General features: G+C 40.3%; 1 protein-coding gene and 1 pseudogene across 2 annotated transcripts; one reads left to right on the forward strand and one right to left on the reverse strand.

Annotated features, from left to right (window-relative positions):
• Window positions 1-21,628: 21,628 nt before the first annotated feature.
• On the reverse strand, window positions 21,629-22,467 carry LOC147417943 (large ribosomal subunit protein uL15x-like; annotated as a pseudogene).
• Window positions 22,468-22,836: 369 nt separating this feature from the next.
• Window positions 22,837-25,129, forward strand: LOC147417944 (trihelix transcription factor ENAP1-like). Of its 2 annotated transcripts, none has more exons than XR_015187289.1 (3): window positions 22,837-23,112; window positions 24,729-24,788; window positions 25,041-25,129. XR_015187289.1 is itself a non-coding variant. In XM_086506960.1 (3 exons), exons 1-3 carry the CDS (start codon window positions 23,734-23,736, stop codon window positions 24,919-24,921), a joined length of 999 nt encoding a protein of 332 aa, XP_086363086.1. In that variant the 5' UTR covers window positions 23,390-23,733; the 3' UTR covers window positions 24,922-25,066. The 2 variants fall into 2 exon arrangements, 1 of the variants encoding a protein (XP_086363086.1); XM_086506960.1 differs by lacking the exon at window positions 22,837-23,112 and adding an exon at window positions 23,390-24,638 and having other exon boundaries at window positions 24,743-24,788; window positions 24,874-25,066.
• Window positions 25,130-72,089: the final 46,960 nt, after the last annotated feature.

Here is a 72,089-nt window from a genome sequence, read left to right on the forward strand (position 1 = left end):
GACATTTGGCCAAATTTGACCATGATGGTCAATCACCTCTTCATCACAAAAATGCTCAATTTTTACTCCATAAGTAGCTGCCTCAACTGAAGAGCTGACACGGTTAGTTGCCATATCTTCAACTAAGGTTTGCACTCCCCCCTTCCCAAAGTTAGTTCTCAAGGGTAGACCTGTCTCTCTTAAGTGGATTTGACCATCCTTAAAAAAGACAACATCTTTTGACAAAGCATCACTAAAATCATCACAATCCCTTCTTCCATGGTCTATACTATCACACCAAATACATCTATTAACAAACCCTTCTTTGGGCTGTTGTCTTTGCCTAGGAAGTGGCCCTAATGGTTGGCCTTTTTCTTCAAGATTTGCAAGCTTCACCTTCAAGTCACGCATTCCCTTCACAAGTTCATCTAGCATAGACTCATCAAACTTAGGAGCTATATAAGTAGGCTTTACCATTTTTTCAGAACTTGAGGTTGAAGGACTTGTAGTGTTTACTACCATCTTGTCCCTTCTTCTTTGTCGTTTGGCAAGCAACGAGACATCACCTTCAACTTCATTCCAGTCGGTCTTTAGTCCTTGCTCGACATATTTATCTTCAAGAAGAAGCTCCAAATTTTCTTAAAACTCTTTGCCTGCGGATTGTAAGAAAAGATCTGTCTTCTCTGCATCTAGTGTGGCTCTTTCTGTCCTAGTGAGTTGTGCATAGCGCCGCTCAAATTCCCTAAGTAGCTCTGTTATTGATAGTCCTTGCTTTGGCTTGACTACCCATTCTAAGAATGTCCTTTTGGTCACTCTCTCCAATTCCTCCATGAAATATTCCTCCTTTAAAGCTACTTTGAGTTCTTCCCAATTTCTCCCATGCCCATCTTTAATTGCCCTAACATGCTCCCTAATTTCTGGAGCAACAACTAGCTCAAAGATTCGAATCATCTCACCTTCTGACACGCGATGCAGCTCCATCTCTTTCACATACTCGCGTAAGTACTTGGTTACATCTTTTCCATTGAGCTGATCCATTCTGTTGACGACCACTTGTATGGCCTTCGTTGCTGAAATATCCCTTCTTTCAATAGCATGTTGTTGTTGCATGAACATTGCAAATTCTTGAAACATTTGCATTGTTGCTTAGTCAAAATGCATTCCCTGTTGCTCAACATGATCACCCATAGTTACCCACAAACTCTCACCCTGGCAGATTCGCGTCGGGTTCACCAAAAACATGTCAAGAAGTAGGCGTTCTTGCTAGGAAGGCACCGGGCCTCTTGCTGTGAGAGTTTGTGAGGAAGCTCAAGGGTTATGAGAAAGAGCTAAGATGTAGATAACATAGCTTCTAGAGCTAAAGAAGAAATGTAGCCAAAGAAACCACTCACTTTTCCTTACAAACAAAAATGAAAACATCGAGATTACGATCATATCGTATCATGGGTAGGATAAAAGGGTTAATGGATGATTTAATGAAATTTAATCTTTGTTGTCCAAATAAGCTGCAGATTTCTCTTTGGAACTATAGCTTTGTGCTTATTATAATGTATATGTTTTGTCTAGCGATTGGGATTAGTTGTGAGTACAAATCCTCTTGATTCATAATAAAATAATCACATTCACATCAAAACAGAAGTCATAGTCAATAATAGGTAGTATCATGGGATCTCGTGAGAGAATTATTTCATTGAGCCTTTCAGAACCAAATAGAAATACTATTCGTTGATGAAAGTGAATCTTTCGACTAATCCAAATGTTGACCCTAATAGATTGCGCTGAATGGAATTGAAAGAAATTACCTCTATGTGGATTATGGTTATTCATCAATGATATACTTAGTATGTTCAAAGATAAAGGTGTGAAAGAAGAAGAAGAGAGTTTCTCTCCCAAGCCCTATTGTTGCCCTTAGGCAATAAGGATACTGCGGGGAGAGAAGTACCTGTAGCAAGGAGACTCTAGAGTTTGTGGAAGAGAATGAGAACCTTAAGAGAGAGAGATGCTTGTGGAAGATGAAGATATGGTTACTACCTTGTGCTCATAATTGTTTCTCGCAAGAAGGTTGTGCCCGTTACATTGACAAGATTGTTGCTTGAATACCTTCCAATGAAACAATTAGGACACAACAAGAGAGATGAAAGGAGGAGTAAAGATAGAATTAGAGATAGATCTAAGTGTGGTGGTGGTATTAAAGATACATAATGAGAGATAGAGAAGTAGTTAAAGAAAAGTATTGGACTAGATATGCAAATGAAAGAAAAACTAGCAACATATATCTTACATGAGAGCAATCGCCACCACCTTAATGGAGAGAGAAGATGAGGCAAGACTTTAGCCTTTCTTCAAGAGAAAGTGTGGCACTAAGATGAGTGTGACACAATGGAATTGAGCTATTCACACTCACTCATAACTTGCCTCAATGAAGAGAAGGTTGCCCTTTTTATAGGTGAGGGAGCCATGTTTTACATAATCACTTGATTAGGCTAAAGATTTAGCCCAAATCAAATGTTCTTTGGATATTTCTTAAAATGGGCAATATTCGGACTCAAAATATCATGAAATTCAGCATTTTTGGTCGTTGAGGCTCCATGTGGGTACATGATGTATATGGGCCCCACCTAGGCATCCTGTGTGGCTCCAACAGGGGGTCCCAACTTGTGTGTCTTGTGTGTCTTGTGTGTCATGTGGGTGCATGATGTATATGGGCCCCACCTAGGCATCTTCGGTGTGGCTCCAACAGGGGGTCCCAACTTGTGTGTCTTGTCCTTCAAGGCATCTTTGAGGTGTCACATTCAAATGCTTATGTCTTTTATCCTCCAAATATCTTATTTTATGAAAAAAGACCAAGATTACCTCTTTTCACTTGATTCACCTGTTTACCATCTCTTCTTGCAGTGTAGTTGTGAGAGGGTTTTTCACTGGTTTCCCTGTAACTTTTGACCTGTAACTCGGATTGATATGCTTCAAAAGGAAAAATTGGCCTACTAAAAGAGCTTGACTTGGTTTTGGACTTTTCTCCACACCCTTAGGTCTGGATTTTCAAATTGGGATGGTCCAAGAAGCTTTGGATCTTCTTTTTCATAAAGTCTTCTAGTAGGCCCTTCCCTCTTGTATGTATCCAAGAAGGTATGCGTTATTGAAGGGTTATATTATTAAATAAATGTGAAGGGTTATATTATTAAATAAATGTGAAAAGAAAAAAATAATTTATATATGGTAGGGTATAGCTGAGATATTAGAAGAAATATACAATTGCTTTTCCCCCAGACAAAAAGAGGCACAATCATTGATACTTTGCTTGCTGTACTTTCTAATAGTAATGTACATTTATATTACTTCAAAGGTAAATACTAAGGTATGGTAGAAAGCTTTTATTTATGCATATGAGTATTATATGAAGTATACTTATGCGTCAAAAAGTCACAAGATAAATCGTTTAATACCCGTTCCCACTATATACATGCCACAACACGACAACGTTTAAAAGGTATTTATAAAACCTGGGGTGTCCACTAAGAAATATGTAAGATAGCACATGCAAACAAAATAAAGAATTTATAATTAAGTATATTTACTGAAAAATGTACTTACTTAAAGGGTTTTTAAAATGAGAAAGTGAAAATTTTCATACATAAGGGCTAGTCTTTTTAGAAAAATGCATACATAAGGGATACATATAATACTTGAAAATATACAGGTACGAGATTATTTCAATACCTCTTGTTTACATGTGCTATATGAAATTTTTACATAGTGGACTCTTTGGGTTATAAAACCCCCTATTCTACATGTTTTGAGGGATATAGAGACCCCTAATGTACCACTTCTCTCAATAAAAAGACCCCTAATGTACCAGAATTTTCACTTTTTCACTTTAGAACACCCTTTTGTATGTATATTATTTGTAAATTCATAAGAACTTCAACCCTTCAATGAAACTCACATCCTATTCTACATATTTTTTAGTAAACCCCCAAGATCCTAAAGATGCAAAATCCATAGTTTTCCTTCCTTTCTTTTTAGTCTAACTCTAAGAAAAATTGACTCACATATAAGAGCCTAAAAAATATTAAATGTTTCAAACAATGGTACTAAATTTCATATTGTTAACACTATGAATCAAAAACACCTTCGAAATAAACATTTTCCCTCTAAAGAACATATGAAGTTCGAAGCACCACATAACAACGTTGCTTAATCATAATCAATCACCATACACCTAATTTGCAAAGAAACCAATTATATATTGAATAACGTATAATAATTGGACCTATCTCTAGAATGTCACTCTATCTACTAACAGACTAGAAGATGAGAGATTTATAGGAACTATCCACCTATGGTGAATGATCAATTCTCAACTAGAAATTGTTTACACACCTGAGGGAAAAGAAAGATTATTGACTTGGAAACAAGCTAATGGGTAGATGACAAAGATACGTAGATAACAACAATTGTTTACACACCTGAGGGAAAAGAAAGATTATTGACTTGGAAACAAGCTAATGGGTAGATGACAAAGATACGTAGATAACAACAATTACCTTAGTGGGGACATCATATTGTTCAACCAAGTAGTATGGAATGCATGGTCTATATATTTAAAGCACTAAAGTGCCAACAACTCAAAAAACTAAAATGTAAGAGGTTTCTATTGAAATGAAAAAAAATCATCGTTCAGTAAAGAGCTAAGGATTTTGCATAAACTTGTGAGTAAATAAGTAACTTTGAAAGAGAGAACGCTTAAAAAAAACAAGGAAAAGAGTTCTAAGTTGAACTCAGTGGAGGAGAGTATTTTATTACCTTATGGTTTTCGCTTGTTAGGGGTCCAAGAATGTTTAGAGGACGTAAAATTTTCTTCAAACGGAGGCAATGTCACGTCATTCATAACATTAGGACCATGGAGTACATGTGGCACACACATGTAGGGTGCTTAGTGTGCACTGCTCATGCAAACCTTGAAGGAAGGATAATGTCACATCATCCGTAGCATTAGGACCATGGAACACATGTGGCATGTGCATGTAAGGTTCTTAGTGCATACTGGTTGTGTAGAGCTTGAGGGTGGAGTCCACATGGGATGTCAGCGTGCCTAGATGGCAAGAAGGATGTGTAGCTTGGCACACTATGTATTTGGTCTTGTTCGACCAAGTATGCATGATCAATGTCTAAATATTTATTTAGAGGACTCCTATGGTTGTGTGGTCATTCATTAGTAGTGCTCCTATGTAGAGAGATCCTCCTAGAGAGCTCCTAAGAGAGGCATACAATGCCCAATTTTAGTCTCTCAAACTCTACATGAGAAAAAAATGCTCCTCCATTTTCATATACATATCTTAATTTAGCTATATATTATGACCATTAAAGGGATCTTATACTAATACATTGTAACTACCCATTATATTTAGCATTTGTTTGGATTGAAGAGTGCAAGAAATCCTTCCAACAATTAAATAAAAAATTAATTTTTTCTCCAATTCTAAAAGCTCTTTAATGGAACAAGATCTTCCATGCCCATGTAAATACATTGGCATATGCAATTAGATGCATTTTAGCACAATCTAAAGAGAGAGCAATATGGATTTTCCCATATATTACTCCACTAGACAACTCAATCAAAGAAAAATTACACGGTCATGAAAAGAGAAGGATTGGGAATCGTCTATGAGCTCAAAAAGTTTAGACATTACCTTCTTGCAAACAAATCTATTTTTTTTGTGGAACACCAAGCACTAATGTACTTAGGGAACAAACCATGCAATACTAGATGAATTGTTCAATGATGGTTGACTATATTGCTAGAGTTTGATTTCACTATAGTATTAAAAAAGGGGACTATACATCAGAGGGTGGACCATTTTTTTTATTAATTCATAGAGAAACACCTCTTGGAGTTGACAAAGATATGTCAGATTTGTATCTTTTCAATGTAGAGATGGTACTGAGGTCGAGCGAACATGTGATATGATTACGCACCATAGGTTCTTTGTAGATTGAAAGGCAACCATCAATAATTGAGCAAACTTTCTCACTTGTGCTAATAGCATGATGACTACATAAGCATGAAAATGATGGAATACTTAGGCTATGTATAGAGCCATTGAAAAAAGATGTGTACTTGAGGCAAGATCATGTACAAACAACGGGGATTCACAATGCAAAAATGAAGACATTTCAGAGAGATTGATGAAACTTGGGGTGTATTGGCCCCATATGTAGCAAAGTGTCCATGGCTACATTAGCTCATGTAGCACTTGTGAAATTCAAGTATCGATCAAACATGCAATACTATTCAATTAGCAACAACACCTAAGTGGTGTAAATACATTGTGGATTACCTAGAAAAGGTATTCTTTCCACGCAAGAGTCAATGCCATAAAGAATTCAACGTATCTAAAGTTGTCAGATGTGATAGTGACACCAAACCAAATTGAGCTCAAAGTAGCCAAAAAGGGGTCAATAATCAACTTAGGACAAGCCAATGTATCAATCAATGTTGATGGTAACCAATGTCCACATAAATTTTAGGTAATGGCGGACACTGATCTTAATGAAGCAATTATGTTGAGAGATTCATGGATGTGCATGTACAAAGCAGTAATTTTTTTGGTAGGACAATACACTATGAAGTAAAACCTAAGGGCACCACATATGTTACTCCGGGTTTACTCCATTGACACAAAAATATCACATTTGGAATGTACAGATAGAACCATAGGAGCCACAATGTACAATCAAGCCTAAACCATGAAAAAACCCCCACAAGAAGCAGATCAGACAAGTTTGGCTTACAAAAACCATCATGGAAACCAATACAAAGCAGTTATGGTTACCCAAAGAAACCCCTTCAAATTAGACTCCTTACTCAATCCATCCAAGCTTAAAAGGAGCAAGACCCACTTAGAGCAGTTATACTTGGTGAAAGAATCTACAAAGTTGACTAATTCTTCATCAAATCGACATAGGTATAAATGGATTCCCAAGTTAAAATTGGAGAAGCCAAAAACCACCAATGAACCAACCTGGCAATGCAAACCCCCGGGGATTCACTCTATATACAAAACAGGACGCCACTTGCAAGCGGACAACTTTAATAAAACCCCTATATGCGACTCATATTAGGGAATATGACCCCCTTTTCTAAACTTATATGACAATCAATGAAGAAAACTATCATACCCCTATATTACATATAAAATTTAGGTTTGACATGATCTAACTAAGTAAAACTTGTCAAAGAGTGTGTAGCATAACGACTGGCAACGTACTAATGAACCACTTTTGTTGATAACTAGATGTATCCTCAATGTGTCTTAGTTTGACTTTCAAACTATGTGCCCGATCAACCTGTACTCTGGCTACTCATCCAATTTTGACCCATCCAAAGCTGGTGTAAATTAACCCTTGGCCTTCTCCAAATTAGCCCTTATCTCAATGAACTGCTTGATGCAAAATTCTATGTGTGACCTAATAAAAAACTTCCCCTAAATTCATATGAGTTCTAGTGCGTATTGGTGACCAATCGTTATAAGTAATCAACCGGGGTCAAGTCCCTCCCCCCTCCCCCCCCGCTGCCCCTCCCTAAATATGATATCCCCTCCCTTATTTTTAAGCTTGGGATATAAATCATTGGGGGCCTACCCCTAACTTATGCGCTTATGTAACTTGTAAAAAACCCCCTGCCTTGCACTTACGTGGTACGGTAAGTTTTCCATGGTGAATCCCCCACGTGCAAACCCAAACAACAAAAACAACAACAACCTTCATAGTATCCACAACCGGCATAGAGGTGGATACCCCAAAGCTACACCAAAACAAAGTAACAAACCACCAACAGTTCTCTTTAAACACACCATCACAAAACGGGTGTACCATCTTCAACACTTTTGTTTAGCAAATGCAGTCTAGATGGAACCTCACCCACAAAATCCATGAATAACTAGTTCAATATCTGCATCTTGCACAACATAGTCTTACCCTTTGCATCTCTTCCATAAGCATAATAGGGCCACATTCCATGGACTTGCATAGACATGCTATTCACGGCCATACGTATTACACAAACCTTTGTCCGAGATGACTCAAAATGGGAAGGAATGAGCAACAATAGCTGGAGCAACTTCTTGCAAGATCTAGAGCTGCAAGATGATGAAAGATCATGTGTATAGTGTATAAAGTGTGTTTTGTCGCCTATTTTTTTGCTTTTTATTGCTTTTTGGTATAATTTAGCACTTATCAGGCATAATAATGAGCCATAATGACAAAATTTTGATGGATAATATGTCTAGAGTGAGAGTGTGTACACATGAGTCCAAGTAATAATAATTTTTATTAAAAATAAATAAAAACCTAATAAGGATAAAAAATTAATAAACAGAGCCAAAAAAGTTGGATTCAAGTGTAGAAAGAAAACACCAAATCTACAAAGCAAGAGCTTTGAATATGTCATGCTTGGAAGGATTTGGCACATGTCAAAATTCACACCAACTTATGACAAACTAGAATCACAAAATTGAGAGTAATTAATGATCAGGCATCCAAATGATGAGCCCTCTAAGCCGCAGGTATATAATGGGAATTATGAGAAAATAAAGTAAGTAAAGACTTAGCATTCAGGGTAAGTCGGGCACTTATAGGCAAAGTAGACCTCATTTGTAGTCATTCACAATGTGTGTGTGTGTGTGTGTGTGTGTGAGAGAGAGAGAGAGAGAGAGAGAGAGAGAGAGAGAGAGAGAGAGAGAGAGAGAGAGAGAGAGATTGTAATCTAGAGCTTTTTGTCAAACTTTTGCATGCTACAACCACACAAGAGTCCCACACCACATCATATTCCACACGTATGCTCCTCATCATTAGTGCAAGGAAAGTTATGTATTGTCAAATGTACCAAAAAGAATTACAAAAATGTGTATTAATCAAATCAAACTTGAGAAATCTACAAACTGTTAGAGGTCATTTGGGATACCAATTGAAGTCCAATTTCAATTATTTTTTCACCACAAGTATCCCTTCAATGGGAAAAATATAGTAACAACGGATCAAGGAAGTCTAGTATCAATTGAAGAAAGTGTAAATCAAGTCAAGATAAATCCCTTAGCATTGATCATAGAGGAGGGCAGTATTATTGACACCTCTTTCAAAAAATCATATCATTGGATGAATAAAGAGCAGCTAGGAGGCTTCCAACACCAAGGGACTATGGGGGGAGCACCTCACAAAAACCCTTGAGGACATCGAAATACACAAAAATCTTCCTAAAGTAAACAAACACCCATGGATCCTTAGTATATGTAGATGATTGATGCATTTATATCGAAGAACGATTGGCTATATTGGAATTTACAAGGACAAGGATAGGAGAGTAATCTCTTACTACCATTGCATGGAACCCCATGAGAATGAATTAAGCAAAGACAAAGTCCTGTACTTGTTTTCATACGACTTTGCAATTGTAACTCATATCCTTTAATTATGGACAAGAATACGAGCCAATTCACCCAGAGAATGTAGGGAGAGTGATAACGCCAGAACTGTTGGCACAAGCTTTTAAAGAGAATCAAAAGCCCATACAAACCCCTAGTGAATCCTCAAGTCTCTTTTTAGATGATTACGACACCACGTTGCAATCAAATAGACAGCCGTTGCTCAACCCTCAAAACTCACAAACCACACCATTATCATTTCAAGCATGGCTCTAACAATATGCAACACCAGAACAAAACACAAATTGTTAGCAACAAGCTAACTCGGATACCATTTTTCAGAGCTCCCATGTAAAAACACTTATTATTTTTGATCAATCGAGAATATTGTAACTCCTATTTTTTGGGTAAACATTGTAATTGATGAGCCGAGGCTACAAGCTTCCAGATTGTATCAACCTGTCATTACCTACCTTTTGTTAGAGCTCCCAAATTATCAGTTTTGACCACCAAAAACCTTGGCTAAGGTATACAAGCCAATTTTTGTAAGTTATTAGGAGGTTTTGGATAATGAAATACACAGGGTGAGCTAAACGATGCTCACTTCTCTCCTTGTCGCAATTCCTACTCCCTCTCTATTGTCACATTGCAGTTACGTTTGTTGCATTGCAACCGTAGGTAAGAGCTCTACGCATTGATGTAAACACATCACAGTATTTTGTAGCTTTTGGCATCGTTGACCTGCGGCCTAATTTCATCATAAGTAGGAATTTACACTTCAAATAAAAAACTAAGCATAGGCAGGGTATTGGGGCATCATTGCTAAGCATAGGCGGGGTATTGGGGCATCATTGCTAAGCATTTAGTTGCATTCTGGGTCGAAAATGACTAGGTCAAAAATCCACTGCTGTTAATAATCGCGATTTTGGCACCTGACCTAAAGTGGTATTTGAGACCATAAGCATGTGTGCTTAGGTCTTATATACATGTCCTAGAAGTTTCATTACGTTTGGATGTCATTTGATGCTGTAACGGATGTAATTGGTTTGTCGATGAGCGATTGGCTTTTGGTGATTTCAGTCACTTGAGTGTACCTTGAGTTAGATGCGAGTTGTTTGTTGTTTTTTGAGAGATTGACAACCTCTTGTAGCCTCTATGCACTAGTCGAGTTAGCTTCATCCCATGGATTGACAATTTAATCGTGGTTCTCGCTAAATCTGCAATAAGATACGAGTGAGGTTAGACACCCATCCCACATTTGGTGCCGCTGCTAGGGATCGAAGAGACCTAAACTAGGGAAAAACACGAGTGTTTTGTGAAGTTATCCTTTAACTTCCTCTAGGATCTCCCAGAGTAAAAACTTTCTTTTAGAAACCGCATAGCTTAAGATTGTCGTCTTATGCAATGTAGAGGTAGCTTGGAAGTAATCGTACTTGTCAAGTGCCTTTAGGATTGTAGGATTGTAGAATTAGATTAGGATTTTGAGAATGATTGATAGATGAGAAAATTCTTAAGATCAATGCTCAAGAAAGCATAAAAAACAAGAAAAACGAGTGTTTGGGGATACTTTCCACAACCCCATTGCATAAGAACCTAGGAGTAGGGTAAGTAGGATTTAAGGTGGATTTTAGAACATTGATCTCTCCGAAAGAATCATTGTGAGTTGTTATTTGAAGTGCAGAATTTCAGTTCTACAGCTAGAAATAGCACGGAAAGACTCCAAACCACTCAATCCGATAGGAGAGTATGCTTAAAAGTTGTATGAACCAATGGGTAAGCTCAAGGACACTTTGAGGTAAAAATTTCAAGAGTTTGAAAAAACTCAGATTATTTACTTGTCCTTGATATTTTAGGCCAAATTAAGTTTTGACTTGATTCATAGGCAAACCAAGCCAAAAAGTGTAAAAATTTGACAAAAGTAAATAATCACGATTATTTACTACTGCTACACAGAGCCACCCATTTTGACTTTTGAACTTGTACAGTGTTAGACCAGCATAATACAAGGCCACGGGGAAATTTTGGGTTCAATTGGATCCAAATTGGTACATGTTCACTCAATTTTTGAGTTGCAGATTAGTCCTTTGATTTTTTCCAAAGTCGAGTTTGAAATTACAACTGTTGACTAAATTAGCTCGATTTTTAGTGATACACATAGACCAATCACAATAGCTAGCAAAAACTATATGATCTTGGTGAAAGAGTAGCTAACTTGATCAAATTTATACATGAATCAGGTTGTAGACAAGGAATTAGTAGCTTGACAGCAATCTAGTCCAGTGGAAGAAATTGACAACAAGTCAATCCAAAGGTAAGTAATGTATCTAGGGCTTCATAAGTCTTTATGAACCTTAGATCTGGTCGTGTACTAGGAAATGAGGACATACTTGGAGAAATCTCCAGTAGAGTGTCCACTGAAGAAAGCGTGAATCAAGGCAATTCTTTGCACACTATCCTTGAAGAAGTCTCATATACTTTTTCTGATTCAACATCCAAAATGTCTTCTTATTCGACTCACTTGAAAACTGGAACGACAATGCGCTATAAGCATATCTTCTCTTTTTATAAGACTAATCGCCATGGAGCTCATGTTTACCTGGATCCTAACAAAAAGTATGCTATTCGCATTGATGACCATGGTATTGAGTTTGAAGAGGAGATCAGGGCAAACAAACAATACAAATGTACGTAGATAGAAACGGAACTCAGTATTTACAAGTCGAAAACCTCGATGTGATAGACAAATGGGGGTTAGAAGTAAATACCATAATTCCAGATATGGCCACAAAACAAGGACCACTAACTTTAGAATTTGAGGGATACAATCAAGTTGATTTGAAGCCTTTGAAACGGCTTAGTACTGATAATCCTAGGATCGGAGTCTATTGTTGGGAGGATAGAAATGTAAATGATCTTCTGTGGAATTCACATGCCAAATCAGGACAACTAACGCCCATGAAGATCATCTATATCGTCCAGATCAAGGATAAGGGATCAACAAATCTACCAACATACCTATTTAGGGATTGTTATAACAACAACTTTGTTATGATGACTCCTGAGGAGGTGGAACAAAACAAATATCAAGGGTATTCAATAAGGGATTGGATATTGGGCCAAGGACCAAAAACTATTTCAAGAGATGAACACTGCGAGAGATCTTCTGAGAGTAATGTTAAGAAACCAGAAACCACCTCATCACTTAGAAAATCGGGTCAGTCTAGGGCTACATGAGTCACTATTTCCAACAGACTGGTTTGAAGGACTTGGAACAGTACCAACTACAAAGAGACCGGGAGTTGAACCAAATAGACGTGTCAAGCCAGCTAATTTTCAAAAATGGGTTAGAAAATATAGTGGATTAGGGGATCCATACGACCACTTAGCAAGCTTGAGGAGTCCCAATCCTCGAGCGAGTACTTTCAAGCGAACAAGAAACCGAGCGAGCATAAGCAATGTAAAAGATAAGATAAAGATCTCAATAGTTACTCTATAGCGTATAGTGTAGCAAAGTAACCATGTTGGATCTCAAATAGTCTCAAACAAAAGAGACATACTCTTCCTTTAATGTGTTCACACACACACACACACACTGATAAAGATAAACAATCATTTCCTTGCTTCCAAACCATCTCCTTGAGCATACTCCAAAACTCTATTTTGTGGAAGCTTATTCTCCATGGTAAATTCACATGTTGCAATTGTTGTAATTTTGGGCACAAATTGTCATAATAATCAATATCTAATTCTCCTAAATGATTTTCTCATATTAAACTGATCATTAAATGTGGGGAGGTACCAGGGGAGAAAAAGCTAGAATATTGGTTAAGCTAGCAGACCGGCCACAGTAGGGATCCAAAGGAGGGAAAATAGGGATCAAAAGGGGGGGCCATCTGCAAAAGAGCCATGTGCAACAATGGGCTAAAAAGACCCTAAGGTTCAGCCCATTAAGACTTCCAAAATGCTAAGGTTCCAAAATTCAAAGGTTGTGTCCAAAGGTCAACCCTAGGGAAAATTGGATGCTTAGTGTGTGTGCACAAGTCTTCTTCAAAGCCTACAAAGGAGGGGGCGAGCCCATTTAGTAGGGGATGAGAGAGAAAGCCACACACACACACACAGAGGCTCCCTTTACACAAAGGGAATTAGGGACACATGTCAGCTCCCTAGGCCAGATGCCCACAAGATGTGCCCAATTCGTATTGGAAGACCCTTGAAGTGGACCAATGAGAATTAAGCTGGAGTAAATCTAGTTTAATTAATTTAAAAACATTTAATAAAAGAAACCAATGAGAATTAAGTCTCCTAGAAAACTATTGGGCAGTCTCCCAAGGGGTCCAATGAGCATTCAGGAGCCCAATGGCTTGCCTGATTCCTATTGGCTAGGAGGCAAAGGGGTCCAATGAGAGTTTAGTTTAATTATTTAATTACCTAAAGCTCTCACAAAAGGGGAAAGGGGGACACATGTCAGAAGGCTATCACTTATGTTGCTTAACACCCATTGGCTTGACTTGGGGAGGTCCAATGAGGCAAAAGCCAGACCAATTTAGCAGGAAGGGCTCGCCCAAGAGAGGGAGGGGGATGATTTTTGCTGGGCATTGACACACACACACTCACACTTGACCATGTGTGAAGAAAGAATACTCTATCTCCTCCCAAGCTTTAATGTAGAGCTCATCACCTACTCCAAGCTTGTGAGATAGAAGCCTACATCAACACTCTCTTGGCATGTGGATGCAAATCCAACCAAGAGCCAAGCTTCAATTCATGCTCATCTTCTCTACCAAGCTAAATTACTAATCTAAGCTATGCTAATATGAGTGATTATGTGAGGAGATGTACATCTTTCTCGTAAGATACTCCTTCTTCCTCTCAATCTACTCTCATACCCTGCTAGCTCTCACCATCTTCGAAGGTGTGTGAGGTCTTGGGTCTGAGAACGGGGATAATTCAAGTTGTGTTTGATTAAGTGTTTTGCTTAGTGCATGAAGCTTCCATCTTCATTGCACTAGCTAGTCTTGAAGGAACACAAAGAATTGTATTGTACAATGTCTCTCTTGATGGGAGAAACCATAATACAAAGCCTTTTGGAGGGGGGACCGGCTCCATGCAAATCCGGTCCTCAACTGTTGTCAATGGCTTAATTTCTCTCTCTTTTGAAAGTATTGTTGATGCTATCTAACTAGGTGTTATGCTTTTTGTTGCTCTCTCCACCCAAGCACTCTTGTAATTCTCATTAGGAATCTATTCTAATGAAATGCCCACTATGTTCATGCTAATCTCCGCTACACATAAGTTATTAGGGCATTAAATGTTACATTGGTATCAGAGCTCAAGGTTTCTCTTTTCTTGCTCAAGAAGGGAGGTCCTCAAGCTAGCTATAAATGGTTGATATTATTAATTTCCTGTGAGTAAGTAGAATAGGGATTTTTCAACCTTGCAGTGCGCCTGCCTTTGTGCAGTTAACGGGCATCACCGTCGAGAGCTATGGTCTTAATAGTGGAGTCCTACGGGGCTTGCCTACGGCTTAACCACTATTGAGCTATTAGAAGCTTGACAGGAGCCGGTGTTGTTTTGGTGACGAAAGACCCTCTCTTCTATTCCTTGCAATTAATGGTATTCGAGCCGCGAGTACAGTAGCTTGAGTGCTTTTTCTAAAGGGGTAAAGAGGAGTAGAAACTAGGGCTTGAAGTTCCAAAGTACACCTAAAAATTTTACACCTAAAAGTTGTTAGAATGGCTAACAATAGTAAAGAGAGTGAAATTAATGTTGATAACTTTGATTTTGCTCATGAGCAAGCTACTAATGATGCTTCAATGCTTGTTAACTATCTTGTTTCTAGGCTTCAACAAGCCATGGGCAATCCATCTCTCCAAAGTGATGTGCAACGGCAGCTCCATGCTCACGGGATTCTTCAAGCTAATCACCATGACGAGAGAACACCTAGGAAGCCTCCTTGTGAGACTACCAAAAGAGGTCTCTCTCCGATTCGGGAAGAAGAAGAGAATCCTTATGAAGGGCTCAAGAATTTACTTATTGATGATGTATCTCCTTCCCAAAGGAGAACTCAAGAGCCTCCACCGAAGGAACGAGAAAGAAGCGAGTCTCCCGCCACCTCGACGGAGATGGCTCCACGAAGACGGCGGGCTAAACGCTCTCCATCACCACCAAAGCGGAGAAGACCGTCATATTCCTTTCCCCACTACAATTCAAAGAGGGATGATAAAAAGCAAGAGAAGAAAAAGGCGAGAAAGAGGGAACCCTCTTCTCCATCTTCTTCATCCTCTTCCTCTTATGAAAGCTATGGTGAAGATGACAAAGATCAAGACAAGAAAAAGGCGAGAAAGAGGTCACCCTCTTCTCCACCTTCTTCAAATTCTTCACCTTCTGAATAAAGTGATGGTGCAACCTTTGAACCATCAAAAAGAAGAGACCATAGGAAATCCTATGCCGCATGGAAGAGGTCGTCCAAGTTGAAGAAATTCAAAGAGGGAGGGAAGAGCATCTCTTTGCTTACCTATGATGGTACCTTTGGTGCTACGGACAAAGTCTTGGCCTTTATCCAACAATTCGATGCGGAGTTTGGAGATGAGGGCTTCACGGAGTCCTCTAAGCTACGCCATGTAGCTATGCACTTTCAAAAGTCCGCCAGACAATGGTGGTCTAGCCTACAAGCCAACGGTGAAGCTCCACGAACATGGAAGGCTTTAAGAGCTTCCATTATGAAGCAATTTTTGGCCACCGATGCCAAAGACAAAGTACTCACCGTATGGAGAAGCTTAAAGCTCTCTCCCAATGAATCCATCCACAAATATGTAGACAAGTTTTGGGACCTACAACTCAAAGCCACTGTCTTCAAAAGGTTGGATTTTGGAGAGCAAAAGCAACAATTTTGTGCGGGCTTAACCGAAGAAATGGCGGAGCGGAGTATGTCAACTCCCAAAGGCCATGCACCATATCGGCGGTAATACACCATACTATGGTGGCCTCTCGAATCAATTTCCAAACGGGGGTTAAAAGAAATAATAAACCCCCAGAAAACAAGGGTTCCAATGAGCCTAAGGGGAAGGACAATGTCCAAAAGTCTCCTAAGGGCAATTTCAAAAAAGCTAAAGAGAAGGGAGTTTATAAAGGTAAGAATAAACTCTCTCCTGAAGAGCTTGAGCATTATCGTAAAGATAACCGGTGTTTCAAGTGCGGCAAACAAGGGCATGCATACCGCGCTTGTCCCCAAAAGAAAAACCGCCAAGATCCTCCTAGAGCTTCCTTGGTTGAAATCCAAGAGGAGGAGACTCACCAAACTCAACACAAAGGATCTCCTCTATGCCATGCTTGGGGAAAGGTAAGAGAACATGATGCTTTTATTCTCTTTGACCCTGGTTCTACTCACAATTTTATATCTATGGAGTTAGCCACCAAGCTAGGCATACAATCCTACGAGATGGGAGATGTCCTACCCGCAGACAGTGCCTTCAAGGGGCAAGAAGCTTCAGTCACTCCCTTAATTGGGAAATTGAGGCTTCATGTCCAAGGCTATGTGGACAAAGAGGACTTCTTTATCTCTCCTCTCAAGCATGAGGATGTAATCCTAGGGGCACCATGGTTTGACCGCCTGGCTGCCGATGTTAAATTTCCTGAAAGGAGGATCTCCTTTAAGTTCAGGGAAAAAGACATGTATATAGATGCTAAGGAAATGGGTAACACCATCCCCATTGTACATACACCAGCTTTCAACAAGTCAATAAAGAGCTCTATTTCCGTGTACATGATTTTTGTTAAAGACTCTCAAAATGAACCTAATGCTTTAGCAAAAGAAAATAAAAGCAACCAAAAGGAATTAGAGTTATCCAATTTTCTCAAGGGGTTTCAAGATGTTTTTATTGATGACATCCCTTGTGAGCTACCTCTTAAACGAGGTAATGATGACTATGCAATTGAACTTCTTCCAGGAAGTTCACCGCCTAATAAACCTCCTTATAGAGTTTCTCAAGCTCAACAAGAGGAGATTATGCGGCAAGTGCATGAGTTAGTTGAGAAGGGTATGGTTAGGCCAAGCTCATCTCCATTTTGCTCACCTGTGTTATTAGTGCAAAAGAAAGACGGCACATATCGTATGTGTGTCGACTATAGAGCACTAAATAGGATCACTATCAAGAATAGGTTTCCCGTTCCACGGGTAGAAGACCTATTTGATAAGCTACAAGGATCGACCTACTTCAGTAGGGTTGACCTAAAAAGTGGCTATCATCAAATAAGGATAGTTGATCCAGACATTGTAAAGACCGCATTTCGTACTACATTTGGTCTTTACAAATACATTGTCATGCCTTTTGGCTTGACCAATGCACCAGCCACATTCAACCGCTTGATGGAGAAGCAGTTCAGGCCTCATCGAACCTTCACTGGAGTGTTCTTTGATGATATTATCATCTACTCTAATTCATTGGAGGAACACAAGCAACATCTCCAGGTAATATTTCAAGTTTTAAGAGAGAATAAACTTTATGTTAATCGAAAGAAAAGTGAATTTTTCTTGCAAGAGATTCAGTATTTAGGTCACATTATCTCTCAAGATGGCATCCAAATGGATCCATCCAAGTTAGAGGTAATAAAAGGATGGCCTAAACCAAGGAATCTTCATGAACTAAGAAGCTTTATAGGTATGTGTGCATACTATAGACGCTTCATAGAAAAGTTCTCACAAATTGCGGGACCATTACATGACCTAACAAAGAAAAGCGTTAGGTATACATGGTCTGCTAAGGAGAACAATGCTTTCGAAAAGCTTAAAGAAAAGCTTATCTCTCAATCTGTGCTTACACTACCGGATCTCTCAAAACCATTTGAGGTCCAATGTGATGCTTGTGGTGATTGCCTTGGAGCTGTTTTGCTCCAAGAAGGGCACGCCATAGGCTATGAGAGCCGAAGGCTCGACCCTGTTGAGCAAGCTCTAGGCATATACGAAAAGGAACTCCTTGCATTTCTACATGCCTTAGACTCATAATGTCATAATAATCAATATCTAATTCTCCTAAATGATTTTCTCATATTAAATTGATCATTTAATGTGGGGAGGTACCAGGGGAGAAAAAGCTAGAATATTGGTTAAGCTAGCAGACCGGCCACAGTAGGGATCCAAAGGAGGGAAAATAGGGATCAAAAGGGGGGGCCATTTGCAAAAGAGCCATGTGCAACAATGGGCTAAAAAGACCCTAAGGTTCAGCCCATTAAGACTTCCAAAATGCTAAGGTTCCAAAATTCAAAGGTTGTGTCCAAAGGTCAACCCTAGGGAAAATTGGATGCTTAGTGTGTGTACACAAGTCTTCTTCAAAGCCTACAAAGGAGGGGGCGAGCCCATTTAGTAGGGGATGATCAGAGAGAAAGCCACACACACACACACACACACAGGCTCCCTTTACACAAAGGGAATTAGGGACACATGTCAGCTCCCTAGGCCAGATGCCCACAAGGTGTGCCCAATTCCTATCGGAAGAGCCTTGAAGTGGACCAATGAGAATTCAGCTAGAGTAAATCTAGTTTAATTAATTTAAAACATTTAATAAAAGAAACCAATGAGAATTAAGTCTCCTAGAAAACTATTGGGCAGTCTCCCAAGGGGTCCAATGAGCATTCAGGAGCCCAATGGCTTGCCTGATTCCTACTGGCTAGGAGGCAAAGAGGTCCAATGAGAGTTTAGTTTAATTATTTAATTACCTAAAGCTCTCACAAAAGGGGAAAGGGAGACACATGTCAGAAGGCTATCACTTATGCTGCTTAACACCCATTGGCTTGACTTGGGGAGGTCCAATGAGGCAAAAGCCAGACCAATTTAGCAGGAAGGGCTCGCCCAAGAGAGGGAGGGGGCTGATTTTTGCTGGGCATTGACACACACACACTCACACTTGACCATGTGTGAAGAAAGAATACTCTATCTCCTCCCAAGCTTTAATGGATAGCTCATCACCTACTCCAAGCTTGTGAGATAGAAGCCTACATCAACACTCTCTTCGCATGTGGATGCAAATCCAACCAAGAGCCAAGCTTCAATGCATGCTCATCTTCTCTACCAAGCTAAATTACTAAGCTAAGCTATGCTAATATGAGTGATTATGTGAGGAGATGTACATCTTTCTCGTAAGATACTCCTTCTTCCTCTCAATCTACTCTCATACCCTGCTAGCTCTCACCATCTTCGAAGGTGTGTGAGGTCTTGGGTCTGAGAACAGGGATAATTCAAGCTGTGTTTGATTAAGTGTTTTTCTTAGTGCATGAAGCTTCCATCTTCATTGCACTAGCTAGTCTTGAAGGAACACAAAGAATTGTATTGTACAATGTCTCTCTTGATGGGAGAAACCATAATACAAAGCCTTTTGGAGAGGGGACCGGCTCCATGCAAATCCGGTCCTCAACTGTTGTCAATGGCTTAATTTCTCTCTCTTTTGAAAGTATTGTTGATGCTATCTAACTAGGTGTTATGCTTTTTGTTGCTCTCTACACCCAAGCACTCTTGTAATTCTCATTAGGAATCTATTCTAATGAAATTCCCACTATGTTCATGCTAATCTCCGCTATACATAATTTATTAGGCCATTAAATGTTACACAAATAAACCAAGAGATGGTAACTCAAATGCTACATGTCCGTCATAATGCGTAGGTAGCTCTTGAACTTGAAAGATATTCTTTGCTTGCTTGAGTGGCATGTGACGTAGACTGCTTTGTGAAGGCATTGCATGCAGTATCCCAACTACTCTGCAGGGACCATGGGACTACTACTACTGTGTCCTTCATTCCAATGCCTTTTGAGAGAGAGAGAGAGAGAGAGAGAGAGAGAGAGAGAGAGAGAGAGAGAGTATGAGGTTCGTCTTCCACAGTTGTAAGATCACAATTGAGGAATATTTTCTAAAAAACTAGCCTTTCTGGTCGTGCGTCAAAAATGACTTTGGTGCACCGATGCCCTTGTTCAGCATTTCCTACCTACACCTTCTTCTAGTATTCCACAAAAGTGGGCTTGACTCCACCACTGGCAGCGAGCTCTGCATGGAAGGGGTGTGCATGCTCTCAACCAATCTAGCCAATTACGCTATCTCTTGCTCCTCTCACACTCAGTGCCACCTATATAAGTCACTCACAATGCTCGAAAAAAACCTAGGTGTAGTGTAACAAAAACCTAGGTTTAGTGTAACCCCACCTACAAATTTTGAGATTTACCTCTAAATTTTATAGTTGGTGAGAAAACCTCCAAAATTTGAAAAACATTAGTATAAATTGGTATAAAAACCTTCAAATTTAGTCAGTTTACCTCAAATGGTTCTAACATGTAGGTTTTTGGAAACAAAGTTTTTTTTGAGCAGTGGCCACTCACTCTTAGCGGGGCCGAGTTTTGTGAATTTTGAGTGTCGTGTCTTGTTCACTTACAAGGCTTCTCTCTGTCACACATTGAGAGTCTCAGAAGCAAGTCGGACTCTGTGTGTGTGTGTGTGTGTGTCTTTTTTTTTGAAAAAACTTTAGAAAGACATTTCCAAAACATCAGATACAAGCCCATTCAAAAGACTCAAAAGTCACTCAATGTCTATCCAAATGATGAATTCAACCATAGTGGAAATGCTCGTAGCATGCGTCTTCTAAGAACTCTATGATAGAAGTCAAAATTCATGAGCCTTCTTCCTCTCCTGGCTTATGCCCTAATTAGACACCTGTCTACTTCCTAATAGTAGGAACATTGGTACGCTGATTCTGGTTCTGCATATGCTCCTTGCATCTAAACCTCTGTGATGGCTCTCGAACTCTTCTTGTTGTGCAAGATCTCACACGGACAACATGAGTGAATGGCACATGAAACACAATACTGCATTTTGGCATAAATCTTGGGAAGTGTGTACCCATCATAAAGGTGAGCATCTTGCACATCTCGCACAATAGCTTGTTCAACAATGCTCCTTACAAGAAACCGCTTGAAAACCTTGTCCTTGGGCACAGATAGCCGGCCACCATTGGAGCACCTGATGGGGTTGGTGTGGACTCTTCCGTGCTTGTTACATCCACCTTAACGGCACTTCCCATCATGACTACTTATGCTGCAACTACTTCTGCTTCCTTTTTGTCGTGGTCATCTCTCTCTCTCTCTCTCTCTCTCTCTCTCTCTCTTATATAAAGGGAAAGTAGGCTATATTCAATCGTCGCTAGGCTTACTGTCTCTAAATTGTTCCCATGAGGTCGCTCTATACACCTTTACTACAGACCGTCTCTTGCCCTGGAGATGCCCCCATTAGCACTCTGCAATAGTATTTTAACCTTCATGACAGAAACGGCCTTGAGTATAGAGGCAGTCACGGTGTTGATACTGACGGTGCTTCTCATGTTCATCGCTATGTCCCTAGCGAAGTGGTCTTCTTCATCGTCGCAATCCATCGCACAGGCATCAACGGGGGAGGTGAGCTGCAGTATGAGCCTCTATATCGAAGGATTCCCTTTTCTCCATCAATGTAACAAACTGAGAATTCTACTGGAGACATATTGAGGAGGTAGATTTTTTGGTGCAGCAAGAGCCCTTTGGAAGGCGACATCTTTGCAAATCCTTATACCAAAATTTTTTACAACTAAATTGAGAAGCAAAAAAAGTAGTCATCCGCCTACACGTTAATAGAAGGGAAGATCTGACCACCAACCTCTTTGATCTTCTTCTCCGCAAGCTTAGAGAAGAAATTGGCTTTAACGACCAGAGGAGTGGGGGGAGCATTTTCTTTACCTAGCACCTTGAAGTACCCGGACGGTGTGACATCCAGAAAGGGTCCCTTTCCTTTCGGAGAAAATTTCGTAGAGTTGGGCAGAAGCGAGAAGAGATTATCCACATTCACAATGGGATAGTAGAACTTGTTCATTGTCTTGTGGAAGTAGCACATACCCACCTTCCCAAAGTACCTAGGGTGATATTTATCAAACAGAATGCGATGGTGGTGCATACCTCCTGTATTACCACGACCTCCGGGATGCTTTTTGTGCTTGCCAATTATTTCGTGGGCTGCACTGACGTGACCTCTCTTCTTCCTGTTCTTCTTCAACCTGGTCGTCATGGTGGCCTTCCTACTCTGGAACCGCCACTTGACTGAGTTCTTTGCTACTGCTCTGGGTCAGTGTACTGAGGACGAGCCTGTTGAGCACCTGGATATTGCGTCTGAGGTAGCTCGGTGCCATGATATTGAGGCTGAGCATGCTGGCCAGCACTCAGATACTATGATTGAACACCTGAAAACTGTGGTTGCAATAGCAGGACCCCAAGATAATGTGGTTGTGCTTGCAGGGGAAGTGTAAATTGTGGCTGCCCCTGCTCCACACCTGGATATTGCGACTAAAGTGCCATATAGTATGGGGCGCGCACTCTACATGGGATTGATTCTTCCATAGATAACGAGTGGGTATTGACCAACTTGCTCTCCAGCAGAGGAAGTCTCTCTCTCTCTCTCTCTCTCTCTCTCTCTCTCTCTCTCTCTTGTGGTGCGCAGATGGTGCGGCCACTCAGGACATTCGTCCGTTTTTAATAAGGCTGGCCCACTTATTTTTGTAGCTTAGCGTAACATTTGGCAAACGCAGCCAACGCAATGAAAGCCCCCCCCTTCAACGCGTTCGCACCGGCCAGGCTCATGAGCGAGTACTTTCTGGTTTTTTGAGCGCGAGACGATTTTGCTTCCATTTCTGCAAGCTTCCCAATAGCCTGCAAGGTAATCTCCTCTTCTCCTTTCTCTCTCTCTCACTCTCTCTCTCTCTCTCACACACACACACATGTTGAACGTACAGGAATTTGAAAGCCTTTTTATCTTCACACAAAAGATTGTATTCACATATATATGTTGAACACGCCATGCCTTTCTTTTATTCACACAAAGAATTGGATTCATATCTACACATGCTCTACAGAAATGAACTTGCATTGACTTTCTTTTATTCACACAAAAAATTCCATTGTCTTTCAATAGGTTTTGCATTCATAAGCTCTTGTTCGTCAAAATTTTGCTTCAAATGGTCTCGTTCGCCATGTAATGGTTTCGAGTGGCGAATTGGGTCATGGCTTCACTTGTGTATACGGATGGAATCGACATAACTAGTCCAAAAATTCTTTTCATGTTCGTTAGTAGTATTGAAACATGCTCTTTCGTAGTATGTCTTCTCCGCCTCTAGCCACCGCTGGTATGCGACGAGCTAGGCAAGGGGAGGGTGGTAAGCCAGCTAGGCCCTCTTGGGCAATGCATCTGCAATCGGCACCAATTGGAGATGAATGCGAGGAATAAGTTCCTCTTTCCCAGGACGCTACACCTTTTGCGCAGGATTCCTATGTCGGTTTAATGGAGGAGGCTATGCTTACGCCTCCTTCAACTGGGAAAAAACGATCCAAGATAGAGATATCCTCGCAAGCACAGACTCTAACTGAGCATCCAGAGGTCACAAATGCAATGAGTCAACCACCTGGGCAGAAACCACAGGAAGCACACACAAGCACAAAAGGGATGAAACCACCAATGCAAACATCACAGGATGCAGACACATCCACAAAAGGGTCGAAGCGCCAGAGAGAAACGGCAGTTATATGGGATGACAAGAGCACACATACTCTCCTACAACTCTATGAGGAGCAGTGGTCACACATCAAGAAGGGCAATTTTCGCCCTAAAGATTGGGAAGATTTGGTCTTTGCTGTAAATCGGGAGATCACAGGTAGCTTCAACCCGGAGCATACAAGAAACAGAATTGACACACTAAAGAAGGTGCACAAAAAGGAGCTTTCCAAACAAAGCTCTACTGGTAGTGTACCTAGTACCTGGATCTTCTTTGACATGTGTGATGCGTTGTGGGGGAAGACTCCGAAGTGCTCAGGCATAGCTGGTGCACTTGATAGTGAGAGCCACAGGTCTGTGTCCTCCACAGCAGATACACCTATCGACCTAGATGGTGGCTCAGGTCAAAATCCACAACCAGATTTTGTGGATTTGGACGGTGTATTTGGCAAGAAAGTGAAGCAACCAAAAAAATCAAGTTTGGGCACAGTGGCCAAGACGATGGGTGATGGGATGAAGCAAATGTGTGAAGCCTACAAGCGTGCAGAAGATAAGAAGACAAGCACCTTGCAAGAGCTTGAGAGTGCCAGGATGCTACATGAGGAGAGACTCGCAAGGATCAGAGAGGAGGAAGAGACGAAGCGTCACCAAATCTTCTTGGAGATCGCAAAACTTATCTCTAAGAAGCCAGATCAGTAAGTTTATGTACACATCCTTTTACTTTGAGCTTAAACACATATAATTGCAGAGTAATTGATATAAACGACATGTTTACTTTTGTGCAGGTGAGGTCTTGCAGTCACGTTCCATTGTGTCTTTACGTGTGCGTCCCTGCTCGTACTCAGGTATGTCTTAACCTACTTCATAGTTTTGATATTTGTTTGCTTGCAGTTTGTTATCCAAATCAGTATGTTTATTTTTCAATCATAGGATGGAAGAGTGGGTTCATCTCTTTGGGATGATGACATTACTGAGTGACAGTACACTAGGCAGGGCGAGTGCATCGCTTGATCAAGGCTTGGAGGATAACAACTTCTTCATACTTATGTTTGCTTTTGCATGGTTGTGTTGTGGGATGGCGGGGGCACTCGAGTCAGTGGCATGGCGTTTTGCACCAAGAGTATGGTGGTTTTTTCCTCGCCAACACACATTCTTCCGCAGTGTACACAGTGTGCTTTGGTCTTCGGCTCGCCTAGCAAATCAAGATCCCTATTGTTTTGCATATCGCATGTCTCGCAGATCCTTTCTTGTGCTACTAAACATGATTCGTCCTCTACTTCCCACAAGCGAAGTCAGGTTTGTCAGAGAGCCTATTTCTCCAGAGGCTGCGCTTTCTTGTGTACTTTGGCGGCTTGCACATGGACACTCCTCACGAAGCATGGCCAATCTATTTGGCATGGGTGAGAGCACCATTCGCAAATATGTGGTGATCATTTGTCGCATATTGAGTAGTACTGACTTCTTCCACAGGGTCGGCATTAGAGTGCCACATGGAGACCGTCTTGAGCAGATAATGGCAGGATTTGAGGCTATCTCTGGTTTGCCGCATATTGCTAGGGCACTTGATGGGACTCACATCCGTCTACAAAGAAAGCCAGCACGAGAGTTCTATCCAACGCAATACATCAACAGGCATGGTTTTCCGAGCATCCTCCTACAGGGTATTGTAGACTCCAACAAACTTTTTTGGAGTGCAGTTTGTAGGGCTGCAGGAGGGGTGCATGATTCTTCTCACTTCAAAGGATGTGACTTGTATGCTCAGTCCCAGATGTAGCAGGTTATGGATTTTGTAATTGTTCTTAAGTTTCAAAGTGATCTTGTCTTTTGTTTCAATATGTATCCATAACGCTTATTATTAATTTCTTGAAGTTGTGGTTTGCAGGGCTTGATGATGATTCAGAGTCTGAGGATTGAGTCATTTTCTACATGGTTGTATTTTTTGTCATGTGGTTTGCTTTATGGCTGCAATGAGCAACACCTCTATTATGAAGTAGAACACCTCTATTTATGTACTGCCACAGGGTTTTCATTATGATTCTCAAGTGTTTTTGTTTATGGTTGTCAGTCGGTTGTTTATGTGGTTGTCGGATATTGAAATCTTTTTTTGTCATGCGTTTTTCCATGCATTCAATGCAATGTTATTAGACGTTTTTTGTTGGAAAAAGGCTATCTTTGAGATGTTGGCAATGTATGGTTTGTTGGTTCGCACGTCAACTTCAATCACGAACGGACGTGAACGGATGAACGCATGTGCGCACAGGACGTGGCCGGACGGAACATGTGCTTTTTTTAACCGAACGGATGTACAAACGGTTGCATGTGCGCGAAATGGGAAAAAGTTAGCATCCGTTTGTTGCACTTTTCAGAGAACGTATGGCCGAACGAACGGCCTCATGTGCACTTTACATCTCTCTCTCTCAAAACTCAACTCGGCGTGCGCTCTGAGTTTTGAGAGAGAGAGAGAGAGAGAGAGAGAGAGAGAGAGAGAGAGAGAGAGACGAGCGGGGTGGGCGTGCGGCAAGGCGTTTGACAGGAGTCAATCACTGGTAGGGCGCGGGCGCGGTGTTCTCAGGGGATGAGGGACTGGGCTCCTCGTTCTCTTCGTCCCTCCCTTGCCCGGCCCTTATTTTTGATGATTGGTAGAGGCAGTGCCTCCCACCTCCTCTATGGAGGCCAAAGGGTTGCCAGCTTGAGATGCTCCTTCCCTTGTGGGCGTTCTGGCTGGGTGGCAGTTAGCAGTCCGTCTTGTGGCAGCGAGGGTGGATTCGCAAGGTGTTTGGCTGGTGGTGACTAGTCTTCCGGTGCTGTCAACTTTGATGTGGAGCACCATTGAGCTCACGTCTGGCTGCCACGATGTGATGCGGGTTCGTTTCTTCTGGTTTGATGTATAGATTGTTGTGGGCAGGTAGGACTTGGGCACCGTGGATGGCAGTGGTGGCAGGGCCGGCTATGGCGGTGGCAACCAAGGTTAGCTCTGGTTATTTATGTTCGGCATTATGATGGTTACTTGTGAATGTTATGCTATGTATTCCAGTTTTGAGGGCTCCCTGTAAAAGCCCTCAGGATGGTGGTCTATGTCTTCTTGTGAGTGGCTCCCTTCCCCGTAGTATGTCATATGCCAAAGAGAGAGAGAGAGAGAGAGAGAGAGAGAGAGAGAGAGAGAGAGAGAGAGAGAGACGAGTGAGTAGTCACCTTAATTTCCAAAATGCGGTTAAAAGCAAGGGGAAAAGGAGAAATTCCGCCCTGAAATTAGAGAAAAATAGTCGGAAAGATGGGTGAGCAATCAGCTTAATATCGTGCCATTTTCAATTTCCAAAATAATCGGTTAAAAGCAAGGGGAAAAGGAGAAATTCCGCCCCAAAAATACTCGCAGTCATATTCCCGAGAATGTGCACACATACTCCTCGATGCTATGTGGATGCAGTGACACTCGCGTCCTCCTCCTTCCTTCAAGGTCGAGGGGTTGAAGATCCTAGCAATCCAATGAGGGCGTCTGGAAGTTGTGGAATCTAACCAACCATCCGTCAGATGTTTGACAAGTCAGCACGTGGAAAGCTCTCGCCATTCCACTAATCAGGTTAGTCTAGTTCAACAATGGGAATGCGCTCAACTGCCAACACATCAACGCTTATAATCCACTCAATTTACTCATTGTCACCCGTTACAAGGGATTGTCTCCTCCAATCATTGCCCGCCAGTCATTGCATGACTGATCCGCAATTCAAGGGCACTTAGGGACTGCAGAATCGAACATATGGCGCACAATCAAGACTCAATGGGATCTTGAGGCAAATTTGCACCAGATGCCAAGGCTGTACACTGTTGACTAATCAACCCAGTATGTTAGTGTTGGCCTCCCTCCCCCTGACGCTTGAAGGCCGGGAATGGTCGCCTACTGACCATTCCCGACGTAATCAGGGCTCCTGGCCTCCGTCGATCGCCCATGATTAACGGAAATGGTCAGTAGAAGACCATTCCCTACACCTGCTTCAACCCGTTGACAGCGAGAAGATGGGCGCCATAGCCTACCTTTTGTGGTTCTATTTCAGGCTCATCACCTTCCAGAGGCCTATTTTTGTATAAATGCTCCCTTTTTCATCTAAATGCTTATGCTAGGTTATGTATGTTTTTTTAAAATAATTGAGAAAATGGACCAAAGAGGACACGCCCACGCCTTCTCTAGTTCACACCATACCTCACAGGCACTAGCATTGATCGAGTGAGCATGACTGCCATAGCTATGCTTGGACCTACATGTAGCTATAACTTTTACATGTTGTATCTTGCAATCTCTTTAGTAGAAATTTTTCATCTCCCTCAAAGATGTAATCTCACTCTTGTCGTCCTCTGTATGTAAAATCAACCTTGCCTTCTCCAACATTGCATCAATGTGTTCTCAGGTTCCATCAATGGAGCAGCTATTACCCAACAGATCAGCCGCTCATCCAATGACATTTGCTGGCTACAGACCTGACTTGTGCTTTTCCCTCACCTACACTCTCACTTTGATCACTCTATCGTGGCATCAATATCTCGACCTTCATAGTTGGCCAAGCTTGCTACTTCACATTGTGCAGAGTCTTTGAGAGGTCTCCTCAACGCCTCCAAAAATGTCCAATAAGGTTAACCTGGAACATGTTCGACCTTCCATATGCTTCACGACCTTCAAATTTCTTCACAGCTTTACAAATTGTTTACTTGTCATCTTACAAATGTCGATGATTTTGCAACATTTTTCTTTGTTCTGAGATTGGGGAGGCCTACTTGCTGGCTACTCTCATAATTGCATTGTCAAAATTCCTCCTATTAATCTGACCATGCAAGCCGTTGCAGCACTCGATTAAATTTTTCTTCTTCTTCTGCTTGCCCCTCAGTCCTAGCATTCGCAACAGGGTTTTGCTCCATGGTAGTGTGCCCCATGAGCTCTTAGCTGGTTTCTAACCTGCAGACTTCTCTTCCTTCTCCTTATATTTCTTTCAATGATGTGATTGAGATTGCCCGTGTGATGCAGCCCCGTTCATTGGCAAAGGAGCTTGCTGGCATAGTAAAGGAAATTCTTAGTACTGCGTTTCTGTGGGTTGCTCTATGAATGCCAAGGATCCCAAGGATTTGCAAACAGAGATTGATGATGGGGATGTTGAGATTCCAAAGAATTAGCTTAACTAATCATAGGTAGGTGCCTCTCTGGAATTTAGTGCTGCTAAAGTAAGTTTTACTTTGTGTAACTGCTGTTGGGTTTTTCTTGTGAATCATTTTTGAAAAATGTCAGCTTGTTATACTTCTAATGAGTGTATGCTCAGTGTGTCAAAGAGAGAGAGAGAGAGAGAGAGAGAGAGAGAGAGAGAGAGAGAGAGAGAGAAGATCCTACAAGGTAGTTTAACTGTGCTCACACGTTGGATTGGTTTTCATGAGGACTAAAAATTAAGTGGGAGAATGTGCAAGGTAAAGTGAAAGAGAAGAAAAATAAGTCAAAGATTGAAGTAAATCTAGTCAGCTTTGGTCCCTGAAAGTGAAAAGACTTTTTCTTGGAGATTCTCCAAGCTCAACGTTTTTTTGTAAATATGTTTTGTATATGATGAAAAAAGTTGGTGACAGTGATATTGTTTCTCTTTTTTTTTTTTTTTGAGAGAGAGAGAGAGAGAGAGAGAGAGAGAGAGAGAGAGAGAGAGAGAGAGAGAGAGAGAGAGAGAGAGAGAGAGAATATATAAGCATATTTTCTCACTTGTTAGCACTCCTCCTAGTGGACATACATGGTAGCTCTTCGTTTGGCAAGTCTCTATCATCTACAAAAAATGTGATGTCAATACGATGCAACCCTTTCCCTCATCCATGCCAACTAGCAAGATTTCCTTACCACCTTGTCTTGAGCAGACACAAGCTCAAAAGAGATTGAAATTTTTCGCAAACAAATTATGGCCTTCTAAACATCTGCTAAATTTCCAAACAATGATCCAAAATGGAAAGGAGTCGCATCTTCCATCTTTGCGAACTAAGCTATTCAATCGATCTATATTTAAGTTTCCAAAACAACATATTTTTGCTAGCAATGGTGACATGTATATATACGTGAGAAACTCACTTGATAACTTTGCTCGGTTTTGAGCTTGCTCGGATAAGTTTGCTCGATGTTTGGTAGAACTCAGCAAGCTTTAAGCAAGTGCTAAGAGAAAAATGCATATTCGATTTCCATACTCAATTTGAGGGGTTTAGAATGACATTCGAAGGAAAAACATTGACATGGTTCCAAAACACTCCACCAAGGCCAATCAAGGACTTGAACACATTAGCTCAAGGATTTGTAGCTGCTTGTTCCAAAATGGGGATTGTGCAACTTGAATGAAACAATACATTGCCAGATGCCCAGGGTTAGAGATACTTGCAGAAGAACGACTAGTATCATTGTTTCTAGAGGGGCTACTAAACAAAGAACTTCATGCTATGTTGTACAACAGGAATCATACAACCCTAGAAGAGTGTGTGTCAGATGCTATTGACTTAGGAGACAATTGTGATATTTTTAACATAGAGGATGTCCCTAAGGATAACCAAAGTGAGAAAACAACATCCACTAAATTAGCACAAGTGGGAACAGCTACTATAGCACCACTTTCATCCATAGAAGACATGCTCAAAAGAATGAATGGCATGATGAATAACATGCAAAAAGCACCTATGAGGGGACTAGAGCAAGGGATACCTCAATAGGGACAACCAATTAGACCGCAAAAATGGTGTGCAATTGAGGGTAAATGGACCAACCATGAGACCAATGAGTGCTAGTACCGACCAAAGTATGATGGGAATGTTCAATACGTGCCTATGAGGCCACAAGGACAACCCATGTACAGATACCAACCTAACATAGCACAAGATCGAAGACCACCTATGGATATAGAAAGACCTCAACCTATGTTGGGTCAACAACCTCCGTATCCAGGACATAATGTAGTGCCTATAAAGTACATGCATTCAGAAGGAGTCATAGATGAACAAGTACTAGTGCCCGCTACACCCTATGTTGAGCCTAGTCAATCTACATTAATGGTAGAAGGAGATTGGTATAATTCACATCCACCACCAATGGAAGAACCTGTGACTTATGCTCCACCAGATCTTGCACCAATGTACTATGTGGCTAATCAAGGTGTTAGATCTCTTATGGTAAGACCCATGATTAAGCCAAGAACAGGAAACTGTCATAACTGTGGTATAGATGATCATTGTAAAAATGAATGCCAAGGGCCTAACAAAAACCTCAAGCCGGTTGAACCTTATTGCATACAATGTTGCAAAAAGGGAGGACACTTCCCAAAAGATTGTCCTAAAAATCCTTTAAACAAGGATAAAATAGTAGTAAACGTAGTCCAAGTGATACCTAGTAGCTCATTTGAGAGGGAACCAATTGTTCTAATCAAGGTAATCACTAGAGCCCAAGCTAAGAAAAAGAAACATAACTCCTCTGATGATTCTCGGAGAATACAAAAATTACCTCTCAAAAGACCAAAAGAAGTAGAAGCAAAAGGTATGAGATGAGAAGGCAAAAACAAAAGGCTAACATCAAGGAGAAAACAAAGAAGCTATTCCAAGAAAAGGTGAAAGAAATTGGAAGTGAAGTCAAAGAAACAACCATAAAATATGAGGAATCAATTTTGGTTGATAAAATTTTTGCGCCTATTTATGCAGCCTTGGAAGCCTACCAAGCAAGACTTAAAGCAGACCAAAACATGAAAAACAAATGGAAAAACTATCCTTCTCCAGATATGGAAGCAACTAAGCTTGAAGTTTATCAAAATTTGGTAAGAATCACGCAAGAAATGCTTGAAAAACAAAAACCCAATCTCGAAAGTATGGCAAAACCTGAGGAGCTTGTGGTAAGAGACAATCAAGAAAAATCCAAAGTCGTGGTAGAACCCCACATTGAAACAAAAGCTCCATAACTTATAGTTCCGGACAATGAAGATGCTTTAGATAAAATTCCATTCGTAGAGAAAGACTGGCCAGGACAATTATGGGAAAAGGTTAGAGAGATCAATGATGGGAGCCTAACTCTAAAGTCAGCTCCTATAGAGGAAGTTTGGTTAGACAACCTACCTCCTGATATGGACATGGATGTACAATCCTTGTATGGGGATTGCGGATCTAAATCTTCAGGAATGTCGAAACCATTGACCTTGAAAACATTACCCTTTTACTTGGGAGATAATGAAGATAAATCCATAGTGTGTAAGACCACTTAAGTCAAAAGAGCGGAACAGACCCTAGAAGTAGACAACATCCATTCAATCATGTCTACACCCATCCCATGCACTCTTGCTTTGGGAGAGATGTTAAAACTCAAACCATATTTATGGAATGATCTATAGAAAACCCTAGGGAAGGTGGGGATAACGGGGCTAGTCGCAAAAAAATTGAAACACGAAATGGACAAGAAAGATATTTGATCTGTTCCAATGAACAAAGTCGAAGAATATTACGAAGGGGAAGAAGGAAACACCACCCTTCTAGTGAAATATAATGACATTGAAACCATGGTAATACTGGATAATGGAGCAGGCATAGCAATAGCCACAAAAGCAAATATGGGAATCCTGGGGACAGCCAGCCATTAGACAAACTCGAATGAAATTGCAATCGGCTGATGGACACATTGAAAGACCATTAGGACTGCTTGAAAAGTGATAGTTAATTCCTATGGGATTGAATATCAACAGACTTTTGCCATAATAGACTTTGGAAAAAAACTCAATTACAAAATCATATTGGGAAGACCTTTCATGCTACAAGTACAACTTATCCAAGATTGGGGAAACAATTATTTGTTTTTGAAGCAAGTGGGATCTATAACAAGGGTTAATCTAAACGATCACACTTATAGAGATGTCATGAAAATGCCCATACCAGAGTTTGATTCAGTCTCTTCGGCTGAAACTAAGCTTCCATTGTGGTTGAACAAAGACACTCCTATTTGGATGTGTAGAGCTTCAGAAAATGAGAGTTTAAAACGAGAAGAATGTATCTTAGAAAGGGATTGCACCGACGAAGCCTATGTACTTGATCCTTTCGAGAGAATTTGTTTAGCCATTTGATTGGACTCAAATTTTAGCGACAATGGATGTATGTGTGAATACATCTATGGCTACTCAATTTTGCAATGAGTATGGCTATGATATAATTTCCATCCAAATGATTTCAATCCTCTACATTGAAGAAGAAATTGAGAAACCCAAGAACTTGATGAAAGCTCAACAAGTCTTTTCATACCCCTACTACGATGCAACAAATGAGTTAGAAGAACACTCAACTACCTCTGAAGATTTGGGGTCAGAAAAAGAACGTGTGAGAGCTAAGCTACGCATGAAAGGAGGGGAGGAAAAGTGTTTTGACTTTCCTAATCAGAAATTGAGAAGACAAAAATGGTATAGGCGAAAAAGGGACACCAAAAATGTGAAAGCTAGACCTATGCCATCAGTCTCCAATAGAACACAGTTCCTGATGCAGATAGATGCACATGATTGTATCAAGGAAAAAATTGCTGGCAGATATCCTTCAAAGAAAAATCCAAAAATGTCAAAAACATCGAGAAAAACAAGGAAGGATACTCAAGCAAAGCCGAAAAAAATGGGAAAAGGAGTTAACAATGACACGAGTTGAGCGGAAGAAGAAGTATCAAGAGTTGAAAAAATCTCTAAAGGAGATACATACAACCGAAATGGAAACCACAGAAGAGGATGGTAAAAATGTAATGAGTGTTTCATCCCGTTACAAGAAATATACTCTCCAAGATCAAAAAATCATTGTCAAACAACCTCTTAGAGAACTACAAAAACAAGGCGAGTCCTGCGAAGGGCCTGAAAATGCGAAAAAGATAGATTCGACTGAACCAAGAGAAGAGCCTAGGCATGCCTACATTGCAAATGACCTAACAGAAGAAGAAGAAGGTTTTGTTAAGCTTGCTGAAAGAGTACTGAGATATCTTTGATTGGTCTTACAAGGATCTCAAGGGTTTTGATCCATAAATCTATCAACATACTATACCCATGAGAGATGATGCAAAACCAAGTAGATAAAGGCCATACACATATAATGAAACATTTGCCAAGAAGATTAAAGAAGAGATTGAAAAACTAAAGGAAGCCAAATTCATTTATGGAATTGAACACACCGATTGGGTGTCTCCAATTGTGGTAGTACCCAAGAAGAATGGAAAATTATGAGTGCGTGTCAACCTCAAGAAAGTGAATGCAGCTACCATTAGAGACAACTTTCCTCTTTCAATCACTAGGAATGTTTTAGAACGAGTCAGGAAAAGAAGCTTATAGCTTCTTAGATGGATTTTCGGGATACAATCAACTTTTGGTTGACTCAAAAGATCAGCATAAAACTGCTTTTGCAACAAAATGGGGTATTTTTGCCTATCGGGTTATGCCTTTTGGGTTAACTAATGCTGCTGCCACCTTCCAAAGATTGATGAGACATGCTTTTAAAGAATATCTTAGGAAATTCTTGGAAGTATATATAGATGATCTATGCGTACATTCATCAATCTGGGCTGATTATTTGGAACACATCAAAAAGATATTCGAAAAATGTAGACTTTATAGGATTTACTTAAATCCTGAAAAGTGCACATTCATGGGTAGACAAGGAAAAATTCTTGGACATTTAGTGTCTAAAAATGGCATAGCTACTGATATGGATAAAATTCATGTTATTGCTGATTTTCCTAGACCAACAAGAGTCAAGGGGGGTTCAAGACTTCATGGGACACTGTGGATATTACAGACGGTTCATTTACATGTACACTATAATTGCAAAACCCATGTATAGCTTGATTACACACTTTGAGTGGATTGGAGCGTGTGAAGAATCCTTCACTTAAGCAAACTCTCACTTCAGCTCCAATATTGAAAGCACCAAAGTGGAATAACATATTCCACATACATGTAGATGCTTCCAATTTTGCCATAGGGTGTATACTAGCTCAACCAAGAGATGGGAAAATTGATTTTCCTATTTCTTATGCTAGCCGACAGTTGAATATGGTAGAAAATAATTACACCACCACCAAAAGGGAAGGATTAGGAATGATCTATGCCATAAAAAAGTATAGACATTACCTATTAGCAAACAAATTTGTGTTCTTTGTGAGATAGTTCATCATTCTTTTGGAATTTGATTTCACTGTGGTTGTAAAAAAAGGCACCTCATATCAGAGAGCAGATCATTTGTCAAGGATTGTTTCAAGAGAATCACCTAAAGGAATAGACGATGATCTATCAAATGCATATCTATTCTCCGTAGAAATGATACCTCGATGGTCAAAAAATATGGTATCATTGATGAGCATAGCTCAAGTAGATTCGCAAATACCCTTCCTATTACAATTGGATTAATTGAGAAATTGGCTATGTATCAATTACTAGCTAGTAGGCTATACAAAAGAAATTGAGATGGAATATTACTCTTATGCATTAATCCTAAAGAGAAAACCCAAACCCTAAGTCAATCACATATTACCATAGTAGGACTTCCTTTGCAAAAGACCAAACTATGCAAAGGATCTTGAGACTTGGAGTATTTTGGCCAACTATGAGGAGTGTGTTCGCTCTTTTGTAAAGGATTGTCCTCAATGTCAAAAACAGACACCCATACCTCATGTAACATTGTTCCAAATGTCACATGTTCCTAAGTGGAGTAACTATCTAGTCACTTACTTAGCGAGCCGAACATTTCCTAAGGATATGAGTAAAAACCGTCAAAGAGCAATTGAAACTGAAGCAAGAGACTATGCTCTTATTGGAAACCAATTGTATTGAAGAGGTAAGGGTCAAGATTTGCGTCTTTGTGCCGCAATGAAGACGAATATATTTTGATTATAGAACAAGCACATATTGGATTAGCTGGAGGTCACTTTTCTAGTGAAACCACCGCAAGAGCAATCTTAATGGCAGGCATATGGTGGCCAACACTTTTTGCAGATGCCAAAGAATATGTTAGAAGGTGTGATGCTTGTCAATGAGCAAAAATGCCAACACGAGCAGATAGCATGCCCTTAACACCAATGATGGAGGCTAGAGATTTTGCAAAATGGGGTATAGACTTTGTTGGGCCAATACAGCCACCTGCTTATAGAACCCATGCTCAATATATCATTGTAGCTACGGATTATTTGACTAAGTGGGCCGAGGCTAAAGCAACTCAAAAAAATGATGCCGGAACCACTGCCGCATTCTTATATGAGTATGTGTTCACAAGATATGGACTGCCAATAGAAATTGTGTGTGATAGGGGAACTCATTTCCTCAATGAGGTAATTGAGTATCTGCTTAATGAATTTATGGTCATCCATAACAAATCAGCTCCCTATCATCCACAAGTAAACAGACAAGCTGAGCATACGAATAAGATTCTTAGCTCAGTATTGACTAAAGTGGTTAGTTTAAGAAGAATAGATTGGGAAATGAATCTCCATGCAGCTCTATGGGCTTATCGAGTTTCATTCAAAAAAGCTTTAAATGCTACACCCTTTAATCTTGTTTATGGACTTGATGCCATACTGCCAACATAATTTATATTGCCGACACTAAGGGTAGCTAAGGATCTTGAAAAAAGCTGTGTTTTTCAATGGATTTTCTTAATTATTGGATTTTTACTTTGCCTTTTTACTCGCATTTTGTTTTTTCTTTGATTTTTCCAATAAACATGTCAAAAATTAATAATAAATAGCAAAGGAGCTCAAATGGAAAAATTGAAGACATGGTGGTGATAAGAAAGACAAGATGCACAAGCACAAAAAATTTCAATCAAATCAGCAGATGAAAGTGGGAAGCCTAAATTAAGCGACTAGATCTACTTTTGCAGAATTCTTGCAGAATGAGCTACAGGAATCTGATTGGGAAAATTTTTGAGTCTAACATAGATTTCACGGACTAGTAGGACTAACGAGGGAACCTGGAAAAAATTGGCTCAAAAATTTCGAGTATAGATACCCAAGGTAGGCTAAAATCACCTCGTTTCCACTTGTTGCCTTTGGAGAGAGAGCCTTTGGACCTCCTTCGCGGGTATTTTTCAGAGTCCACAGTCACCTGTTTTCAGCACCGTCTCACACGAGACATGAGGGGTAACTTCTTTACTCATCAATGATCCATTTTGTACGGCCGGTAGCTAGTCTCAACCCTTAGAAAAAACCCTAGAATCCGAGTAGTGCACGAAGACCTACGACCAAAAATCGACCATAGCGGCCTGTCAACTCAACCAAATTGGATGAGGTTTGAACTGTAGCATGCCCCAACATAATAGAATAGTTCTATATCAATAGTTGACCATTCGACAAGGGTCGAGGGGGGTGATTTCAGAGTCGACAAAGCATGAAGTGATGCTGGTAAGACCAAACTTTACCAAATTCAGTTTGGACTTGTTTTAGGTGTATAGAATGTATTTAGGTCAAAATTTCCAAGTTTTGCAAGAAAATATTTATTATTGTAAATAATCGCGATTATTTACTTTTGCACTATTTTGGCTTGAAATTTGTATCATTATCTCACCTATCACTTATACACAACTATTACATGCAAAATTTCAAATATGAGCCAAAATGATCAACTATAACTTGGAAATTGCCAAAAAACGCAAAGGAGTCCTTGCAAGCCAATTTCTGAGTTATGAGCCACATTTATTGATCCAAATCACCTCATATCACATACATAGGGTCTATACCATGCGTAGAACCAAGTAGTACAAAAAATGTTAATTTTGATAAAAAAAGTTAATAATCGCAATTATTTACTTTTTGGCCAAGATGGAAGAAATTTGCAATTTTGCCATCATAGATCCAAAGTACATGGTAACATAAGCCAAGTTTGAACAAATTTGGAGCTCAAAATTTCAAAATTCCTTTACATCTACTGTTTCAGAGACCTAAAGCCTAAATTTGGCACCATTTTCACACTGTGCACCCAAATGAGCCCATATTTCACTCAGAGTATGTGTTTGGTATATACTTCAAGCCTATAATGTCAAATTTGCAAAAAGTTGAAAAAATTACCCAGTTGTAAATAATCGTAATTATTTATTTTTGTTACAAATTTTTGTTTTGACTTCATGAATTTGATCTTTGCATGTTTTTATGCATCTATGCATGTTCAAAAATTGATTTGAAGCAAATTGGACTCAATTTGTCACCATTTTAGACTGAAGGACATTTTAGGAAAAAATATGTCAAATTTGCTAACTTTGACACTCTATTCACTTAACAGGAGCCATGCAAGCCGCAGAGAAAGCCAAAAATAATCTCTCGTAAAAGGAGAAGCTGCAAGAGTTACCACCATATCGATTGGACCCTAGTTCAATCAAAACTGCCAAAGCTACCTATCTGTCAAGAGAACGGTTGGAAGAGAACAACACCACAATGTTCACATAGGCAGATTCAAGAGCAAAGATGGACATCAGGTAGAACTGCAAATTTTACTAAAAGAAGTTTATGATGTCGTTGCAAAGCCCAAGACCAAAGAAGCAAATAGAAGGCTTAGACTTAGAGATTATTACGAACAAGAACCATGTGGAGTGGACTTCCAAAAAGCTTATAAGCTCTTGTCCAAGATCAAAGAAGATGAAACCGCCCAAATCTCTTACCAGCAGGGGACAAAGTCAAAGTGGTGATAACAAAAGAGATAGTGGCAGAAGCTCTAAGACTACCACCAGAAGGAATGACAATGAGGGCAAGAGATAGAGAGACAGTAGGAACTTTCACCAAGGAAACCGCCGCTGCCACATTTGCCGATCTCATCCAAAAACGGGTGGAAAAGCCTGCAAGGTTGTACCATTAGCACTTTCACTTCCTCGCAAAGAGACCGCCAAGGTATACGACACCCAATCATGCGATTGCCACAACCTTTACAAAAGTTCTCAAATCAAAAACCTGGCAACCAATTGACAATGCACAATACGTGTTGTCCACATTGAAGGGGACAAAGAAAGAAGGAAAAATAACATATCTAGGAGCACCAGAGGTTATAACTAGAATTACCTACCATGCTATCGGCATGGCCAACAACCTACCGCCTGCCCCATATCAAAACACTTGGATAGTGTCAGCACAACCTTACCCTCAAGCCACAAGATCTACCAAGAGAACATACAAGTCGGACGAAGAGTCTGCTAAGAGCTCGCCAGAACGACATAGTAGTGAAAGCTCAGATAATGAGAAAAAAAGAGCACGAAGGGAAGAGATGAAAAGAAAAGCCATGGCAGCACATCAGGAGGAGCCGCAACAGAAACATACCAGATTTGAGAGAGAGAAGCACTGCTATGAACACAGCCACCAAGCACAAGGCAAGGACGCGGCAAAGTAAGTACCAACTGAACTGAAAGGACCAAGAACAAAGCATCATACCAGGAAACAGGCAAAAGATCCCATCGAATTACTGGAAAAAATGTATCAGGAAGCAAAAGCTTTGAAGCTGAAAGAAGCCCAAGAAGAGGAACAAAAGGCTAAAGAGGCGGCGGAGCAGCAAAAGCAAGCAGAGGAAGCAACTGCACAAGGAGAAGCACAACATGATCAAGGTGATATGTCTCCCCAACCTTCTTCACCTGCTTTAGAAAATCATGATCACTCCATGCTAAGCCCACCACCTTCACTAGCAAATCAAGCCCCAAAACCTGAGCCCACAAAGGAGACGAAGCCTGAACAAAGAGAAGCAGCTGAATCTACACAACAAGCATCTACTACGCAAGAGCAACACAAAGAGCAAGAGATAGAGCCGAAAAGGGAAGAGAGTCCTGCGCCAGAGGACACCACAAAGTTTGAGCAAACAAGAGAATAGAAGTCCTAAGAAACAACTTCTACCTCTACACAACAAGAAAAGGCTGAGGCATCCACAAAGACTCACAATAACAAAGCAAAAGAAGACCAGCCACAGCCTCAAGGACAAGAACAACCAGTCGCCATGATGCAACTGAGAGAGACAAAAAAGACGGCCAAGACATCTAGGCAGCTACCAAAAAATGAAGATTGGCAATCTAACAATGAGGTGATCCTGCAAGTCAACGAATATGCGAAGCAAATGCAGGACATGACACAAAGACTCCGAACAACAACACTTAGCCGTAGCACAAAAGCTAAAGAATTAGAGATGGTGATTGACGCACTGGAAGGGGAGTTAGATGACAGATTAAATGTCATCACCAATCTACAAAAGAAAGTGTAGGAAATGAAAGATGAAGCTGAACAACATCAGCTAGCTAGGGATAAACAACAAAAGGAAATGGAGAAGCTCGATGATCTACTTTTACGAAGTTGTCAGATGCTTGCAAAGCAAAAGATGAACAGCTGACAGAAGTTACAAACGAACTTCTAACTACAACCCTGTCAGTTCAAAAGATGCAAGTACAGTTAGATGTAGTGAATGCCTCCCTGCAATACTCAGAGCAAAGAATAAATGATTAGGCCACTTTCTTGTGGCAAATACGAGAAAATCCCACAATAGCCTCGATCAAAGGAACATATGAGATCTACAAAGCATTAGAAAGAAAGAACAAAGACCTTGAGCTCGAGCTTAAACTGGAGCAGTCTCAACATAGAGACCTGGCTTTAATGCAGGTGTCGAGCTACTAAAAGAAATAGCTGGCCTTAAAAGAGTCAACCAGCTGTTAAGAGACGGACGGCCAAAAACTCAAGAAGAGGCAGGAACTTCAGAACCGCCACAAATAGATATCCCCTGAGTTTCTTTTGCTAAGATGGAAACACAACCAGCAGAAGAGCTAGGCGGCGATGAGGGATTTCAAGTACAAATAACAAATAACAGAAATGGATATAATGCCAATGGTCAAGCTGTCAAAGGTTGGGGAAGATGCACTGAAAGAAAAAATTACACAAGAGGTAGATGAGCAGTGGAAGGCATCGATGGATTGGGAGTTGAGATTTGTTCTCTCTGTCAACCTTACACAACTCACTCCCAATCAAATCAATGCGCAATGGCACCAGCAATCCCTGCCCTACCCTTTGATAAAGGTGGAGTTTCTCCAAGTCAAAGAGAGGCTGTACAAGGACATGCAAGTAGAAGGCGCAGATCAAGACCACCCAAAGTGGAGGCTGAGCTGGTTGAACAAGAATCCAAGGTATTTTACTCTATTCACAAGAGCACTCCCAACCCTACAAAAGGATCCTAATTTTTGTTATGTACCAAGATTCAGGACATGGCAAGCACATGAGGCATTAACAAAGAAGCGGCGAACCTGGCTGAACTGATTGGGAGAGTTATGGGGGATGCCAGTGGTTGGGTGCAGGACTCATGGCGAGCATGCTGAGAGAGAGAGAGAGAGAGAGAGAGAGAGAGAGAGAGAGAGAGAGAGAGAGAGAGAGAGAGAGAGAGAGAGAGAGAGAGAGAGAGAGAGAGAGAGAGAGAGAGAGAGAGAGAGAGAGAGAGAGAGAGAGAGAGAGAGAGAGTCGATACAAGGAAACAAAAAAACATGCTATATGCTTGATTCATTCCTTTGTAAAGATACCTTACAATATATAGCCAAACCTGCCATGCAAACTTAACTTGCAATTGCATGCTATAGAAAGTGTTCCCATAGGCTAAGACACACACTGGGCTTGCATACCCAACAACCGCCCCCAACAAGACCAAACCACTGACTATGGACTTGATAAGATAGACCATGGCAGAGTCCAATCACCTGAAACCGTGAGTAGAAGTCTCCCCCTTGACTATAGCATAGGTGTGTGTGTGTACTTCCCTCAAACAACCATCATCATGAGACATACCAGAACCCGACCAAACAACAAAGGGTGGTCTTACCACTTTTATTTATGGTAGTGTCTATAACCCTATACAAATTTTGGCATGACAATAACTAAAAACAAGGCTTTGACTAAAAAGTGTATGATTGTTTTGACAATAGACAAAAGCTGACAAATCTATAACACTAAACTGGCAAAGGTAGTTTGTGAAACTGTGCATATGTTGATGGATCGAGTGCTCGAAGCAAATTATCAAAAAAGTCACCACTTGCTTTCTTACCAGATGAGCTTTAAGATTGCAGTCACTCTTTTGATCTTCTTTGACATCGCTATCCAAATTCCAATAATAAAATCCGAGATCTTCCATGTTGTAGCAATGCTTTAATATGTTGTGTGCAAAGTCGACAAGGCTTGTCGTTGATAGATGCGTTTTAATATGTTGGAAACTTTGCTCTGCGTAGAAAAAATAAACTTGCTTGCCTTGTCCTTGAGCTTGAGATTTTTAAGTTGAGTGCATCAATAAGCCCTTTAAAGACAGCAGAGATGGCTTGTGCTGCCTTTTGATATGCTGCAAAAACTCATCGCCAATTCATAACCTGCTGCAAATCGAGTATCGAGCACCAAAAGTGGGAATAGGGTGTGATTGTCCACTTAATTAGAAGGTTAATTTAGGTTGGCCACTATTTCTAAATAGTGTGAATACAAAGGGGAAAAAAAACAAAATCTCTTTGTGTCTGTGACAGCGAATACAGACGGCGAAGGGGAAGTTACAGGCTGTAGCGGGCTGTAGGTGGTAGATGAAGTAGGCTTGCAGTGTCAGAAAGTCCCCAGCAGGTCAAGGTGTTCCTCTTGATGCAATTTAAACCCCAATTGGTGCAAGAAGATCAGCCTTCTCTCGCCTGTGTAAGCAACTGCTCCCGCATTGCAAGAACTGAGCCGAGGTTTGTGATGCCTAGCTTACTCAAAACTCTGATACCAGTTGATGGGGAGAGCTATGGGGGATTCCAATGGTTGGGTTCAGGATTCATGACGAGCAGGCTGAGAGAGAGAGAGAGAGAGAGAGAGAGAGAGAGAGAGAGAGAGAGAGAGAGAGAGAGAGAGAGAGAGAGAGAGAGAGAGAGAGAGAGAGAGAGAGAGAGAGAGAGAGAGAGAGAGAGGAGCAAAAAAACATGCTATATGCTTGATTCATGCTTTTGTAAAGATACCTTACAATATATAGCCAAACCTGCCATGCAAACTTAACTTGCAATTGCATGCTATAGAAAGTGTTCCCACAGGCTAAGATGCACACTGGGCTTGCATACCCAACATGAACTACCCAAGATTTCTTGCTCTAGAAAAGGGACCGCTAGCAGAAGAGTACATGGTGAAAACCCTAACGGGTGCCATGTCCTTCTTCAAAAGTCTACCGGATCTATCATGTGTGATGCTATATAAAATCTGCCTAATGATGCTCACCTGCATCGAAGTTTTCCATGAGCCAGAGCATGTTGCACCCTGTGGATGTCATTCCTCAAGGGTAATAAAGGATTATTCTATGATCTTAGTGGTCAATCTTCCGAAGAAGTCCTCTATGGCTTCTACACCCGGTGCATTTTCTTACCATCACATAATATGCTGGTGTTTGAGGAAGCGTTCTACATAGGGTTCTTCACTTGGCGAAACAAAGACATTTGGGCTAGTGATCAGTAACCTCACTTCGAGATTTATAGGCTACTCAGTTGTGGAGCTTAAAAATAGAGTCACAATGCAGATTTGTAGGTGCTAGATAACGAGAGAAAGATCAGATGCAAAAAGGCCCTAAATGTGCTTAAAGACCACCTCGCCAATCGTCAACCTGAAGACTACTTCAGCCCATAAAGATGTGTCAAGGGATGACAGAGGCGAGGAGGAGGGAATGTTAGTAGCAAGCTAACTCGGATACCATTTTTTGGATCTCCCATGTAAAAACACTTATTATTTTTGATAAATCGAGAATATTGTAACTGGGTGAAAGCATGTTAACCTGTCGCGCTTTTTGTGCTAGTTAGCAGTTTCAAGTTAGCACACCTTCGAAAAGTTGGGTGTCCACTAAATTTTTTAGAAATAATATCAAAATTTGTCGGAGGTTGTACATTTGGATTCCTTGTTTCAAGTGCTTTCTATTGATATATCATATGTCATAGATCTTGAAGATGTAACTCAAGTTATTGTACTAGTTAGCATATGTACCCCACCTATTTTTCGGGTAAACCTTGTAATTGATGAGCCGGGGCTACAAGCTTCTAGATTGTATCAACCTCTCATTACCTATCTTTAGTTAGAGCTCCCAAATTATCAGTTTTGACCACCAAAAACCTTGGCTAAGGAATAAAAGCCAATTTTTTGAAAGTTATTCAATGAGGTTTTAGATAATGAAATACACAGCATGAGCTAACGGCGCTCACTTATTTGCTTCTCATGCTTCCTACTCCCTCTCTGGTCGTCACATTGCAGTCATGTTTGTTGCATTGCAACCGCAAGTCAGAGCTCTACGCGTTGACTTAAACACATCATAGTAATTCCTAGCTTTTGGCGTCGCCGACCTGCGGCCTAATTTCATCATAAGTATGAATTTACACTTCAAAATAAAAAACTAAGCATAGGTGGGGTATTGGGGTATCATTGCTAAGCATTTAGGTGCATTCTGGGTCAAAAACGACTAGGTCAAAAATCCACAGCTATTAATAATCGCAATTTTGGCACCTAAACTAAAGTGGAATTTGAGACCATAAGCATGTGTGCTTAGGTCTTATATACATGTCCTAGAAGTTTTGTTCCGTTTGGATGTCATTTGATGTTGTAACGGATGTGATTTGTTTGCCGATGAGCGATTGGCTTTTGGTGATTTCAGTCACTTGAGTGTAGCTTGAGTTAGATACGCGTTGTTTGTTGTTTTTTGAGAGATTTACAACCTCTTGTAGCCTCTATGCACTAGTCGAGTCAACTTCGTCCCATGGGTTGACAATTTAATCGTGGTTGTCACTCAATCCGCGATACGATAGGAGTGAGGTTAGATACCTATCCCACACAAATAGAGGTGATTATCAAGCCATGTCAGGGCTAGGAGCACCACCAATACCACCACTCCATCAACAATACCAAGATGAGAGTAGAACAAGAATGTCAAATCCGACCAGGATTGTAGCACCACATTCAGAACAAGAAGAAAGTGTCCAACAAGGAGAGGAATGACCACTTGTTAGACCAAATAGGAATTAGGAATTATGGATTAGGAACACCCCTAGGTGAATAACACATATCATATCTTAGGCCAGAAAGAGCTCATAGAGGTGGATTAGGAGATCCTATGCCTAGAATGATTGATCACCATAGGAATAGGCCATCCCAAGTTTAGAAATCGGATAACAAGAAGTACTCCAAGGAAATAGATCTAAGGGATCATGTAGTAGCATTTGTGCATTTCATTAGAGCTAAGGAAGTCTTAGACTTTCCAATGCAATTTGGAGGGTTTGAAATGACCCTTGAGGAGGGTGACGCCACCTGGTTTGATTCTATAGAACGTAGATCTTTTGAGTCAATCAAGGAGGTGTTTGATGTGTTTACCAGGGAATTCTCTCAAAGAGGGATAGCCCACAACACAATCTTGCAAATCCACAAATTCAAGTAGAAAGAAGGATAGTCTATACAAAAAGCAACCTTAAGATTGAAGAGATACGTGAAGTTTTTGTCCAGCAGAAGAATTGTTGACCTAGTCAAGGTTAGTCCTCATTTTTATCCAAGGATTGAGGAATGCAGACCTCTAGAAAGACCTTCACATGAAAAAGAGCCCAACGAATGAGTTAATGAAAGAGGCTCTTTACTTGGTATATAACTGTGTTGTCTACAAGGAAGGAGAATACATGGATTTAGATGATGATACCTCATTGCAGCATATGGATCCAAATTGGCCAAGTCAAGAGAGTAGCTCATTAAAGAGGTGCTCAAGAGGATCAATCAGTTTGCTAAACCGTAGGCTAAACAACCAAAGGGGTGTGTGATAGAGCAGAATTGGGCAAATCATGCAATTGAGGAGTGCTATTGCAACAAGGGATACGTAAAGGAATGCCAATATGACCCACAAGTCCAAGTAGCAACACAAGCCCCATTAATACCTAGATATACAACATGAATTCTTCAAGGGCCAGTAGGAGTTAAAAAACCACAACCTATCTCAAGACAACCACCCCTACTGCCAAGAATGAGACCGATAGAATTCAAATATGCACCAACAATAGAAGAACCTAAGGAGCAAGCCTTAGTATGATATTATGAAGAGCCTAGTGGATATATGACAAAAGCAAGATATAATCCGCCTAAAGAACCAAAAGCGTCGAAACCAGGGAGCATGATTGGATCGGTTGGGGACCACCAACTGCTACCCATCCTGCAAGAGAAGGTAGATACAGTTTGGACGAACGCACATGCTGCTCAACAAATGTAGTATTAGTGAGATCAAGACCTCTTTATCAACCAAGGGATTCTCAAGGAGCACCTCAACAACCCAAGGGACCGTGTTATAAGTGTGGTGGAGACCATATGATGAGAGATTGTCCTCCACGACAAAATCATTAGGGTAAATGCATATTGATGAGTGCCCAAAGAACCCAAGAAAAAGTAACTTTGAATGTACTAGAGTCAATACCATCTAGCAGTGGATTAGAAAACAGATTAGTGATACCAATCTAGGTAATCACATGTGCACAAGCTCAAAAAGTAGTAGACAGACCCATCATTGAAGAACAAAAAATTGATGCACCTAGCATTATGAAAAAAGTCAACAAAGCAGATGGAGATATAGGAAAACTAGAATGAAAGCTAGGAAGGAGCAAGAACAAACTTCCTTAGTCAACAAGTTGGAACAAACCAAAGAAAAACTGAGAAAACTAGAAGGAGAAACAAACAAGGAGAAGGGGATCCCTGAGGTAGTAAAGGTGCCAAACATGGTTGAAAAACCCAAGAGCGCTAGTTTGGGAGGATCCATATTGGTAGAAAATATCAAAGACACCCTTCTGAAAGCCTACAAAGCACGGCTTGAAAACAATCAAACACAGGAACAACAATGGATGACATATCCCTATGCGGAACTAAACAAGCAAAGGCTTGCAATGTGTCAAAAAATGATTGAAACAACCTAAGCTTTGCTAGAACCACCAATTGGAAAACCTAAGGATGTGATCCCTGTTCCACCAACACCAATACTCCCACCAAACCAGGAGCAAATAGAGATAGATCCTAGTCATGAGAGCACAGACCGAAGCTCAAGGACCCAACAAAAGAACCAAGGATAGTATTGAATGCCACGGATAACTTTTCTGAGGTATTTCACTTAGCTATACAAGAGGGTTGTAGAGATATAAAGGGCCTTGAAAAAAAGTGGAAACAAGTCAAACAGGATAATGAAGCCACTGAGCTAAGCAAATGTGTATACCAAATTGGCGATAAAAGAGGAATGTTTCTTCCATTAATAGAGGTATTTGAGGTTGGATCTCAAATAAATCTAGAAGTAAAATCGTATTGGGGGAACCAAGGATCTGTAAAATCTATAGATAGCCAAACCCATTTGCTAAAAACACTACCATCTTATATGGGGGAGCACGAGGCCAAGTCAAATGTTGTCGGAGTCCCTTCTTAGAGACTCTCTTCCAAGAAGTTCATTGACTCTAAAGGACTTATAGACATATTATCAACACCTATGACATGCACAATAACACTAGCTGCATTGCTACAAGTACAACCAAGCATGTGGATGATGGTAGGAAGTTGTCTGGAAAAGTTTGGTGTAAAGGATCCTTAATCACAAATTCAAGAAGGAATCCAAAAACTTGGACAACCACACCTTACTACTAGGCTGGTACCACTGAACAAAGTCAAAGAATATTGTGAAGAAGAAGATGGAAACACGACTCTTCTTGTGGAAGATCAAGGTGTCACCACCATGAAAATTGTTGACAATGGAGCTGGAGTGGCCAGCATGGTTAGGTAAGTCCAAACAACTATGAATGTGTGAAGCTTCAGATTATAAAAGCTTAAAGCGAGAAGAGGGCATCTTAGAAAGGGGTTTAGAAGAAAAAGACTACATCCGAGAGCCCTTTCCAGAAAAAAAATTAGAACCTTTAGGATGTAACACATTTTGGCTACCTTAGATGTATGCGCAGAGAATGAAAGTCCCACAAAAAACTTTTGCAACAAGGATGGCTATGATGTGATCCCATACTACATGGTCAAGGTAGTTGAGGAAGGGGAAGAGAATCCTCAAAAGAACCCAAAATAGGAAAACAAAACAAGGATGGAGAGAAAGATCTTTTTTATGACTCTCCAGAGGAATTCAAACGGTATGAGGATGACACATTTGATGAATGCTATGATAACTCAAGTGATCAAGAAGAGGCCATAACACATGTCAGGTTTTATGATTTTCCAAATTGAAAACCTAGGTGACAACAATGCTACACAAAGAAAAGAACCTTGAACATGGTTAGAGGAAATATGATACCGAGGGTAAGAGGGAAAACAGAATTTTTGATGCAAGATCTTGGATCATCTCACAAAAACACGAGACATAAGAACAAAAGAGAGGGTCAAAGCTTGAGGAAGCAAGCTCAAAAGATTGAAAAGGACACAAAACAAAAGAAACCAAGGATGGATGAGTTTGAAGAGACAAAATGGACCAAGGTCAAGCATAAAAAGAAAGAAGTGTGGACAATGGAAATAGAAAGTGAGGGAGGAGAGAGCACCAAGATGGAAAATATGGATGTTTCTTCCCACTATTAAAAATTACCATTCAAGATAGAAAAATAGTGATGACTCAACCAATCAAGGAGAAAATAGGAAATGAATCCTATGATGGCCCAGAAAATGCAAAAAAAATAGACCTAGTGGAACCTGGAGAGGTCGTAAGACCAATCTACATAGCAGTAGATTTGAGCGTAGAAGAAGAGGAGCTGCTCATACAACTCCTCAAGGAGTATAGAGATGTTTTTGCATGGTCATACAAGGTCCTCAAAGGGGTGTATCCATCGATATGTCAACACACGATTCCCTTGAAGCTTGATGCCAAACCCTATAGAAAACATCCCTATACCTATTATGACACATTTTCCAAAAAAAAAAAGAGGAAATTAATAACCTTATGTTAACCGATGACGAAGACTCATGTGATGATATGATTATGGGTCATGCAATGGTGTCAGCATCGGGAAAATAGGAGGCTTGCCAAAGCTCCCCATTGCTTGGTGTAGACCTTTGTGTTGAATTCATTACAAGCAAACGTGGACTTAGTGGAGTCAGTACCGAGTGAATAGGAGGCTTGGTGATCAACGCTCCCCATCGCTTGGTTCTGACCTTTGCATGGATGTCAGCTCAATTAACATCCACGGGTGCCATATCCCATTGTTTTGAGTCAGGGGCCAAGTTGTATGTCCTCTAGGTGCTTGGGTGATCTCCGATGAGAGGCGCACCACATATTTCATTTGACAGTATTTTTACTTTGACCGGCTAGTATGGATGCCTAGGTGTGAATGGACTAAACTCATATAAAAGGGCTATTGTAATTTAAATCCCCTATTTTGAGGGGTGCAAGCTAAAGAAGAGTGCTCTTGCCTTATCTCCATCTCTTTCTCCATTGTGTGGTCAAGAGTGTGTGTGTGTGTGTGTGTGTATGCTAGATATATATATACATATATATATATATATATATATATATATATATATATATATATATATATATATATATATATATATATACATATATATATATATATATATATATATATAGAGAGAGAGAGAGAGAGAGAGAGTGAGAGTGAGAGTGTGCAATTGAACATTATGGAGGCATTGCAGCGGAAGTGGCAAGGCAGTTGAGCGTAGTGGTGGTAGCTCCCTCTTCTTTGCGGCAAGGAATCCTTGTCAACGGCGAGTGTAGAGCGGTGAGTGACACACCCTTGCTCTCTGTTGGCTTGCTAGGTCAGCTTGGTTGTGGTTTGCAGCCATCTATGGCTCGCACATGATGCTCGACAAGTCCCTAGCTCTGATACGTGCGGTAGATGTGCATATTTTTGGCACCACTATTGGGGATTTTTCCTGCACCAAGCTTGAGAAGCACCCTGTGCTGCCTCATGAAGTCACTCAGTGCATGTAGGAAAGGTAGAGGAAGGTTGTGTTTTTGGTGTAAGTCTGTTAGGAATGGTATGAAAGTTATGTTCTGTCATGTTAGTCTCTGCTCTATTTTGTTGTTCAATTAAGCTCTATTGTAGTTCTACTAGTTTTGCAATCACAATGTGTTAGTTTTGTCTTGCATGTTTTATTCTTGTTTTGGAAGGTCTATGCACCCTGCTTTATGCGCAGCCACAACCACACATGACTCGCACCAGTGTAGCCCTTATCTTCAAATTTATAAAAAAATAAATAATAAATAATATTTAAATCAAGGAAAGAAAAGCACATATTAAAAGAAGGATCGGGATCAAGATCATTCCTCAAGCCCAAGCCCAGGCCCATGCCTTAGTCTTATGATATAGTATAGACCCAAGACTATATGTATAGTCTACCCCCACAAGATGGAGTGAGGGCATGTGGGACAAGTCCTCCACCCTCCCCTCCAAGATCATTCCTCAAGCCCAAGCCCAGGCCCATGCCTTAGTCTTATGATATAGTATAGACCCAAGACTATATGTATAGTCTACCCCCACAAGATGGAGTGAGGGCATGTGGGACAAGTCCTCCACCCTCCCCTCCACACTTGCATCCATGGAATTTTCATTTAAAGCCTAGTTCCCGACTAAGAGTAGACTATTTTGAGGATTTTGAGGGCATAAAGTAACCAAATGTTGGGTTGTAAAGCATGCCACATCCTCTGATTCAGACGTTGTTTTGATCTATCACAAGCTATATTCCATAGCTTGGTCTGAAGAAAAAAAAAGAGACCAAAAAATCAAAAATTGAGAGTAAACCCAGGTTGCAAAACACCCAAAAAACTAGGTGAGCGGTCTTCACATGCACTCACCAACACTTTTAGGGTGTCAAGGTCACAAGCACCTACGCTCTGGTTGTATTCTAGAGCACGAGCATATAGAGAGTACCTTTATTTACACGGGTACCCATTATCCCTCCATATTAGGCTCTAGGACCTCAACAGCGAGAACCCAAGGTAGTACTACTCAAGACCCCCACCTAACAGCTATTGACTCTTAGACGTGATGGAAGGCTATCTTATAAAATTCCTAAGGAAGGAGGACACGTGCCCACCGGGGCTCCACAACTTAGTGCTAGCATGTTTAGACATTTTATGGAGACATTTAGTAGAGCTACACGCTCCAAACCTGAGGCCAATGAAGCGTATGAGGAGGGTGGGGAAGTAGATTCTATGTTCACATCTCATGTGGACTCCACATGCCCTAAGAGTGTCCAGGTGGATATTTACCTGCCTCCCTTAATGCAAGACCTACCAAACTACCTCCCTTGGAAGTTCCTTCTACAGTACCGATCATGAAAGACAAAACCATGGGGACATTACTTCCACCTCAGAAGGGACCTCTAGAACGTCAAATCTAGAAGGGTTATTCCTTAATGAAAACTGGAGATATGACCTCCACACTGAGATGTTGATAGATCTATACTCTAGCCACTCCTACCATGTAGGTTGGATAGATATTGTAGAATCCACATCTAGTGCCATTAATATAGAGGAGAAACAAAGAATGATCTGTAATGTCTTCCATGGCATCATCCACTTGGAGAGGCAAAATTGAGGCATAAACATACCCTCAACTGGCCCCATGAGATTTTTGGACACAAACAAGACCAAACAGCCTACTCTATCACAAATGGAGACTCCTATGATGAGTCCCATGGACCCTTCATATGTCGTTTCTCCTAGACTCTTGATGCCATTCAATCCCACGAACAACAACTTTAGTTTTCCTAGTTTGGCTCGACTCCCTCACAGAGGAACCGCGGAACCTACTCTAGTGATGAACCTAATAGAAAATGCACATATGGCCTCTAGGACTAGTGAATTACTGCTACCTAGTGGTGTAGTACCTACTCCTAGGCCTCGACCATATGTGCTTGTCGCCACTTATGCACACATGTCTCCTACCCCTCCGATTGTACCAACAACATATGCTCCATGAGTGCCCTTCTTGAGCCCCTATTCGAGTGGGCCTATCTCAAGGCATATTCCATATCCTACATTGACTACATATATGCCAAAGATAGTAACCACCCCTGCCCCACATATGATCTCAACAGGAGTGCCTCCACCAACCATACCTCCTCACATAGGTGATTTGGCAGAATTTGCTCAAACGATAGGTTGATCTACTGCAGAGAGTATGTGTCATGTAGCTGAGATAGAACCTAAGAGTACATCCATACAGATTGCAAATCTTACACAAAAATTCAATGGGGACAAAGATGCTGAAAAGCACATCAAAGTATTTGAACAAGTATGTGATTCCCTAGGAGAACATGATGAACTACATAAGTGCAATGCTTTAAGCCTGCTGACTTTGAGTGGGAAGGTTGGGGGTTGGTATTGGTCCTTAAGGATAGAGGAGAAAAATATTTATCCTACTCTACGGAGTGTTCCTAATGGAGTATATACAAGAAGGTATGCTTTGGGGTGTAGCATCTCAACTACAAAAGGCTGAACATGATGAAGGCGAGTCAATGAGAGACTTTATCAATTGTCTTAAGCACTTAAACTCTTGTTGTCCTATGAATGAGTGTTATAACAATAACCAATTGCTTGTTGATATATTCCTTCAAGGATTGCAACATGAAAATATCTGCAATGGCCTAGTCATTAGAGGTATTACTACTTGGGAGGCAGTGACTACCAATGCCATCCATTTTGAAGACGATTTAATGATTGCAGGTGAAAGAGTGTTCTCTGAACCAAATTATAGTAGATCTCAAGCATTGGGGCATGAGCCAATGACCATAAAACCTATTATTAAAGAGAAAAAGATATCTAAGATGACTTTGGCAGATCTCACCAAGGCCATTCAAGAAAGTCTAGCTTAGAGATAATCATGCTTCCCAAAACAATCATATGTATCCAAGAAGGGAACAACAATGGTGCTTAGTTTTCTTTGGTCCACATAGCACTAGTGAATGGCCTACATTTAGAGTAAAATTCAATGGGAATTGCAATGCATGTGGTAGGTACGATCACCAAGCTAAGGATTGCATAGGGTTCAATTGTGGATGGTGGTGGTGAATAGACCACCTTTGGTCTGGACATATTGACCTCGAGTCCCTACATTGATGTGTGCCCCGCCTGTTGAGCAACTATCACAACACATGGTTCTTAGAGCCTAAAATTTTGTTCAGGCTACACCGCTACCACCTCCAATACTAGGACTGTAGCTCCCACATCCAAGAGTCACCTTTATGAATCACATGGGTTGCAAGACATCATGATTTTTTGGATGTGTATGAGGAATAAATAGACACTAGTATTGCCTATGGGGAGGATACTCCTAAAGAGTTTCTTGTATACGACATGGAAGGTTGTTGGAGATAAGTTAAACCTGTTTATCAGGTAGTTTCTCTTCTAGCAAGAGGCCAAAATATCAATCTCACTACCAAGAGATCACCTCTTTAATGCTACGAGTGTGAGGATCCACATAGTGTAGCGGAGTGTCCTATTAGACTACAAAAGAATGCCACACTAGTGCAAATCAATCAGCGCAGCAGATCTATAATGCCGATACTCATGTGTAATCAATGTGGCATAGATCATTTGATTTCCCAATGTCTTAATAATCCAAATTCACCAAGGATCACGCCATTGAACTTAATTGAGATTATTGAGGTGCCATCACAAAGTACACCAGTGGTACAATCGATGCTCCAAAACCAAAATTATATTCTTGAAGAAAGAGACATGGCATCAATTTCCCAATCCAAGAAGAAGAAGAAAATACAAAGGAAGAGATAAGAAAAGGTAGCAAAGACAAACCCTAGTTCAAAGATTAACATAGGGACTGGTGACAACCCTGTGTATATGAACGATGCTGAAAATGATTTTGATTTAGAGGAGACCATGGAGACTAAAATGGAAATTAGAAAAGAAAAAAACAAGGAGGAACATCCATGATGAGCCACATTGGACACAACCCAGGGAACATAGGAAGAAGGTTGGAACTTACCCAAACCCAATAGAGGAGATTGAGCGGGTCAAGCAATTGAGATTTTGGTAGACAAGACCCAAGGGGAGCTAGAACCAACAACTAGGAATACCCAAATTATAGACACAATGTTTCCTAAACAAAATCGACCTCACCCGGGACCATAGACCACCAGCCATACCTAGTGTCATCCAAGAAGAAAGTGACTTTAAGTTATTGGGAAGTGGGCGTACTCCCTTCTTGTTGGAGAGAATGTTTGCAGAGGGATTACTTGACCCTATTGCAGAAATGGAGATTCCATCTTCCCCATGTTAAGGAATTGAAGTCCAAAAATTTCCGTTAAATATTACCAAATTGATGGATTTCATGGCTTTAGAAGTTAAAACCACCATCATGTCTAAACTATATGGAGACCGTGAGCTATTCCTAGATCTTTGAGATTTCCTCAATGGAGAAATGAAAATTGGGTTACCACAATTTGGAATAGTGGGATAGGTATAATGAAGTGTGAGTAGAGGAGGAACCCTTAGATCCACAACCCAACTTGGATGAGAACTCTATTGTTGAAATACCTGTCAACAAGTTGGGACAGTACTTTGAAGGAGGTGATGAATCAATGCAACCCTATCGATCCTCACTACCAAAGGATGAACTGTGAGTGGAATCGTTGATGGTGGCGCTAGGGTTAGCATTGTCACTAAAAATTGTTGGGAATCTATGGAGAGACCCTACCTTGGGACTACAAACATAGTGGTAAAGATGGCCAATGGGACCATCGTTAAACCTTTTGGGATGCTAGAAGATCTCAAGGTCAAGGTTCTTGGACACAAGGTAAGGCACACCTTCATTGTTATGGATTTTTCCAGGCACACTATGTCATCTGAGATGATCTTAGGATGTCCTTTCATGAGAGAAGAAAAAATGGTGCTTGAATAGTCTAGAAACCATGTCTACTTATATTTCTAAGGCTCTGTCATTCAAGTTGATCTTGTGACTAGTCAAGCATATCCTCTAGAAATAGATTTATAATTGACCATCAATCTAACACCACAATTCACTCGGCTCCATTGCAATATTTTTACACGTGTAAAAAGGACACTGATGTTGGGGAAGATTCCCCTTATATGGATGTTCTACCTGGAATGACTGAGTTTCACAACATAGACTAGATCCACCTAGTGGCAACCATAGACACTTGAGAAATAGAGGGACAACTTGGGTAACACATGAAGGGGACAAAGTGCTACAACTCGTACCTTTAAATATGATAGGAGCAATGCATATAGCTCTTGATGACCTACAAGATGAAGGCTTGACTGACATTAGAACTACTAGCATCCCAAAAGACTATAGCCCACACAATTTGGAGTCAAAATCATCAGTTGAAATTGACACTGGGGACAAATAATCTGAGTTGAATATTGGTGCAAATGTGGGGACAAACCATTCAAATCCCAGTTCTACCCTAGACCGGGGTATCAAATTTATTCAACTTTGATACGTTGACATGCTAAGCATCTTGTAACATAGTTCAACACATCACGCTTTAGTCCTGGCCAAAAGATACTCTTTCTTACAGTAGAGTAAGTCTTAATGTATCCTGGATATCCTGCTATAGGTATATCATGAGCTTCTTGTAATATCTGAAGTTTGATTTCACCTTGATTTGGAATACAAAGACGGTTAACGAAGTAAAGGTCATCTCCTTCAACGTGGAAGCCTTTGATTTTCCTTTCTTGTTTCTCTGTGCAATTATTTAAGTTCATCAAGTACTGGATTTTAATGTAATACGGGTCCTAAGTCATACCTTCTCGAATAAAGTGAATTAAAGAAGTAGTAGAGGTTGTGATAGCCGCTATAGTACTCTTTCTGCTTAAGGGATTGGCCATAAGATTTTCCTTCCTAGGGTTATATTCAATCATTTTCATAACAACTCCATCGATATTTGTTGCCGCATATTAAGGTCGGGTTGGGTGTAATTCCACTTTAGGCTTTTATGGTCGGTATGTAGTTCAAATCTCCTTCCAAGAAGTTAAAGTTGCCATACTTTAAGAGCATGTACAATGGCCAATAATTCCAAGTCATGTGTAGGATAATTTAACTCATGTACACGTAACTTACGAGATTCATAAGCTACTATTTTTACTTATTGAGATAGAATGCTACCAATTACTTGTCCACTTGCATCAGTGAGCACAGTGAATGTCTTTGAAAAGTTTGGAAGCTGTAGTATTGGAGCATTCACCAAAGCTTCTTTGAGTTTCTCAAAACTAACTTAAGCACATTCATTCCAAGTAAACCCTTTAGTGTTCTTAAGCGTATTAGTCAATGGAGATGCAATCTTAGCGTAGCCTTGAATAAATGTACAATACCATCATGTTAAACCAAGCAAGCCACGTACTTCTCATACTGATTTCGATGTAGGCCAAGATATAACATCTTCGATCTTACTTGGATCAGTAGAAACACCATCCTTGGATACAATAAATCCCAAATATTCCACCTTGTCAGTGAAGAAGGTGCATTTGCTACATTTGGCATAAAGTTGATATTGACGGAGAAGTTCAAGTACTCGCCGCACCAGTTCTTCGTGTTCTTCTCTGTTTCTTGAGTAAACCAAGGTATCATCAAAGAAGACAAGAACAAAATCATCAAGAGGCTCTCAAAACACGTCGGTCATGAGATGATTAAAAGTTGCAAGAGCATTGGTAAGTCCAAAAGGTATAACTGTAAATTCATAATGTCCAAAACGAGTATTAAATCATGTCTTTGGTATGTCCTCCTCCTTGATTTGGATTTGATAATACCCTGACTTAAGATCAATATTTGTGCATATAGAAGCTCCATGTAATCAGTCAAGCAGTTAATCAATCCTTGTTATTGCATACTTATTCTGGTTCAATCCATGATAATCAATACAAAGACATAGAGTACCATCCTTCTTTCCATTAAAGAGAATAGGAGTACTCCATGGAGAAACGCTGGGTCGAATGAAGCCTTGTTTAAGGAGTTGAGTTAATTGCTCCTTGAGTTCCACAGATTTAGGTACTGACATTTTGTAAGGTCTACAGGAAACTTGTTGAGCTCCTAGAGTAAGATCTATTGCATGATCAACATCACGCTTGGATGGTAACTGTGAAAGTTATTTGAGAAGTACATCATCAAATTTTGTTATCCATTTGGATTCAGGTGAATCTATCTTCTTCTCCTTAGGGTTAAGCTTTACTGCCTAATTCCTTTCATTTCACTCTCTCTCTCTCTCTCTCATACGCATGGAACTCTCTGGGCGCAGAGCTGGGAGAGGAACGAAGATGGCAAGGTACAGGGAATTGGTCTCCTTTCGAGCTCGTAGAAAGTGAAGTTGGAGGCAGGGTGGAGCGCGCAGAGCAAGGGGGGGGTAGATTGAGCTGCTTTCGAGCTCGCAACAAAGTCAAAGGCTCGCAGCAAGGGGGAGGATTAGGCTCCTTCTAAGCAACAAGGGGAGGACTATGCTGAGCGGCTAGTGCCGATAGGGCAAGCTAGGTGTGTGTGCATGGGAATGACATCGAGATGAGAGCCATCAAGGTTGGAAAAGGGGATCTCATAAGGGAATATTCGCATCAAAAATATGTAGATAAAGCCAGAGATCTGTTAACTTGAGGTCTTCCCCCTGAGGTCTTTAATTTCCTCCTCCTCCTGGATGAGGTTGATGGTTAACATTTTCAATGTTGTTATTGTTAACAGGAGGTCCATTCCGAACAAAAGGTGGATTTCCAGGTCTAAAATTCCCTTGGTTTTGAGTTTGTCTCTGGTTTTGATTAAAGTTTTTCTATTTGAAGTTTCTCTAAATTGCCAACGGTCTGGGGCTAAAATTCCCAAAACTCTGATTCGGATTAAAGTTCCTATGATCATAATTGTCCACCAATCTTGTAAAGCTTGAATTGTTAAATGAAAAATCCTTGGATTGATGACCATGATCAAGACAAGTGTAGCACAAATGATCCTCTCTGGCCTTCATACTTAATAAGTTCTCTTTTTTTTTGTTGATGATTTCCAGACCTTTGTTCCTCTTTTGGGATGAGGCTTTTTTATTTCACGAACAGAATTAGGTTCTGGTTTCCTCTTTTTGGTAGTAAAAACATTAGGGAAAATTTGGACTCACAAAGGGGCCTCATAAGGAGTTTGACTTCCTCTCTCATGTCCAAAACGGGCATGCGGTAAATTTTTGCAAATCAACTCTAAACATGGCGGAGATTTGATAGTTGGAATCTACTCTTTGAGATCTTTCTATTGATATATAGCACGCCATGAGATTCCTCATATTTTGAAAGATTCTATTTTTTATTCTCTTGTGATGTGACAACTCTGTCTAGAATCTAGAGAATCAAAAATAAAATCTTTCAAAATATGAGAAATCATGTGGCGTGCTATATATCAGTAGAAAGAGCTTGAGGAGTAGATTCTAATCTCCAAATATCCGCTAAGTTTAGAGTTGATTTGCAAAAACATTACCGCACGCCCGTTTTGGACATGAGAGAGGAAGTCAAACTCCTTATAAGGCCCCTTTGTGAGTCCAAATTTTCCCTAATGCTCTATTTCAATGGGTTTGCCTGCATCAAGGACATTTGAAAAATTAGTAATACAAAGACTCTGGAGTCTAGTCTTCATAGGATTTTGTAACCTTGACACGAATCAAGCTACTTTGACCTCTTGAGTTATCCTTGTTGGAGCATACTTGACAAGGGATAAGAAATGTTGATAGTATGATTCCAGATCTCTGGTTCATTAGAGTACAATCAAGAAACTCATTCATACAGTATGAATGATAAAATTTGTTTTGATAGTTCTTCTTGAGATGGGTTTTAAGGTAATCCCAAGTTGCCGCATTAGGATCAACATTGTTTTTTGTGCAATGGTCTCTCCATCAACGCTTGACTATTTTCTCTAGTTTGAACTTAGCTATGATAGCTTTGTTCACTGATGCTAACAAATGAGCCAAATGAAAGTAGTTATCCATGCACTCAATCTAATCTTCAAGAACTGTGCCTACATCTTTGCCTTCCTTGCTAAAATTTCTAGGTTGAGCCTTGTGAAGCATAGCATCGATGTCTCTATCGATGATGGTGTGTTGAGGAACAATAGGTGCATTTGCATTAGCAGCAGCTGCATTTCCTCTAAGAGGTATGGTAACTTATTGCACCATATCAACCAAGGTCACACTTAGTAAAATATTATAATCTTCTCGAAGTCCTTAAATCAAATAGAATAGAAAGTTGAAGATGAGATGAGAGAGAAATAGGAGAAAGAATAACGAATGACTTATTCCAATTTCTATATCACAAAACTTTGGGTTTCTGAAAAGTCTACAAAGTGTCTTGAAAGTCTCTAATAAATCCTAATGACTCTGACATAATGCACTCGGTAATATCTGTTGTGACATCCTTCCACCAATGGAGCGTAGTTGTCCCATTCCTTGAGTATATTGGATGGGTGATCCCAATAATCCTTTTTGATCTTTGGTTGGAACATTTCTTGATGTGTGAGTCATACCATTGTTGAGTAAGGAGTTTTTTTGTTACAAATACCCCCATTTTGGTGTGAACAATCATCGCCTTCTTGTACCGGAAGTAGTCATCAAAGTAAGAAGATTCTTTTGGAAACACATCCGGTGTGTCCCATCCAACTGAACTATGTATATTTGCACAATCTGCAAGGCACTGAGGTCTGTCGTAGGCATTGTATAAAACATTCACATGGCGAGGATTGTAAATTGGTGACTTTCCAAATAATTCAAAGAACAACTTCCAAGGTACCTGGCTAAAGTAATGTCGGTCGTTGTTTTTGCATTGACGACCCCATACACTAAATATAACAATATCGAAGCATCCCGTAGCCATTACTAAAGGAAGTATGTTTTTGGCCATCCATGTTTCTTTTCTCGGTCTTAGGGTAAGTTCATAAGCATTTACGTACAATATTTGATTAGTGACAACAATATCCTTTCCCAATTTGGACTGTTTCCACTCGATACTCGCAACAGGTGACGGTTTATGCTCAGGTGGTCTAAATTCAGGGTGCCCTAAAGCGTAATGATACCAATCTCGAAAAGTATTAGGTACAATAAAATCCGTAAATATCAACCTTTTCTTCTCTTCCCCATTATGCGTGGTAGTGACAAGCCTTTGCACTTCCACTCCTGTTTGGAAATGCTCCTCCACCATAAGGCGAGAGAGTATATCTATTCATATCCCTCAAGGTAAGATGTCAGTCATCTACACACACACTCCATCACTCAAGTTAGTTAGAATGATAAAACCAAGATTCAAACTCAAATATTAGATCATCAAAACAATATGTGTTATATCAAATTCAATTTTTTATAACCATAGAGGACCAAAAAGATACATAGTGTTTCTAGAGGGATACACAAATACAAAAGGGTCTTATGAACCAATTCTTGTTCCCTACAACCCGGGTCCTACCACTATATTTGTTCACATCTTGAGTATCAAATTTTAGCACTTAAATTTGTGCATTGAAACTCACGTCTTTATTTTTGTACCATACCCCTCCTCGTGATACATCCAGTGGGTGGTAATCCATTAAAGGAGTTTACGTGATCATGCCGTTCATTTACATCACCCCTGTAGAAATATCTACTTGAGTTCACTGCCATTGGTTGTGCTTGGGCAAAGTCACTAATGCACCTTGGTTTCTTGTAGTCATCAAAGGTAACGATGACATTGCGAGGGTTGTATTTGAGAGTAGGTCAATAGACTCTATTAAACCAATCCTGGGGTACAAAATAGAATTGGTTGCCACCATTTGACTTCTTCGATACTCTAATTATGACCTTCTCACAAAAGCCGTATCTTTGCTTTAGCATAAGGGCCTTCCTACTAAGTATGAGTTCACGACTAGGTATGTCCAAAAGAGAACATAAGCTAAGGTAAAGAACATATCCTTGCTTTTCAACCTCACCTTCTTGGATCTTTTCCTTCACCCAAAGATGTGGGTTAGCCTATCAAGCACTTGTGTTTGATGTTCAGGTTGAGCTTCAACATATAACTCCCATGCTACGTAAGTGTGCGGTACAAGGTAGTTTCTAGTCCCCTTTAAAACTCGAACCACTTCAATTCCCCAATGGAGACTAAATCCAACCGCATAATTGAAAAAGACTCTTTTTGTAAAGTCACTCAAGAGTTCATCTAGACAATTAAGAAGATCCATCTAAAAACAAGACAAGGAGAGAGAAAACTTAGTACATAAGTGAACCAAAACTGAGTCTATGCTTCTTCTATTCATCAAAATTTGATCTTTATGATTCATTATAATATTATGGGTGTCTTGGAGCTAAATATCTAAATGTTCTTTTAAATCTCATGACATGGTATTCTCTCAGACCTCCCATGTGACAACGTGGTTTGTAGTTATCTTCTAGCTTCTCTTTTCCTATGACACCTGCAAGAGCTTCAAACTTCTTAGCAACTTCGGCAATCCTTAATATTTGGGAGCGCATTGCCAAGTAGTAGAACATGTCTTCTAGGCCTAACCATATTCTAAGTTGAAGTAGCCTGAGGTTGACAAACCAATCCCTTCGATTGTCGTCAATATAGATGAAGAATTGACGAAAGGTTTCTTGGTGTCAGGTAAGGTAACTACGATCAACACTCTTCCAACAAGTTGTGCTTCTTGGCATGCCAAAGACTTTGGTCCCGATTTCTAAGTAAAAGAGTTCCCGTTCATCTCTGGACAACCGAGTCGCCATATTGTTGAATATTATGGCCAAAACCTCATTCCCTTAGCTAAAGCATTTGGACATCTCTTTGGGAGCCGTTTGTTACTACAAAACAACATTCAAAGAAATTACAATGCCATTGTTGAACACTTCAACCACTTTACCATCACTCAAACCAAAAATTTCCACTCAAGAAGACAAGTCAAAGAAGTACCACCAACCAATGTCTCCTACAAATACATCATGATACAATATCCTTTCTCAAACAGCATGCATGAATGTGTGCATGATGCATAACTAACCTAGCTAGTATCAGGCTTTTGGCTATCCCCATAACCTTAAGCATAGGCTCTGATACCAGGTGAGAGATACCCCTCCTCGAGGGTCTATGCACAAAACATACAAATTACACTTTTATACAATTTTCAATATACATCAAATTTGCGGAAGCATTTGCATAGGGGAGGAGCTCTTAGCACCCAACCAAGCATGGAGTTTAGGCCATGAGCAAGACTACATCCAGAGGCACCTAGGGACTAGTGCTACCCCTAAATGGGTGTTATGAATGAAAGCGTACTCAGGAAAAATATAACATTGTGGAGGGTGAATATATGTGTACATTCCATTGTGGGAAGAGAGAGAGAGAGAGAGAGAGAGAGAGAGAGAGAGAGAGAGAGAGAGAGAGAGAGAGAGAGATTATAGTGGATGGTGAATTAGAGTGCACAAAGATTTGATAAAATGACAACACAAAATCTATAAATTCCCCTTCTAAATAAAACTTGCAATCATGTATTAATGCAATGACAAATCTGGGTATACCATAACATAAAAAAGTTTATGACAAAATAATTAGCAGAGCACAGGACCCTATGTAGGGATCGATCGGTCCACCCATCCACATCCGCTCTACTACGGACAGAGAGAATTTCACTTCGTCGAGAACGAGCCAGAATTCCTCCAACCTATCTGAGCCAGTAGGTGGTAGGGTATCAACACCAACCATATCAGTTTAGGCGGCACGCCTCTTCGATGCCCATTGCCGAGTGTTTAGGCAAAGCTAAGGCAAAATCCCTGACGCATTATCCATGTAGGTCATTCAACCCCCGATGCACTCACCATGTAGATAAGCCTAACAAAAAGAAGAAGACCTAGGCAACACCCCCGATCTAGCAAAGCCCCAGGTCAACGACCCTTTAGTCTAAGGCTAAGCGATGTAGGTGATCCTAGTCTTGTAGCGACGTTGCCATGAGAAGCATAACACATGAGTCCAATCACAATAGCACTTCCCATATGCACAAACAATCTTTTCCAAGTAGTGAGATTGTACAGGGTCTGTACCCTTACACGTCTACCATGAACCATCCAGATCACTTTATGATCCAATCCCAAAAACCATAAACCATAATCCAATCACATCACACGGGTAAGAACTCCACCTAACTTGGGTGAGGCACCACCAATCCTGCATAACCACTTTAGAACATAACATGTCTACAAAAATTTTGGTAGCATAACCATATCCAAAAAAAAATCATGAGCCACACTGGCTTCCACCATAAAATTAACGTAATAAAAATGGTCTATGAACTTTGAGCGTAGTGGAATTAAGAGAATTAGAGTTAGCATTTTTGTGAGATTACTTTGAGAACATAGAGGGTGAACTTAATTGATGGTAGCAATATGAACATAGTACTTAATTAACTTGGCAACAATACTTTTGCAAGAGAGAGAGTATTGAAGAACACGACAATATTTGAGGACTGGATTTACTTGGAGCCGGTCCCCCCTCCAAAAGGCGTTTGTATTATAATTTCTCCCATCAAGAGAGACTTACTACAATACAATCTTTGTGTTCTTTGTGACCTTGATGATGCTATGAAGATGGAAAGCTTTATGCATCACGAGCATAACATAAAATTTGCAAAAAGCATTAACTATCCTAAGCCTCAGTCCCATGGCCTCAACACCTTCGAAGGTGGAGAGAGCTAGCGGGGAATGAGGGTAGGGAAGAGGAAGAAGAATCATCCATAGGAGAAAGAAATAGGTTCTCACTTATCATCACTCTTCTTGCTTAGCATAGCATAATAGCATGAAGATGGAAAGATTAAGCATTGAAGCATGGCTCTTGGTTGGATTTTCATTCCTTAGCCAAGAGTATTGGTGTAGGCTCTCCACTTCTCAACAAGATTGGAGAAGGAGATAGAGCTCTTGCCTTTGCACTCCACACAATGAGAGAATGTGTATGCATATGTGGGAGAGTATATCCCCCTCTCATGCTTGGTTCACCTCCCTCTCTCTCTCTCTCTCTCTCTCTCTCTCTCTCTCTCTCTCGTATTATTTAATTATGTCATTTGGACATGTGTCCTCTTTTTCCTCTTTGAGAGAAAGAACTTAATTATTTATTTTTATGTATCTGAATTCTCATTGGACCCCTTTAAAACGTATCCAATAGCATTCAAGGACATCATGAGGGCCACATGTGGAGGATCATTTGAACATATGTCTTTTATGCTTATTAACTCATTTGGTTTAAATTGAATACTTCAAGCACTTAGTCAATCAAGCATGGAAAACTTTGATGCCTCTTGAGAGTTTATCTTTGTATTGAATACTTCAAGAACCTTAGTCATTTAGGCATGCGAGAAGCACCTCAAGATGTTGGGCAAGGTTCCTACTAACACTTAGCAAGCCAACAAGCACCTCATGCTTGGGTAGGATTCCCACCTCAAGGTCGGCCCTAGCTTGCCTAAGATCAAAGGACTTTTTAACACTAACGTTTGGAGGTCTTTAATGAAGATAACCCTAAGGTCTTTAAGCTCCATTAGGTAGCATTTCTCATTAACAGACCATCTCTCATTTGGACCCCTTTAACCTTGGCCACGTGTTGAGACAGATCCATAAGCACATATTTATATTCTAACCCTTGTTCCCGTTTATTCTCCCCCATTAAATGATCAATTTAATATGCGAAAATAATTTAGGTTGGTGAGATATTATATTTTATGAAAATCACAACCATAATCCATGAGGGAACCACAAATCATAATCACACTGAAGCAACTCCCACACTTGGAGTTTGACATAACCCCTCCAATCAATCGAAGTCCATACACATGTGACTCTTAAGACGAGATTCTTTAATGCATAAAAAGAGTCCGATCAAAAAATAATCATGATATAAAAATCCAATTTTGACAACATCCAACCATGCAAAGTTGATGCATCATATCTGCACTTCACCGCCCTAGCACATAGAGCTAGGTTTTGATCTAGAAAGGTGGAGAGAAATCATAACCATGCATACGAGGCATCCACATCAATCCATAAGTTTCCATACATCATATGATAACATTACATCACCATAAACATGATGCAAAACAGCTCCGACCTCTAGGTCAACCATAAACCATAACTTCACAAATATGCAAAAAACAAGTTTTTGACATTTTTGGGAGCATAACATGCAAATGAAAGTATTTGACCTCAAACCAATGCATCAATCTCAGATCCATAATATAGAATAGCACTCTATCACATCACTTCACCCATATGGTATTCACACTACAAACGGTAACCCAAAAAGAAAGCCACTTTAATCATATCTGCCTATGCGGTTCCGGATGTCTAACCATATACCCTCAAATAAGTTTATGGGCATCTAATATCTGAAATCAACTCACCAAAAAACCATAAATCATACATAAACGGCTCGGTTAACTCACAACAATGTATGGTAATCCCCCTTGATAGCACCCTTATACGCTTAGGTAAAACCGGTTATGGAACGATTAATAAATCGCATTCCCGAGGTGATAACCGAGACCTAAATTCATTTATCATCAAATTTCATGAAGATTTTTAATTGGTTAAGTGGGTTTGCCATCTGGTGAATCTATATAGTAGTTCTCCAAGGAGCCTGGAGTCAAAAAAATTGGTTGTGCCGTGGGCAATAAGCTATTTTTTGACCATATCTCTTAGCTTGTGCGTGATTTTCATATGACACCAAGAGAGAAAATGTTCTAAATGATGTGTTTTATCTTTGGTATAAAGGGTTTAGGCTGATTCATAACTTTTTGTGAGTTATGACCAAAACAGTGTTCCTATTGCCTCTATGATGTGATACAAAAAACACTTTTTATGCACGCACGTGATCGTAAACGCATCCTGTGCATTAATCAACGTGTTAAACATGATGAAATAATAATGGGACAACTTCATACGTACTCGATTAATCCATACATGCACTCGTATACAAAAAAACAATCATCGAGAGGGTCAGTGTGTCCCAAGCTATAGGTAGTGCTACCTCTTAGCCAGGATTAGCTTCTTGTTTTGGGAAAAGACTCCAGTCTTTTCTAAAAACATGGCACAACTTTTGGTGTTCAACTCTCCCACTTACCATTCAATTTTCCAGTAAAACTGACCAATTGAATAGTATCTAACCAACTAATGGAACCTTAGCTACACTATGCCGCACCGTAATGTCCCGACTTAATTATGACTTTCTCGTACTATTCCATCTTATTTACGATAGCTTTTTATTAAAATACTTCTCGTAAAAATCCCGTTCGGTACCGTTTCTGCTCCGAGTGGCTATTTTTAAATCCGACGGAGACTAAAATGAATATTTTTATGTTTAGGTCATCAATATTTGCCGAAAAGCACGAAAAGCTAAAAATAGCATGAAAAGAAATTTTTTCTAAAATTGAACCACGGGTTTTCCTCGTCCCACTGGAATAAGAAAGCGTACTCGGTTTTCACTAAAAAATACTAAAAATCATGAAAAGATAAAAAAACAGCGTGAAAAGCACTAAAAAAGCATATTTTTACAAAATTGAACCATAGCTTTCCTAGAACCCGTAGATCAAGGATCCGACCTTGCTTTATGAAAAATGGTACCTAAAAGCATAAAAAGCATGAAAAAGCTAAAAATAGCAAATTTTTCCAAAACAGAACTAAACGTCTGTCTAACCTATTCAAACATGGAAACAACCTTGCTTTTTAATTTAGAACCTTCCAATACTATCAATCAAGCATCTTAAGTCAAAATTTGACAAAACATACATTGAAAGCTATTTTTCTTATCTTTAAAAGAGACCCAAAATTTAGGGATCTTACAAAGATGATAAAGAATTCATAATAGAGACTGAGGAAGACTACGGTCTCGGTGAAAATGATTTAGTTTATCTAGATGATGAGGATAGAGGCCTAGCCTCAAAGATGTCACCTGGTCTATATAATATCCTCTTCCCTTGATTCCATAAGTGGTGACAGCTAGGTAGTTTAGGACTCTAGATTTTGTTTTGGTTTGTTTTCCATGAATTTTTGGTCTTTTCACACTGACATGCCTCCTAGAGGTATAGTGTTTGATATTGTTGTGTAGGAACTTGAGAGAACTTATATGGATCTGCATCCACATGGCTAAGGACATCTTCTTCAACGAAATGACTACTCTATACCTCCAGGTGTACTACTTTCCATGATTCATGCTTGTGGATAATTATATTTGTTGATTGTGGTTTTCCATGGTTTGACTAATTGCATTTAGTTATATTTTTTTATCTGCCATTATAGATATATAAATTCATCTTTGCTTAAGTTGATGAACTAGAGTTTAGTGTTATAGATGAGCCTTGAGGTTAGGAGGTCGTGACTTTAGGTTACTAGTCCTAGTTGGTAAAATTATATGAGTGTTTGAGACCTTGGGAGTGTTTTGGGCATAGAGAATCTTGCTTACTTAAACAAAAAAAGACACTAGTGAGAATACAAAGGAAATGGAGCAAAAAGCAAAAGTGCCACAAAGGTAAAATCTTAAGCTCGAAGAGAAATCTCGGCTTGATTTGGCACTTCATTCACATGTATTGTCTATGATACTAGAACCCTAGAGGTTCCTAGTGTGAGCGCTTTTTTTTAGAAGCAAAAAGCCTTGGGAGTACAAAATAAGCACACGCAACAAATAATTTTGAATCAAAAAGAAAAAAAATGACATGAAAAAGACTTCCATTAAACTTAAAGTGAAAAATTCAAGCTCTTGTTTGGAGTTGTGAGAGTTAGTTGGCTAATCAAAGTTGAAAGGAACAATTAGGGAATCTTGCATTTAGATAATCTTCCTAGCTTCTCTACTACTAGAATAATTGTTTTAACCTTAGCCATAACTAACTAATTGATAGACCCATCCACAAGCCCAAAACTATTATGGGTCATGCAGTGGAGCCAACACCAGGAAAAAAGGAGGCTTGGTGACTACCCAATTCTTCCCATCGCTTGGTGCTGACCTTTGTGTTAAAGTCATTACAAGAAAACGTCGACTCAGTGGAGTCAACACCGGGAAAATAGGAGGCTTGGTGACTACCCCATGCTCCCCATTGCTTGGTTCTAACCTTTGCAAATGGAAACCAGCTCTGCTAACATCCATGGATTCCATATCACATTGTTTTGAGTCAGGGGCCGGCGGGCTTGTTAGGCATATAGGTGCTTGGGTGATTGCCGATGAGAGGCACCACATATCTCATTTGATAGTATTTTTACTTTGATCAGCCAATATGGACACCTAGGCATGAATGGGCCAAACTCATATAAAAGGGCCATTGTAACCTACATCCCCTATTCTAAGGGGAGCAAGCTAAAGAAGGGTGCTCTTGCCTTATCTCCATCTCTTTCTCCATTGTGTGATCATTGTGTGTGTGTGTGTGTGTGTGTATGTTAGAGAGAGAGAGAGAGAGAGAGAGAGAGAGAGAGAGAGAGAGAGAGAGAGAGAGAGATCATTATGGCAGGATTGCCGGGCAGTGAGGCAGTTGAGCGTGGTGATGACATCTACCTCTTCTTTGCGGCAAGGAATTCTTCATGATGGCAAGTGTAGAGCGGTGAGTAACAACCCTTGCTCTCTTTGAGCTTGCTAGGTTAGCTTGGTTGTGTGTTTGCAGCCATCCGTAGCTTGCACAAAGTGCTCAACAAGTCCCTAGCTCTAATATGTGTAGTTCAAGCACATGTTTCGTGATAGGTAAGGGATAATTATCCCTTATGGTTGTAGCATTCACTTTTTTGAGATTCACACATACATGAAATTTTCCAATTTTCTTAGGGACAACCAGAATAGGTGATACCCAATCTGTGTGTTCAATCTCATAGATGAATTTTGCCTCTTTAAACTGTGCGTGTCTACAAGTGGCTAGAAAACAAGCCTACTCTTTCTTAGACGGGTTCTCAGGATACAACCAATTGGCTATCACGGTAGAAGATCAATACAAAATGGCATTCACCAGGAATGGGGAATCCTTAGAGGGTAATTCCTTTTGGCTTGACCAATGCAACAGCTACATTCCAAAGGCTAATGATGCACACTTTCAAAGAATTATTGCAAATATTCTTGAAAATATACATGGATGACCTTTGTGTTCACTCTATCCTTAGGATAGAGCAAATTGAGCATCTTAGAAACGTAGTTGAGGAATACAAAACTTATAGAATCTTCCTAAGCCCTAAAAAATGTGTCGTCATGGTAAGACATGGCAGAATCTTGGGACACATTTTCTCTGAGAATGGTATATTTATGGATCTTGATAAGATCAAGGTGATTGTGGACATGCCAAGGCCAACTAATTCCAAACATGTACAATCTTTCATGGGACACTATGGATACTATCTACAGTTTATATACATATATATGAAGTCATTGCCTAGCCCTTGTATAGGTTGATAGTTGCCTTTGCTTGGACAAAGGAGTGCAAGCAGTCATTCACTAAACTTAAGGAAGCACTTATATTAGCACCAATACTCAAGGCACAAGATTGGGATAAAATATTCCAAGTTCACATTGACGCCTCGACATTTGCTATAGGCTGTATCTTAGCTCAACCAAGAGAGGGAACAATGGATTTCCTAATCTACTATGCTAGCCAACAACTGAACAATTGAGGAAAATAATTACACAACCATGGAAGAAGAAGGGTTAGGAATGATATATGTTGTAAAGAATTTAGGCACTATCTTTTGGCCAATAAATTTGTCTTCTTCACAGATTAATAAGCGCTCTTGTATCTGGTAAACAAACCTTGCAATACAGGAAGAATCATTCGTTGGTTTAGTACATTTCTTGTATCTGGTAAACAAACCTTGCAATACAGGAAGAATCATTCGTTGGTTTAGTACATTTCTTGAGTTTGATTTCACGATTGTGGTAAAAAAGGGAAAAATGCACCTTAGTGCAGATCATCTCTCTAGGTTACCCAATGGCAAAGCACCCGAAGAAGTTGATGATGATATATTTGATGCTTACCTTCTCAACATCAAAATGATTCCAAAGTGGTCTCAAGAGGTATTCGATCTTTTGATTTCGCGGTGACAATTTTAATAAGAATGGAGAAAACACATAAGCAACAAAAAATCAGCCAAGCAAAAAAATTCAGCTAGTAGGTGGTTGATTGTACCATCTAGGCTCCGAATAAATACTACGGCTATGCATCAATCTGGAATAATATGAGTGCTATCTCACGGAAGCCCATGTACAAGACATAGCCTTCCATTGCTCTCAAAAGAAAATACACCAACACCTGAAGTAATTGGGAGTGTATTAGCCTGATATGCATGCATATATAAATAGTTATATTCTAAATTGTGCTACATGCAGAAGAAATCCACTAGTGGAACATGCCACATTGTTTCAAATTGCATTGAGACTGCAATGGAGTCAATATAATATATGGTTGATTATCTGACAATGAGGACATTCCCAAAAAATATAACAAGAGCTAGACAAAGAGCCATTGAGTTAGAAGCACGAGACTTCACACTAATTGAAAATCAACTCTACAAGAGAGGAAAGGACAACCAAATTAGTATATGTGATTCCGGAAATGAATGTTTTCCTATCTTAGAGCAAGCACGTGGAGGAATCAATGGAGGCCATTTCTTGGATAATAAGACAACTAAAATTGTCTTAACTACTAGAATATGGTGGCCTACATTGCACATGGATGTGGAAGAGTATGTTAAGCGATGAAATGATTGAGAGCGTACCAAGGTACCTATAAAAAGATATGATTCTCTATTGTGTGCCTTGAGCTTCCTTCGTCTTCTCCAAGCTGTGTGTGTTTCTCTGCAACCCTAATTCCAACAATTGGTATCAGAGCAGGTCACGTCCTCCCGGGCTTAGTCGCCAGCTGCTCCAGCACACGCCTGCTCACTTTTTCCGATTTCAGTGAGCTTTGGCAAGCGTTCGCAGGTCGACAAATATTTTGGGTGAGCTCGAATAGCTCGGTCTGCTCAGAATTTTGATTTGGGCTCATTTCGGCCTCCGTTTCCACTACGGGCAGTACTGCACAGGCTATTTCGTCATTTTGTGCAGATTTTCTGTCAGTGCCGTTTTCTGCATAACAGGTGCCTTATAGTCTTCTACGGTTTGTGCTATATAGCACAAGTTGTTCCCGCTCCATTTCTCCTATTTTCGGGCAGTTTTCACATCAGGTGCAGCATTTACCATGGCTGACAACAACAACACAGATGTGTTCAAGATGTTTGCTGCTGAGGACAGGTTGGATGGGGACAACTACCCTATGTGGGCTTATATGATGCAACACGTTCTTGTGTCAAAAGGTGTCTGGAACATTGTGCAGGGCATTGATGTACGTCCTGGTTCTGAAGATGTAGGCGATATTGAGGATGTTGCAGGTCTTGCTGCAAGGATTGCAGCTGTTAGAGTTGTTTTGCCTACAGCAGAACAAGCTCGTTGGGATGTTAAGGATGCGCAGGCTCATGCATTGATTGCGTTGTCTGTGAAGCGCACCATTATTCCTCACATCCGTTCAGCAAAATCTGCAAAACAGGCTTGGGATATTCTAGCAGGTCTTTATGCAAGCCGCAATGAGGCTAAAATTGCTTTGCTGCGTAAAGAGCTAGAGTCGAAGATTATGCATGAGGAAGATGATATGGACACTTTCCTTGCTAGTGTCAAGGATATCAATGAGCAACTCATTTCTGTAGGTGAAGTCATTTCTGACAGTTCCCTTGTGCAGACTGTTCTTGATGCCTTACCAGATTCCTACCAGACTTTTGCTAGTACTTGGAGACTGATGACCCAAGGAAATCCTGAAGTTGTCAAGTTTGATGCATTATGCACATTGCTGTTGCAAGAGTCACTTTCTAGAAAAAACAGGACTAGGCAGCGTGCAGTTGAACAGGCTTTTATTGCTTCTCAAAGAAAGGGTGGTAACAGTAATGCAGCCACTTCTTATGGTTCTGCTGCGAGTGGAAAAATTTCTGTTCCTAATGCTTCTGCTGGCAGCACTTCGTCTGGCAATTCTGGTGATAAGGGCAAAAAGAAGATGCGTTGCCATTATTGTAAAGCCAATGATCACTTGATCAAGTCGTGTCCTAAGTTGAAGGCCAAAGAGGCTAAGAAGAAAGAGGGTGGTTCCACTGCAAATGCTGGTTCCACTACAAATGCAGCCATTGTTGAGTCTTCTGTGAAAGGAGATTGTGATGCTGATGTTGATGCAGAATGGGCTTTTAGCGCAGAGTGCACTTACAATCCTGCTGT

Source organism: Adiantum capillus-veneris, chromosome 30 (assembly GCF_014529385.1).
Source record: "Adiantum capillus-veneris isolate H3 chromosome 30, ASM1452938v2, whole genome shotgun sequence".
In the NCBI taxonomy this organism is placed as follows: domain Eukaryota; kingdom Viridiplantae; phylum Streptophyta; class Polypodiopsida; order Polypodiales; family Pteridaceae; genus Adiantum; species Adiantum capillus-veneris.

What these genes read in the sequence shown, in the direction of transcription:
- LOC147417944 (XM_086506960.1), top strand. Translation starts at nt 23,734, where the DNA reads ATGGAGGAGGCTATGCTTACGCCTCCTTCAACTGGGAAAAAACGATCC. An exon ending in ATCTCTAAGAAGCCAGATCA is followed by an intron (nt 24,639 to 24,742) that starts GTAAGTTTATGT and finishes GAGGTCTTGCAG; the next exon opens with TCACGTTCCATTGTGTCTTT. An exon ending in GCGTCCCTGCTCGTACTCAG is followed by an intron (nt 24,789 to 24,873) that starts GTATGTCTTAAC and finishes TTTCAATCATAG; the next exon opens with GATGGAAGAGTGGGTTCATC.